Here is a 60948-nt window from a genome sequence, read left to right as displayed (position 1 = left end):
TTAACTCCTATAATGAGTAGAAACATGACCGGAGAAATATAACTGGCTACACTAATGCTTGGAAAAAGAGTAGGTCGGTGTCCACCGCGCGCCTGACGCATCTGGAAAAGAGTTCCTACCTACACGTGTTTTTGTTTTATAGGGGCTGTGATTGCGCAATCGATACCATTCAAATCGTCATCACGTAAAGGCATCCAGGGGAAGACGTAAGCAGTGTCTGTATACTCATAGCAATAACAGTGGCCTTTTAACTGACTCCAGATCAGGGGCCAAAATGTGTGAAATCTGACTCCATGTCAGGAAAATTGCTGTAGAATGAGTTCTGTTCCACTCAGAGACAAAATTTCAACGGCTATAGAAACTAGAGACTGTTTTCTATCCAATAATAATAATAATATGCATATTGTACGATCAAGAATTTAGTAGGAAGCCGTTTCAAAAATTACACGATTTCCATAAATAGTGACAACAGCACCCCCTAGCCTCAACAGGCTATAGGACAAAGCCCTGCCTCCAGCTGCTTGCTTAGAAATTCTAGGGACAGTAAGGAGGCCTCATGTCAACATCATACTTTCAAAATCTTAGCTAGCAGTCATCATGAATCAAATCGACAATCTACTGGCAAATTCTTTTCAATCCTTGTCATATGAAGAGAAATAATGAAAAGAAATTATAGATAAAACATATCGGTGCTCATCAGCCATTGGACATAAACATTACAGAAGTTGGAAATAGCAAATTCAACAATGAGTGGTTTGGAAGGAATTAGTGACAGTGGCTGAGTGGTCCTAAATTTGGGATTAAGGGGCTCTTTTCCAAGTTTAAAATGATAAACATTCAACATTGGCCATGCTGTCAATGAGCATGATTTGTGCCGCGCTCAAAACAACTGTTAACTCGGAACTGCGACAAAACAACAGTGAGTTCAAGACAACTGGGAAGTCGAGGATAAACGAGCTATGACTGGGAAAATAAGTTTTGAACGGTCATCCAACTCGGAATTGTAAATCTGGCCTCTTTCTAGAGCTACGACCTGAAGAACAATGACGCCATCATGATTCGACCTTGTTGTTTTCAGAGTTCCCAGTTTATGAAAGCACCATAAATCCAGAGAATGCTAGACTTTAAATACAAAATTTGCTCACGAAGGACCGCGGTGCCACCTTCCTGTTCAAGTGAGCATAGCACAACAAGGTGAGTCCAAAAATGTATTGTATGTTGCTGCATAAATGATGTAACATGCCAGGGAGATATGTATACTATAGCTAAGAAAGTAATAGTAAGTGTATGTTGTGTAGTTAGCTGTTAGTAGCCCATGTGCCTCACCCTAATAATTTGGTCTATTTACCCCTCTTAATTTTGCCTACTGTTCTGACTTGGTGGTGCACATGTAGCCTATAACCTGCTTTAGAGAAATATAATCATTGAATATTGTAAGAGCTTATATGCCCCCTTTATTTATCCTACGGTTCTGACTTGGTGTACAGGGACAACAGTGTCAGATCGCCCCATGTTCTGAATTGTCTCGCTGTACATTTAAAGTGCTAAACAAATAGTTGTATTGACTACGTCCATCCTAGCTCGCTCATTAATGTCTTAATCGGAATTACGGATTGCCTCTTATCCGCTTGTCGTCCCCTTAGGCCATAGTTTGTACATCTCATCCAGATTTGTTTAAGCAAGTCAGCCATGTCAGCGATGTTTTTTTAAAGGCAGTAAATGAGGCAGAATGAACTGTTTCGCTGGTAAGAAAAAGCTCCTCTGATAGCCAGGTGTATTCATGGTAAAATGTTAGGACTGCTGTTGGGGCAGCTTTATGTAGTCCCTAACAGTTTGTGGGCACCGTTTGTCACCGTTATAGTGCAATTAATGTATTGTTTAGTGTTGTGTAGTGGCTTTGCTGGCATGCATCCCCCCCTTTTTTTTGCCCCACCAAGATTGACATGCTAAAATGAGTATTGGTCTGTGATATGGGAGGTCTTCAGTTCTATAGGAAGTGTAGCTCTCTATGTGCATGGTAGAATAATAGATTTGTCTACATTGGGTCTGGGTGGTTAGTTAGTATGCAGTGTTGCAGACAGGTGCTGCTCTTGGTAATTGGAAGCAGAGGGTGGATAACCCAGAGATGTCTTTCTGTGCCATTTACAGCTTTTAGTTCTCCACAAGTGGACCATTACCTAAAATACATCTCCACCCCACAGCCTGGCTCTCATCATGGCCACATGTTCCCCCCCCCCACACACACCAGACAGAGGTGTTTCCTGAAATGCCTGACATTGCAATATACAGAAATTATTTGAGGAACCCTCACAAAAATGTTTTGCCATTGTCAATGGATGCCAGATATTGGCATTTCCCTCAGGAATTGTCAGCCAAAAACATCCCTTTGCTTTATGACTGGATTGGTATGAAGTGTCATTTTAATAATTTGTAGATACCAGTTAAATTCTTGCTTAACTTATAGCCTATATAATACAATTAATAAAATAGGCGATTGTTTACATTTAAAATATGTTTTTTATTGACGCAAATCCAAATGAGAAATGGTTGTACAATTGATAAGAAATACATTATTTGTCAAATGTCTCCATCTGCTGGCGAATTATAGGCCTACCATTCAACCATCCACGGACTTCCACTTCTAATAGGAGCTCTCTCAATGGACGTGTGTGGGAAACACCTGAACAACAAAAGCCTAAAATGCTAGTGTGTAAAAGGTACCTGAACGGAGGACACGCACAACAAAAGCCTAAAATGCTAGTGCGTAAAAGGTAGATCGTTTTTAAATACTAGCATTACGCGATGTTCTTGACAATTACATTATTTTCAACTCAATATTAGTTGTCTTAATATTTTCTATACAATTATAATCAGTCATTCATTTAAAAATGTTCCTGTGTTAATAATTAAGTCAATCAATTTACTGCGTTCTCCTCCATGGTCATCCCCCGTTCAGCCAGAAACACGTCACAAAATGGGTATTTTCATAAAGTTGTTTATATTTGCCTATGGCCACTGGAAAGGTTACAGACCGGTAGGCCTACTCCTTTCAATTCCTGCTGTCCTGATTTATCCCTGGTAAGTTCCCTCTAATAACTGTTAGTGAAAAAAACGATTAAGATATGAATCATCAAAAGATTTAAATTAATAGAATTAACTCATTCAAAGAACTAAAAAATAAATAAAATAATATAGGCCTAAATGCTCTAGCACACACATTCGTTCTGACTGTCTGCTCAGACTAACAGCCTCACCTGTAGTTCCTGTCAATCAGACACGCAGTGTCAACCAACGAACCAAAGATGCGTGAGGGAGGGCGGAGCCAACTCACTCACAGTCACACACTTGGCAGCCGAGGAGAGAGAGGAAGGACAGCTGTGAAAACTACATCTGGAAAATGAGTCGGAAGCACTGTAGCATTTGGATGCATTTTAATAATGTAGACACAGTGCCCAGTGTAGAATTTGCCAAAACAAAATCTCATATAAAGCCGGTTCTACGCACAACCTACACCGGCATCTGCAAACTGTGCACCCAACTGTGAAGCTAGCTGTAGCGGAGCTTCGAGAAACTAGCGGGCCTGCTAGTGATAGCGGTGGAGCCAGCTCCTCCACATTTTATTTATTTATTTACCGTTATTTTACCAGGTAAGTTGACTGAGAACACGTTCTCATTTGCAGCAACGACCTGGGGAATAGTTACAGGGGAGAGGAGGGGGATGAATGAGCCAATTGTAAACTGGGGATTATTAGGTGACCATGATGGTTTGAGGGCCAGATTGGGAAATTAGCCAGGACACCGGGGTTAACACCCCTACTCTTACGATAAGTGCCATGGGATCTTTAATGACCTCAGAGAGTCAGGACACCCGTTTAACGTCCCATCCGAAAGACGGCACCCTACACAGGGCAGTGTCCCCAATCACTGCTCTGGGGCATTGGGATATTTTTTAGACCAGAGGAAAGAGTGCCTCCTACTGGCCCTCCAACACCACACATGTGTTTATATACATTAAAAAGTAATACTTTAAATGCAAATGCTTAATAGCATAATTTTTCATAACAAACCAATGCATTTTTAAATACATTGTGGTTAAGGTAGAGTATGATTTAATTTAATAATTTAATTAGAATTGTTTTAACACCAATCATAGTCAAACTATCGCAAACTGACTTGAAAAAATAAAAAATGTTAAGAGCCGTTTGGGAGCCTAAAGAGCAGGCTCTTTTTGGTGAGCTCAGCCGAACGAGCCGGCTCACTGAAAAGAGCCGGAATTCCCTTCACTAATAACTGTACAGTTTTACTTGGTAACTAACAGTGAAGACTGTTTGTTGTTCCAGACCTAGGCATGTGATAGTGATACTATTAGGAAGAGTAATTAATGTAGATAATTGACACGATGGCCAACACCCGCGGTCTATTCATTACTTCTTGCAACTGGACAGTTAACCGTTTAAGAATCGGACAGTCGCAAACAGATCGGGACCGACGTTAATTTGTCCAAAAACTCTCGTTTTCGTTACAAAACGTTTTCCGTTGCGACGGTTTGTCGCAATGCAGATAGCCCGGTTAGCCAATGTGTGGGAGCACTGGTTGGTCGGCCCAATTGAGGTAGTATGTACATTAATGTATAGTTAAAGTGACTATGCATATATGATAAACAGTAGCAGCAGCGTAAAAAGAGGGGTGGGGGGTGCACACAATGCAAATCGTCCGTAGCCACTTGATGCAACAATGCCTCAGACCCTCTCTCTTGCAAGCTTTATGTTGCCTTGTCCTTATGTAAACTGACACTCAGTCTAAGATTAAAGTTTAGATGTGCCATTCAGCTCTGTGGAATGTATAATTGTTACATTCCCCCTGGCTGTGGTGTGGTTCAGTTGAAGAAGCATACAATCTACCTGCAGGGAAGCCGCTCAACGTTAACATTACATTGTCATCTTGCAGACACTCCCATCCTGAGCTATCGCAGGAGCAACCAGGGTCAAACGCCCCGCCCAAGGCCACATCAACAAATCTCCCACCAAGTCAAATCGGGGACCCAAACCACAGAACAAGCTCCCAACTGCCAGGCCACCAACCATCCAAGATCCCCCCCACAGTTCCCTGGAGCTGCCCCTCAACCATCCGAGACTCCCCCTACACTGAACAAAAATATAAACACAACATTCAACAATTTCAAAGATTTTACAGAGTTACAGTTCATATAAGGAAATCCAATGGAAATAAATTCATTAAGCCCTAATCCAGTTGCGTAAAGTACTTAGGTAAAAACAACTTTAAAGTACTACATAAGTAGTTTTTTGGGGTATCTGTACTTTTCTTTACTATTTATATTTTTGCCTTTTACTTCACTACATATCGAAGGAAAATAATGTACTTTTTACTCCACACATTTTCCTTGACACCCAAAATTACATTTTCACAGGAAAATGGTCCAATTCACACACTTATCAAGAGAACATCCCTGGTCATCCCTACTGCCTCTGATCTGGCAGACAAATTATGCCTCAGTGTTGGAGTGTGCCCTTGGCTATCCGTAAATTTAAAAAAATTAAACAAGAAAATTGTGCTTTCTGGTTTACATAATATAAGGAATTTGACGTTATTAATACTTTTACTTTTGATACTTAAGTATATTAAAACCAAATACTTTTACTTTTACTCCGGTAGTATTTTACTGGGTGACTTTCACTTTAACTTGAGTCGTTTTCTGTTAAGGTATCTTTACCTTTACTCAAGTATGACAATTGAGTACTTTTTCTGCCACTGCCCTAATCTATGGATTTCACATGACTGGGAATACAGACATGCAACTGTTGGTCAGTATCTGGTGTGACCACCATTTGCCTCATGCAACATCTCCTTCGCATAGAGTTGATCAGGCTGTTGATTGTGGAATGTTGTCCCACTCCTTTTCAATGGCTGTACAAAGTTGCTGGATATTGGCGGGAACTGGAACACGCTGTCAAACACGTCGATCCCAAACATGACATCTGGTGAATATGCAGGCCATGAAAGAACTGGGACATTTTCAGCTTCCAGGAATTGTGTACAGACCATTGCGAAATGGGACTGAATTATCATGCTGAAACATGAGGTGATGGCAGCGGATGAATGGCACGACAGTAGGCGTCAGGTTCTCATCATAGCATCTGTGCATTCAAATTACCACCGATATAATGCAATTGTGGTCATTGTCTGTGGCGTGTGCCTGCCCATACCATAACCACACCGCCATCATGGTTCACAATGTTGAAATCAGCAAACCACTCGTCGACACGGGGTCTGCGGTTGTGAGGCCGATTGGACGTACTGCCAAATTCACTAAAATTACGTTGGAGGCGGGTTAAGGTAGAGAAATTAACATTTAATTCTCTGGCAACAGCTCTGGCGGAGATTCCTGCAGTCAGCATGCCAATTGCACGCTCTCTCAACTTGAGATATCTGTGGCATTGTGTTGTGTGACAACTGCCCATTTTAGAGCGGCCTTTTATTGTCCACAGCACAAGGTGCACCTGTGTAATGATCATGCTGTTTAATCAGCTTCTTGATGGGCCACACCTATCAGGTGGATGGATTATCTTGGAAAAGCAGAAATCCTCACTAACAGGGATGTAAACAAATTTGTGCCTCAAATTTGAGAGAGAAAAGCTTTTTGTGCGTATGGAACATTTCTGTGATCTTTTATTTCAGTTCATGAAACATGGGACCAACACTTTGCATGTTGCGTTTTATATTTTTGTTCAGTGTAAATGCCTCATGTAGTATTAGATCGGTAATATTGTTTAAAGATGCACTATGCAGAAATCACTCCGCCATTTCCTGGTTGCTAAAGTTCAAATATTTCGCATCATTTCAGTTTATGTGACAAAACCAGTAAATATAGTGTAGAGAATCATTGTACCATCTAAACCGCCATAAAATATATTTTCCATAACCAAAAATATTGTATTTTCAGCTCTTTGAAGCTAGTGTACAAAACCAAAAGTAAAAGACGCAAAAACAAAACTTAAGAACGGGACGCATAGAAATGGAGCACATATAGTAGAACAGATTTACGGCTTCTTAGACTTGCTTTCATTGAGAATGGCAGATCTATAACATCTATAATATGTGAATTTGGTTGGTTCACCCAAAAAGTTACATAGCGCAGATTTAAGTGAAGTCCCCACCATGCTTCAGATTTTTTTTAAATGCAATCTGCTCTTATCATCACTCTGCATTAGTGTACACTTTTGTTAACCATGACTAACCTCTACTGCCTAGGAAGGCACAAACACTACATGACCAAAAGTATGTGATACCTGCTCGTCGAACATCTCATTCCAAAATCATGGGCATTAATATGTTGGTCCCCTATTTGCTGCCAAATCAGTCTACACTCTTTTGGGAAGGCTTTCCACTAGATGTTGGAACATTGCTGCGGGGCCTTGCTTCCATTCAGCCACAAGCATTATTGAGGTCGGGCACTGATGTTGGACGATTAGGCCAGGCTCGCAGTCTGCATTCCAATTCATCTCAAAGGTGTTTGATGGGGTTGAGGTCAGGTCTCTGTGCAGTTCAGTCAAGTTCTTCCACACCAAACTGTTGCCACAAAGTTGGAACCACAGAATTGTGTAGAATGTCATTGTTAAGATTTTCCTTCACTGGAACTAATGGGCTTAGCCCAAACCATAAAAAAACAGCCACCAAACTTTACAGTTCACACTATGCATTGAGCCAGGTAGTGTTCTCCTGGCATCCGCATTGGCATTTTTATCCGTCGGACTACCAGATTGTGAAGCGTGATTCATTACTCCAGTGAACGCTTTTCCAAAGTCCAATGGTGGCAAGCTTTACACCACTCCAGCCAAAGCTTGGCATTGTGCATAGTGATCTTAGGCTTGTGTGCGGCTGGTCGCCATGGAAACCCATTTCATGAAGCTCCCTACGAACAGTTATTGTGCTGAAGTTGCTTCCAGAGGCAGTTTTGAACTTGGTAGTGAGTGTTGCAACCGAGAACAGACTATTTTTACGCGCTATGCACTCCAGCACTCGGTGGCATCTTATGACGGTGCCACGTTGAAAGTCTATGCATAGTCACATTAATTACTCAACCTACATGTATATATTACCTTAATACCGGTGCCCCCGCACATTGACTCTGTATCGGTACCCATTGTATATAGTCTAGCTATTGTTATTTACTACTGCTCTTTAATTATTTGTTATTCTTATCTCTAACTTTTTGAGGGTATTTTCTTAACTGCATTGTTGGTTAAGGGCTTGTAAGTAAGCATTTCACTGTAAGGTCTACACCTGTTGTATTTGGCTGATGTGATAAATCAAATTTGATTTGAGCTCTTCAGTAAGGCCAGGAGAATGAATGGCTGTGTGTTCGATTGTATAGCCCTGTCAGCAATGGATGTGGCTGATCCACTAATTTGAAGGGGTGTCCACATACGTTTGTATATATAGTGTAGAAGGGCATAGTACAGAACATAAGATAAGATAAGATCTTAATAAGATCAACCTCAAGAAACAACTTTTTAAGTTGAAATTAAAATGCATGCTGTCACAAATGCTTAGCACTCTACTGCATTGCATCCAGTTGGTCCATGGGAGATCCCAGAAGACTGTTCTCTGGGGGGGCTGGAGTTCTAGCAGACGGGCCACTATGGACCCATCTGCAGAAGCACACTCTGGAGAGGACATATCTACTGCTGTGGTGGTCAAGACACTCAGGGGAATGCGCTTGTACTGTACAGCGCTATCAGAGGCTGTGTGTGCGTGGAAAATAGTTGCATCTATTTGGAGAGTTTGCCCCAAGAAAGTTTGAGGTATGGAATAGCTTTGTGAGTACCTCGCAGGTAAAAACAATCCATTTTGGAATTGTCCTCTTAGAGGGAATTTCTCATCCCACTGCATTAAATAGAAAAACAAGTTAAGTGGATATCCAATCTCTTACGTGCAGTATACTGTGTCTCCTTTCAAGTAGCTTAAATCAGCCTGAGGCAAAAGAGTTTGTGGACGGGATCCTTTTCCATGGGACAGTGTGTAAACACCTCCACCTGGCCCAGATGCTGTGGTGCCAGTACCAGCCACTACCCATGTACCTGGTTCTGTAGTCCTGGCAACCTCCCGCATTACCTATGGACCTTGAGGAATTGCCGGGACTTCAAGTTCAACTTAGCTGTAACAAATACATTGGATATCGTACTCAGCAGTGCTCTTACTAATCAACTATGTTGAATATTTCTATTCCCAATATTATGTAAATTCATTATTACATTTTTCAGATATATTTCATTAAAAGGTTCACAGAGAAATAATTGGTCAATTTAATTTCAGACATTTGATTCCGGTCATCCACTGACTTAAATAAGATTAAATACATTTCCATGCTCTCCAGAGGGATTCGGAGTCCTTGGATCCACTCCAGCACTTTTCAGAGAGATCAGTGTTTTCGGTGGCAAAGAAGATGGCAGCAGGCCAAAATGACAACTGATGTCCCTCTCAAATGGCAGGTTCCAGAGAGGATGATGAAGCATCCAATCAGACAGAAGTGATGTGTGAGCATTGGGACTTAATCTGTATTTGGGAATCTGCCCCCGTAGCCTAGAATATACATAGATGCTTGTTTTATTAATGTTCTGGCAAAATATTTCTACATGCCTTTGTTGCTTTTTGTAATATCAACATGCTTGATAGCTGTTTTTCTCTCACCCTCAGATGGTCTTTTGGAATCTATGTCTATATGAATTGATCACATTGGGTAACTGTTACTTTGCACATATCTGATTTAAGTCATTTTGCAAATGTACTTCACCAATAAGTTAACAAAATTTAGGGTGACCAGTTTTAGAGGAGAACCCCTGTAAACATGTCCATCCCTGGCCAAAAACAGTGTATAACAATAAACAGTGTATAATATTCTCATTAAACGAAAATAATGTATATTCAATCACTCCACAGCCGAGTAAAGCCTGTTATTAGCTGTGTAACGCCTCCATGTTGTGGCCACCTATTTAATATCATTGGGCTCTCTCATTCTGTGCTATTCAGATCTCTCAGGTATGACCTGATGAAGTTCTGCTGGATGTGGAGCTTCAAAGACCGGCCTGTGTTCTCAGCCATAAAGCTTCTGGAGTCCTACACATACCTGGCTGACACTAGACATCTACATCCCAGAGGGCATAGACATCTTTGACTACACCAAGAGGGCAGGTGTGCTCCTCTAAATATCTAGCCTAAAGCATCACATTCATGAAGAGGCTAAAAGCAAGCAGGGGCAGACTGGCCATCTGGCAAATGCCAGATGGCTGGTCCATTTTTAGCTCAGTGAGCCTGTTAACTTTTTTTTGTTCAAAATTATCATTATCTAGCAATTAGCTAGAAATTGGCCAGCGAGGGGGGCCTCGAAAATAAATGGCCTGGTGTGTTAAACGCCAGGGCCTAATTTCTGGTCCCAGTCTGCCCCTGAAAGCAAGGATTTGGTCCTTTACAAAGCATGGCTGTAGTTGATTCTAGGTTCATGTGTACTGTACTGTGGTATCAACATCCAGAGAGATTTTATTAAACAGATGAAATGTTCTAAATTATTTAACATAAGGGTGTGTAAGTATTGTATGGCGAATGCAACCTATATATAGCCTGATTGTAAGATTGCACAAATGTTGTAGAACCACACTGGGGATTTTTGGATGAGTGAGACTTTCAGCACAAAATGGATGTCAGGAAGAAAAATCTTCTACTAATGTTATTGTCACGTCACAATCCCCCCTCACATGTTTGGTCCATCAGTAGGGAATTATTTTTGAAATTGTACAGATATAATAAGCGTTCTTGATGTCATGAAACCAGGCAAGTCATTATAAATCACCACTTTTTATTGTCAAAGGTACAGAATAAAAAATACAGATCTTCATAAGACGTTTACTGGTTTATAATTGGGTGAGTATCACTCTTGTGCATTGAACTGTAGTAATGAGGCATGTATTGTGGTCATACAGTTGAAGTCTTGAAGTCACTGATCATGCTACGTACAATTGGCCTTTAAGTGTACTTCACTCCCTCTACGCTGTTGATTTTGTTCATAAAATTGCTTGTCATTGACCATGATGTTAACAAACCAGCAGTTTGGACCACGTGGAGGTGACATTTATAGTTGTACTGTAGAGTTGCTGTTGTCAGTCTCAAGACATTTCAAAACAAACTCGTCACATTGTCTCCATCACTCACACACACATCTAAAATCCTAAAGAGAGGCACAAACCGCCATTTTCATAACACACCCAGTCGTGCGGAAATGGAATAAGTCCTTGCTCGACCGACTGGACCAAGAACAGGAATATCTAGATAACATTTGTCATGACTCACGCTTAAAAGTAACCGCAAAACTGTTCCACACTACTGAGCTGAGCCGAACCAAGCCGAGATGAGCTGTGCAGGACTAGTGACACATAAACTATAGTTACTGGAACAGTGCTGGAAAGGACAGCAGGAATGAAAATGATCCAAGCCAGCACAGTTCAGGCCGGCACTAGTGTTATGAAAAAATAAAATACATTCATCAATATACCTTGGGTAAAAAGCAATTTTTTTGGTACTACTGAAAGTGCAAAGCCTCCTAAAACAGAAGCAGAGGTGCACAAATACCAAATAAAAAGCTACGTTCACAGGAGATTAAAAGGAACCACTCGTGTAAATCAAATGGAAAGATGTCAAACTCTTACTTAGAATAAAATCTGCTCATGTGTTTTGAGTTAAACACGAGAACCAGTTATCTTATATGAATGCTCAATATTGTATTCTCGATGGCTAGCCCATGACATATTTTTAAAATAGTACTGTAATTCCAGTGATTCAAATATCTGGTGGGAACGTAAGCACTAATACATTTTGCCTCCAATGAAATGAAACTAAATCTCTCGTTGCAATGGTAGGAGGATCATTTTTTCCCAAATTTAGATTAAAGAATGCAGTTTGATGCTCAAAAACAAACTTGGTTTTTGAAGTTAAAATAAAAAACAATATTTAACAATCCCATATGCACACACAATGTATTATGTACAATCACTGTGGTAGCGTTAAGTAGAACAGAAGATATGAACCAGAGTCTGGCTACCATCATTTAAAAAACAAACTGGGTGGTTTGAGCTCTAAATGCTGAAAGCCATGGTATATCAGACCTTATACAACAGGTGGGTCTAATCCTGGACGCTGATTGTTTAAAACCGCATTCCAGCCTGTGTCTATTCCACAAGTTACCACCTGCTAAATCTGACATTAAAATACCTATTTACTCTGTTCCAGTGGTGTTAAGTACTCAAGTAAAAATACTTTAAAGTACTACTTAACTTGTTTTTGGGGGGCATCTGTACTTTACTATTGGACAACTTTTACTTTACTGCATTTCTAAATAAAATAAATGTATGGAGTTTAAAGTCCATTTCCCTGACACTCAAAAGTACTCATTATATTTTGAATGCTTAGCAGGACTGGAAAATGGTCAAATTCACACACTTATCAAGAAAACATCCCTACTGCCTCTGATCTGGCAGACACACTAAACACATATGTTTCGTTTGTAAATGATGTCTGAGTGTTAGAGTGTGCACCTGGCTATCCGTAAAATAAAAATAAATGTATAAGCAATTTGATATGATTTATACTTTAGATACTCAAGTATATTTAAACACAAATACTTTTACTCAAGTAGTATTTTACTAGGTGCTCTTTCACTTGAGTCATTTTCTACGAAAGGTATCTTTACTTTTACTCAAGTATGAAAATTGGGTACTTTTTCCACCACTGACTGCTCTGTTCCATCTGACTGCGCAATCCACTGTCTCATCAGCCCAGACAGGGAAGTTAAAAACTTGATCTCCATTACAAAAAGCATCTAGACATTCTCACATTTCTTTTAGACTAACATTTAGTTTTCAACAGCGGAGATTTGTATAAACCTTGCTGTCTGTCTCCGAAATGTTCAACATTGTTTCAATATTCAAATTAGATCTCCAGCTGTCCCATAGTAATGAACGTGTCGGGATGAGACAGGCAGTCAGCTTTTCTCAGCCAGTCGAAATGAATTAGAATAATTTTTATGGATATATGAAGAAATATCAATAGAAAACAGGTCAAACGAAACAAAGTGCAGCTAGTTTGCAGTCTTTCCAGATCGAGTTTGAAGTGATTGTGTTAGCTGTGTTGTTGGCTAGCACATCGGAGCACATTTTCTATGCCAGGTGAAATCGTTCATCATTAGCTCATTGTTTTGTATGCAACCAAATAAATGTCACTAAATAACACCTTAAACAAATGAAAATGAAGCTAGTTTGTTGTTATTCTGGCTGCACTGTTTGACGTGACTAAGTTAGCCGTAGTTGGCTAGCAAGAAAGGGATAAGAACGTTGCCAGCCAGTATGCCAATCAAACATTTAGAACGAACGACTGGGTCGCGTCTCTGGCAACCGAACCGATAGAACGAACGACCAGCCGGCTTGGGTAGCAACACTAGATTTGTGTCAGGACTATATCTTGTGGAAGGGTTAAATGGTATGAATACATTCATCAAAATATATTTTATGAAAATCTGTAAATCATTATTTGAATATGTTGGTAACCCGTTGTATAAAATTGATAATGCCGTCGAAGCTGGTGTTTGGAGGATATATTGGCATGGTTTGCCGGCCCCACGACTTCGTCTCGGGTCTAACGCCCGTGCCAATATATCCTCCAAACACCGGCTTCTCGGGCATTATCACTTAAGTATTCCACGGGTATGACAAAATTACTTTTTACTCTTCTAATTACATTGGTAACCAGTTTATAATAGCAATAAGGCACCTTGCGGGTTTGTGGTATATGGCCAATATACCATGGCTAATGGCTGTATCCAGGCACTCTGTGTTGCATCGTGCATAAGAACAGATCTTAGCAATGGTATATTGGCCATATACCACACCTCCTCTGGCCTTTTTGCTTGATTATACAATGGACTTCTTTTGTTTCTGCAATATGATGAAAAAAAAAATCTTTTGAATTAAATATGTATTACAAATTGGGAGCATGCAATAAGTTTGAATCTACCATGTTTACAGTAAGTCTCAAATGACTATTAATTACTGAAAATACTTCATAATAGTTGGAGTAATCTCAAGCACAATTATGCACACAGTACACACAAGACAGTACAGTACAATTCTGCCATTGTATTGTAAAAACATAACTAGACATTCAAACACTGTATTAATCAAAAACAAAATGGCTAAGGTACATTACATTATCCATCAAGTGGTCATGATGAAAAAGGCAGTTAAATCTTACAAAAACATTAAAACGTCCTCTTACGTCCTTTTTCGATCCGCTGTGGATAGCTAGCAGCAGCAGTCTGGGAGCTTTAGTTAACCCCGCCGGACGGCCTGTTGACAAGCCATGTGTGAGTTTGGAGCAAGGCCTTTAACTCCTACTACACTTTGCAACTCCAAAGAGATGTTGGGAACAAAATGTAGGAGACAGACCACAACAGGTAGTACACACATGCCGGAGAGAAAGAGGAACAGAACACCATGACAACTCCTGCAAAACAAAACAGGAAAAACAAATGAGATGAGTAGTCTACCTAATGAATAGCCTACCTTTTTTCATGGCTGGATTATTGTGATCTGAAACAATTTTAGAAAGCTTTAATTTCGATTTAAATGGAAATGCCACCACTTTTCAACGTCATATTCATTATCTCCAGCACCAAACCAGTGTCTACATATGTGAAAGCAGAGTTTCTACAGCATTGAGCTGTGGTTAAAATGCTTATTTGCAACTTCACAGAACAGAAGGATTACATTTTTAAATACAAATAAATAACGGGATTTTTAAAACCTGCAACGAGTGTCTAGCCAGAGGGAAGGTATTTTCTTGCTCCTTAAGTCATAGTGGGTTAGAGTTATAGCGTTTGAAAATCAGTGCTTTAAAAACTTGATGTCATTGGGTAGTCCTTTTTTTACTTATTTTTCCCCCCACATATGTAGACATTGGTATTGTGCAGAAGATGTTGAAAATGGGTGGAATTTCCCTTTAAGTAAGAACTTATTCTGAATGGAGGATTTGTATTACTGCTCACATGTTTAAAGTACCTGCGGCCTCATTTATCAAAGGTGCGTGAGCATAAAAAGCCAACTTTGCTTACGCAAGTTTACCCAAAAAGGTTGGTATTTAGAAATGTTGAACTCGATGTGAAAGTGTGCTAATCTTTGTATTGCAAGCAAATCTAGATATTTTGGGGGAGATGGAAGTATTTGCACAGGAATTATAATAATGGTAGGCTAATAAAAACATAAAATATTACACCTAATGACAAAATGGATGCATTTGACGTTGATAAGAAGATCGTATAGCAGCATGTCGCCTAATACATCTATTTGACTTGTATTATGCCTATATAGGCCTAAATCACAATCATATTGCAGGCCATGTTGCTCCTTTTCTGACATAACTGGTCTATTTCCTCTAAACAATATTACGTTACCATTTATCCATCGCTCATTCAATAGCCAACCCTGCTCGAAAGTAAATAGACCAGTAACCTACGTAAGTATGTGTAGCTAGTATAGCAATACTAGCTGTGCAATAGGAACTCAACATAATAGCGTATAGGAAGGCAGGATATAGAAACACAATCCTGTATTGACAAACAAAATATTGAACAAGAATATTTTGCATAGACGTGTGGGCGGGCGGTAGGCAGCATTTACTTTTAAATTCTTCAATTGACAAATCAATCTTGCAGAATGCACGGACAGTATTTGGCACTCGCTGTAGGTGGCATGCATTTTTTGTGGTGAAAAAGTTACTGCATAAGATTAAAACATTCTACCCACATCTCTACAGAAATGTGATCTAATTTGCTATTACGATTTCTTTAAGAAACAGACATTGCCAAGTACCAACATCTCCAATTCATAAAGCAAATGAGGGCGTTTTTGTTTCCATAAAAAGGTGAATGGAGGGCGTTTTCCAGGCGGGGTTGGAACGCTCGTTCACAAGCACACAAATATAGTATGGCTCTGATTTATCAATGAAGTCATGCGTATATATTACACGCAACAGTTTGATAAATCCCAATCATTTGTGGTGCACGCAAATCCTAGAATCTCCACAAATGTCATAATTTAGTAAGAAATGTACGCACGGTTGATGAGGCCCCTTGGGCCTCATTTATAACCATTGTGTAAATTTCATACTAAATATCTGCGTGTGCCATTTCTGAAAATAATATGTATGTCAACAAATAGATTTCTAAACTTGGTGCAAGCCATAAATGCATTTTTCCTGTGTTTACCTGTCGTAAAACTGTGCATACGTGAACGAGTATCAAACTCCGCCCATAAAACACCCTCCACCTTTTATGGTGTATCATTTGATACTATTGGAATTAGGTCACAATAGTTTGTAAATGAACAATAGCATATTTGATCACATTGCTGTAGAGGTGTGGGCAGAATATTTTTCAAATGAAACATGCATGCTGCCTATAGAGATGGGCAGTATTTCTGTTACATGTATTTGAAATACGTATTTTAATTACTTCTGAGTATTTTGTATTACACTGGGCTGCCTATACCAAATGCCTGTCCGCACACATATGATTTATTGTTTATTTGGAAACAATTTAGAAGTAGTAGTTATGTTAGAAATAGGCTACAATGGCAAATTATTGTGGACCTGTCAGCATAATGTTTGATTTCAATTCTGAAACATTGTCTAAGCTACTCAAAACATATTGAAATGACATACAGCAGTAGCATAGATAGGCCTACTTCAAAGTAAAATATCAACTGTCGAGGTTCACCTGGTAAATTAGTCTGTAGGCAATAAAACGGCGCTGCCTTTGGGATCACATACAGAGAAACATAACCTATTTACATAGGCCCAATTAAATGAGAGATGCGCAGTCATGTTTTATGGCTACTTCAGAAATATGAACCCATCATTGCTAGAAAAGGTGAGGAATTTATTCTGCAATGGTCATGAAAATTAAATAATAGTAAATAGATTCCTAAATCAAATTATTTGAGATTTAAAAATATATATTTTTGCTCTTCTCACTAACGGCAAATGGCTGCATCTTGTGATTATGAATAAGCGTCATAATATCCCCCATTTGCAAAAAAAAGACTTAGTTCTACTTGCAGTACAATACTACAACCACTAGAAGATATGCGTACACATGGTCTAAAGACATTCTCACATCAAGGTCACTTTTTAGAAGTGGGAAAACTGGCGCACGCACATTTTGGGGTATATTTTTTTACATACTCACGTTTATAAATGAGGCCCCTGGTATCAACATTCCAATAGATTTCACAGGACCAAACATCCATTTTTTGAAGAAATGTTTAAACATCTCTAAAATGTGCTATATTAACTATCCCAGAAAAGTTTTTTTGTTTTACAGAGTGGCTGCGTGGACTAAATTCTCTGGATGCCACTTCCCAATAGGTAAACAACCGGACCGTCTGCACATGTGCGGGATTCTCTACTGTACACAGATTTGTTTTTATGTAGCCATTGCTCCCTCTGCTCCGCTTCCCTTCCTCCTGTTCTCACTCACCCACACATGATTGGATGTCTTTGTCTGGTGTAGAAACGTCACCAAATTGTTGTAACCATAAACAATCATTGTCTGTTGTAACTATAAACAACAATTTAATTTACCGCCCACACACATTGTACCCTATGTGCAGCAGACTGATCACTTGAATTGACTGCCTGTTGTTATTAACCAGGTTTCCAACAAACCTTTTTATGCGAATAAAGTGCATATCGATAAAAAAAACATGACAGGACTGATGGAAAGAAAAAACGTTTCGGTAAACTTTCCAATTGTCGATAAAACAAAATAGGCTAGACAAGGTGGGATCTTACTGTGTCGGTAAAATTAATTATGCTGAAATAACTTCCCAGAACCCGAGGTAGTAGGAACATATCGCCACAGCTTCTAAACATCACCGTTCATGCTAATAGCTAGCCAGCGTAACGTGCTAGCCATCCTGTAACGTGATGTACACCGTTTTCAAATAGAAAAAGTAAAGATGCCATCAGAGGCAGAATGATGTACAGTATGTCGGTGTGCAGAACACTATCCCAGTAAAAAGTAAACACACAATATTTTTTATACCAATGGCACTGACGCAGAACGCTATGACTACTATAGAGAACTGGAGGAGATTGTTGGACTCATCTCTGTGGGAGCTGGCTTGCCACTGGCAGTTTTTGAAGTGTCGAACTCTTCTTACAAAAGCAGCTGTGAATTGGCAAGAATAGGCAGTGTATTTCCATATTGCACAAACTAATCGAGTTCTGATTCAGAGGGTTCTCTTTGTTGCACACAAAAACAAAACAATACTGGCTCCTGGATGCAGCACACTTAGGCGAAGGTTCTAAGGGTTGCGCTAGATGGTGATGGGCAGAGATCTTCCGCTCCTGCCATAGGCTTCCAGTCAAGTCTCTTTCTGAGGCGCTCTGAAAGCAGACAATTCATCAGAGGCTAGCGGACGAGATGGCGTCTGTGGGAGCACGGACATCTCCATTGAGGCCATCTCCATTTTGAAGTAGTCCATTTTCTTTTTCTAATACTTCTATGAGTTGGTAAACAAACTAAAAGGGTGCATATGGCTACCTGGAAATGTGTTGGCGATTTACTGCCACCTCATGTTATGGAATGTTTGCGCACAAGTATAATTCATTGTCTGATCCCTCCTGATGACCTGAATGGAATTATGTGATCCTTCCTTAACCCATAGGAAGTCCCACCCAATTGGCTACTTAAGAGGGTGGAAGCCCTCAATGGCAATGTTCATGCAAAAATGTGTTATGTCCATGTAATGATCTCTATTGAATTGCCTGATGTCACGGCCTAGCGTCAACATCCTTGCCGGACACAACGTAGTAGCTAGCTAACTAGCTTGCGAGAAGGAGATCACAGACGTTATTTTTAATCAGTGCATTTCGCAAGTGGCTAGTTTGCATCCTCTGCCTTCACTAAAACCACTGCAAAGGTTTTGCCTGACAACTTTTCTCAAATCGCGACATTATGAGATGTCTTTCTACAAGCTACAAAAAGTGTTTGATTTTTCAGGCTTGGCCCTCCTACCCAAACTCAGGATTTGTTGGGAGAGTTGTCGGTCCGAAGAAAAACCTCCCCAGAATTTTTGTTGTTGTTGAAATGTCCAAGAGAATCTAACATGTGCTGTTGCTCTAGGTCCGGGATTTCCGAGACTACTAGCTAACAGGGAAGAACTAGAACCTACAACGCAAACATGGCTGCTAGCCTCCCATGCAGGCTACTTTCTGTCCCTAACACCAAAAACGGAATAATATAAAATACAAATGTTTTTATCAAACTAAAACTGAATAAAAACGAGTAAATCAAGTCGGAAAATTATCAAACTTAACTGAATACATTTAAAAAACAGATCTTTCCATCAAAAATCTAATATAGAAACAGAAAACTATAATAACCTTGGAATGGAGAACAGTGCTCATTTAATAAAGTTAGATCAAAGCTGAATCAATATCTGCAAGATCACATAATGATTCATTAGTATTCTACATAACTGAATATAATAGTTTAGTAAGACCAAAACATCCACCTCATTTTTTAATGAGATTTAAGCTAAATATGTGCTTTGATTGAAATAAAACACTGAAAAGATACAGTATAACATCTGCTTTAAAAGTTGTTCACAAAAACACTGTACATAATTCAAAAATATCTAAATGCATTTTCCCCATGAAAATGGTTGGCATGCAGATGCTGCTCGGATGTTTCACCCGTAAAAAGTGACTACCGTAATAATAATTCACGATTGTGTAGTGAGAAACGTGAAGAGGGAAGGTGAGCAGAAGCTAAAAAAAAAAAAAAACTAAAGGTAAAGTAACAAAGTGCAGAACGTGATACAGTTGTTCTGGGGAAGAGGCTTCCAGGGGTTGGCAGGACAGGAGAGGGCCGTTGATTTGAACGTGCAGCCTCAGCTTTTTTTTGTTTTTTACTTGAATTCTAATTTTCACGAGCTAATTCAATACCTCTCTACTACCTATTCTACTGGTGCAGTTTGTTAACCCTGGTCCTGGGGACCCAAAGGGGTGAACCATTTGGTTTTTGCCCGTAGCACTACACTAGCCTCGTATAACCAGCCTGATCCTGCGAGCTTATATAAATGATCCGTGCAGCAAATTATTTATGCATGCTTGCGAGATCAGGCTGGTTGTACGAGGCTAGCACTACACATATGATTCCACTAATTAACTCATCATCAACCCTTTGATTAATTGAATCAGTTGTGTAGTGCTAGGGCAAAAACTAAATAGTGCACTTCTTTGTGTCCCCTGGACCAAGATAAAGAAACACCGCATCTGGTGTATTACCTCCAGCGTAGACCACCTTCTTCCAGGCCTGTGACTCCAGGACCCTGTCGTGAGGGTAGAAGCCCTGGTTGACCATGAAGAGGATCATGGCCACAGCAGTGACACGCAGGATCACCATGTTACCTCCGGTCAGCAGGGAGAGACAGGCCAGGATGGCAGAAGAGTAGATACATGGCAGGCCACGGTACATGAAGGGGATGCCTGGAGATGAAAAACCACAGAAAAAGAAACAAGACCTAAATGAAGACTGAATCTGACATTATTCAGTCTTTATTCAGCCTAGACTGTACTTTGAATGATAAATACATGAAGACTGAAATTGATCATGCCATCATTTCACGTTTTCTTTCTGCGTCACTTACCGCTGGAGAAGAAGCAGAGGCGGACAAACACAGACAGGACATAGCACATGCACAGGATGTTGTCCATTAAGGCATGTGTCCTCAGGAGCAATGATGTTGCAATCCCAAAGGTTGTGAAATCTGCAAAATCATCCAGTTTAGCACCTGAACCAGAGAGAAAGACAGGAAGTGACTAGTTATATATTTGTCTCATGACTTGTCTCACATGACAGATTAATGTCTACATGCTGTGAGGTTAGTTCACTGCTAACATAAGACAAAACAAGTTAATCTAATCTTGTTTATGTCTACTTCTCCCTTTCCTGTGTGCGCGTTTGTGTAAAAAGGGTCCATCTGTAGTGGAAATGTCGGTGTCAGCATTTAAGGCCTGCCACTTTCCTTTGTAAACAACATTCCCAAATGCCACAGTCTGTTTGTCCCCCCAGAGCAGGGAGCATGTTGTCACCGAGCGACGAGCAGGAGGTGATTCTGATCCCAGCTCCAATGAACGAGATGGAATTTCACAGCACAGGGGTCAACAATTTCAGCAATTTCAGATATGTTGAGGGCCCAAAGCATTGGGATAAAACAGACAATTGGAGCATGAGCCCCCCGAATCAGACTGCTTAGTCGGAAAGGGAAAGTTCAATTGACACAAAAACGGGGGCACAACAACAGCCACCTGCAAAGTCATGCAGAAAAACACTGATGGAACACAAAGCCCCTGAAATATCTGGGTGACGATGCACTGTTGTGCACCTGCTGGGAGCTATTTCAGGCAGCCGTGGGATCCATAGCCGTGTAGACGTGACTATCTGCACACAGGAGGTCGTTATGTATAAAGCCACCTATGTGCCTTTTTATTACGTCATATCCCGTTGTGATCACTTGAGAATATGCTGTGTCGTATACAATAGGAGTTTGCTTAACTTTTTTATTGAATCATTAGCTAGGCTATTTCCTAATAATACGCAACAGTCTACGGCAGACAGAATTCAACAAAGACATGGAACCCGTGCAATGCAGAGAAGATAATTTACTGAACTACATACAGAGATAGAAGCCGATCAGCACAGCTAAATGACAGCAAGTACACTTACTGCAACGAGATTCGTTTTTTCTTTGGTTTGCTGTCACTTAAGTTCCCTTTGGATTCGCCCTTACATTCAAGAATGTTTTTAATGGCGTCTTTGTAACCAAACTTGTTGCAGTATGCAACCTACTGTCCCATAGGAGAACCCTTTTTGGTTCCAGGTAAAAAAAACTATTTTGGGTTCCATGTAGAACCCTCTGATTAAACCCAACAGTTTAACATGGAACCAAAAGGGTTCTTCTAAGGGTTCTCCTATGGGGACTGGATAGCACCTTTTTTGTTTATGCGGATTGGGTTCTACCTCTAAAATATGCATATACAGTGCATTTGGAAAGTATTCAGACCCCTTGACGTTTGTTACGTTACAGCCTTATTCAAAGTAAGCCCCAGTCTGAGGTCCTGAGTGCTCTGGAGTGAAGATCTCTGTACTTTGCAACGTTCATCTTTCCCTCGATCCTGACGAGTCTCCCAGTCTCTGCCGCTGAAAAACATCCCCTCAGCATGATGCTGCCGCCGCCATGCTTCACCGTAGGGATGGTGCCAGGTTTCCTCCAGACGTGACGCTTGGCATTCAGGCCAAATAGTTCAATCTCCACAGAGGAACTCTGGAGCGCCAGAGTGACCATCGGGTTCTTGGTCACATCCCTGACTAAGGCCCTTCTCCCCCCGATTGCTAAGTGGCAGGGCAGCCAGCTCTAGGAAGAATCTTGGTGGTTCCAAACTTCTTCCATTTAAGAATGAGGAAGGCCAGTGTTCTTGGGGACCTTCAATGCTGCAGAATTGTTTTGGTACCCTTCCCCAGATCTGTGCCTTGACACAATCCTGTCTCGGAGCTCTACAAACAATTCCTTCGACCTCATGGTTTGGTTTTTGCTGACATGGCTGTCAACGGTGGGACCTTATGTGACAGGTGTGTGCCTTTCCAAATGATGTCCATTCAATTGAATTTACCACAGGTGGACTCCAATCAAGTTGTAGAAACATCTCAAGGATGATCAATAGAAACAGGATGCACATGAGCTCAATTTTGAGTCTCATAAATGGTCTAAATACTTATGTAAGGTTTCTGTTTTTATTTTTTAATACATTTGCAAAAATGTCTAAACCTGTTTTCGCTTTATGGGGTATTGTGTGGATATTGATGAGGGACAAATGTATTTGATCCATTTTAGAATAAGGCTGTAACGTAACAAAATGTGGGGGCAAAAAATCAAGGGGTCTGAATACTTTCCGAATGCACTGTAGGTAAATGATCTTCTGAATTATACATGGCTCCTTTTATTTGTCTTTTAAAGGTCGTAACCGTTGCCCATTAGGCCATTTGATCCATCAGCTATAATGACCAGCGCCAGTAATAGATGGCTGGGTTGTGTGCATCACTAGCCTGATCCTGTTTGTGGTGTCTTACCCTCTCATAGTCCTTGTCATAACTACATGTTTCAGGCTAGTGAATCATCAGTGTCGCAGTTGAAGTTTAGCCCCGGCTAGAGGTAATGGACACCACTCCACTCACCTAGTGGAGAGCATGCATCCAGTCGCCTGGCAACTGCCCCATCTGCCAAATCCAGCAGGTAGCCAATCAGGACCAGCCAGCAGGCTGCATGTTGGTGGCTGCAAAAGGAGGGTCAAATGTTGGGTTGCAGTTTTACAATATAGAAATGACAATACATGATACAAATGTAAATACACAGTAACCTATAGATTACTTGTTTATTACCACTGTACTTAAGGCAAAGTCACACCAAGGGCTGCTTTTTATTTTTGGATTAACTTGTGGCTTTTACAGAGTAAGAAAAACACACAAATATCATACAAGAAAACAAGGCAAAAAAACTATAAACGCAGGGGAATAAAGAGCATAACTTAGATACAAAACTAGACAAACAAGATGAACAGACAAAACAATTTTTTAAAAACTACATTTTTGACAGCATCACTTTTAATTTAAACAACACTTTCCATACATGTTTGTCCATGGAAGAAGTGGTCATTAAGTGACTTTTCCCCCTGAATGCTAAAACACAGGAGATAAAGGTGCTCAAAGTTGACCCATTTTGCATACCACCAATACCATGACACATCCATGTCTTCATCACTGGAAAATATAAATATTTGAGTTTCATATAATTTCAAAGCTTACAGTGTGGTCAAACTATTTTATTATTAATTTCTCACTAATTTATGTTAGAGATTTTCTTTTTTTCTATTACAATATAAAAAAATCTAGAAATGATTTTTTTTTAAGTTTGGCAACCCTGTTTGTAAGCTATTAAATTATATCTCAGTGTATATTTTCCATTTCCTACAATGACCAAATATGTATGGAAGGTTTTGTTCAAGTCAAACGGGGTGCTGTCAAATTCAAATGGATTTATGCAGATCATAGACATACAAGCACCAGACTACACAATAACAGAGGTCAAGTATGTAAAGAGTAAAAAAAGCCAACATAAAGTGCATTCGTAAAGTATTCAGGCCCCTTGACTTTTCCCACATTTTGTTACGTTACATCCTTATTCTAAAATGGATCAAATATTTTTTGCACCTCATAAATCTACACACAATACCCCATAAAGCGAAAACAGGTTTTAGAATTTGCTAATTTATATATATAAAAAAAAAAAAAATAGAAATACCTTACTTAACTATTCAGACCCTTAGCTATGAGACTCGATATTCAGATCAGGTGCATTCCGTTTCCATTGATCATCCTTGAGGTGTTTCTACAACTTGATTAGAGTCCACCTGTGGTAAATTCAATTGTTTGGACATGATTTGGAAAGGCACACACCTGTCTATATAAGGTCCCACAATTGAAAGTGCATGTCAGAGCAAAAACCAAGCCATGAGCTCAAAGGAATTGTCCGTAGAGCTCCGAGACAGGATTGTGTCGAGGCACAGATCTGGGGAAGGGTACCAAAACATTTCTGCAGCATTGCAGGTCCCCAAGAACACAGTGGCCTCCATCATTCTTAAATGGAAGAAGTTTGGAACCACCAATACTCTCCCTAGAGCTGGCCGCCCTGCCAAACTTAGCAATCGGGGGAGAAGGGCCTTGTTCAGGGAGGTGACCAAGAACCCGATGGTCACTCTGGCGCTCCAGAGTTCCTCTGTGGAGATTGAACTATTTGGCTTGAATGCCAAGCGTCACGTCTGGAGGAAACCTGGCACCATCGCTACGGTGAAGCATTGCGGTGGCAGCATCATGCTGTGGGGATGTTTTTCAGCGGCAGGGACTGAGAGACTAGTCAGGATCGAGGGAAAGATGAACGAAGCATAGTACAGAGAGATCTTCACTCCAGAGTGCTCAGGACCTCAGACTGGGGCAAAGGTTTACCTTCCAACAGGACAACGACCCTAAGCACACTTCGGTACAAGTCTCTGAATGTTCTTGAGTGGCCCAGCCAGAGCCCGGACTTGAAGCCGATTGAACATCTCGAGAGACCTGAAAATAGCTGTGCAGCAACGCTCCCCATCCAACCTAACAGCGCTTGAGAGGATCTGCAGAGAAGAACGTGAGAAACTCCCCAAATACAGGTGTGCAAAGCTTGTAGAGTCATACTCAAAAATACTTGAGACTTATTGCTGCCAAAGGTGCTTCAACAAAGTAGTGAGTAAAGGGTCTGAATACTTATGTAAATGTGACCATTTTTTATTTGTAATACTTAAGCAAAATTTTAAAAATAAATAAACTGTTTTTGTTTTGTCATTATGGGGTATTGTGTGTAGATTGATGAGGGGGAAATGTATTTAATCCATTTTAGAATAAGGCTGTAACGTAACAACATTTTGAAAAAGTCAAGGGGTTTGAATACTTCCCGAATGCACTGTAGAGTAGGAGAACTTTCAAGTAACGGAATCGCACCAGGCCAGGCAGTCCTGAAATTAAATGTGGGCTTTGTTTTGGCCAAGTTAGTTCAAAAAGGGGTCCCACATCTTAAAGAACTGTTAAGGCTTATTTTTCAATGCTGTAGAGAAAGAATCATTGGGAATTCATTCAATGATCCTTTGTTCCCATTGACTTCTTGAGGGAGCCTTATTAGATGGCCACAGCAGAAGAATACATTTGTAGTTAAGTGTTAAATCCTCATCTCTTGTTCCCAGTATACAATACTTTTCACCCAGCTGGAGAGAGCATTCAAATAAACTTTATCAATCTCCTGTAGAACCTCTGACCACATTTTTCAATGGAAGGCTAATTCCAGAAACAATGAATGAAAACCTTCCGTACCCTGAAACTATTACAAAGACTAGACCAATTAGGGTTAATTCTATACCTAGACACAGGAGTGACATGCAGTCGACGTAGGATCTTAAAATTGCCTTTAGGGCAGCTTTGTTGACAGAAAATATCGTAAACGGTATCTTCTACCTACTGACGGCTTTTCATGCCATATACACTTCAGAAACAGTATATTATTTAACACCACCAATGCTTTGAGGGTTGATGTGTGCTGCATGTTTTAGAGCCGACGGTCAGACGACCTGACCTTGATAAGCTGCTTGTGTTCATCTGTCTTCCCTCAACAGCTCAGCCTCTTTTTTTTTTGGCAGGATATGCGCTTGTGTCAACCGTCAACAGAACATTCAAAAAAGAAAAGCCTCACAAATATAACAAAGATGTATGCTATAATAACATTACACTGCCACTGTCTATGCTAGCTATAGTATGGTTTTGTCAAAGAAAATCAGATACTGCATGCTGTGTTCACTCACCCGTTCAGGCTGCAGAGAATAGAGGCCATGCCCATGAGCATGTTGGCCATAGACAGAGCATTGGCTGCATTTTTGCGTACAAACTCCTTGAGCTGGACACCCGTGGCCTGCTCGCTTAGAAATAGCTTATTGGTGCGCTGGAAGAAACCTGAGAACAGTGAGGACAGTGATTGCTATTAGCTGGTGGTCTATGTTAGATTCACTTAGCTGCTCTTAAGAGGATTGTAGCTAAAACACTACAGATATGATAGTACCATATCATATCTGATGGCCATTATCTAAACTGCTGTACAGTATGTAAATCCTGTTTAAACGGATATGTCAAACAAACCAAACACGCAAAAGATAATCATTCCTTTAACCAATATTTTCTTTGCAAATTATCAGCTTTAACGTGTTTGGCTTGCTACTTGTGGCCCCTCAATACCAGGACAGAATCAGAAGCTGTACCAAGATATGAAAAAAGATGAATGCAAATGAAAGGGAAAAAGTCAAACCTCATGCACCCAACCTACTGTACAGCATCCAACCTACAGTAGTACTAGTAACCAGCAGATTTCAAGTATAGGCGAGAACCTAAATAAAATTCACAAGTGGTTTAGGTTGTGCTTCAAAAAAAATATATAGTTGTTACACAGTATTAAATAATGTATTTGTTATCAAAGAATGAACATTTGCAAAGAAACTTCATTTTTTATATACAAATTGTACATTATTTACAAACCTATGCAAGATTGATTCATGTAGCTAATAAAAAGTAGTAGCACTTACCAAGAAGTATGTAAGTTTATTGGAGACCCACCATTCGATAGACTAATCCACTTTTCAGAATAGGGGCTGGCACAGTATGTACAGTAACCATCATTTGGTAGTGTTAATATTCTCATAGTCATTGCCACACGGAATACTTATTCAGCAAATATATAGTGCATGTATAGCTGAGACAGGCTGGTGGGGAGAGAGTAAGTGACTGTCCACACATGGTACTATACTATAGTAAGGGACTGTCCACAAATAGTATAAGAGATAATGAGTCTACTGGGCTGTTGATTAATTAGGCTAGTTGACTGGCAAAACAGTGACCTGGAACAATGACAAAGGACATGACAGCAATGTTCACATGGATGGGTAGCTTTTAAAAAGGGTCAATAGCAGTTTGCTTGTTCTGGTTTTTTTCATAGCTTGTATTTTGTGGAAATTTCATAGTAATTACATAATTTCCTTATACATTTGTTATGTGAAAGCCAAGTATTGTTATATCAAAGTTCCTATCAGTGTAATACAGTGTAATTCCACCATTACGGTTATTAAAGTAATCGAAGAGTGTAAGGGCAATTTAATGTTGACTTTCATTGAATTAATGATGCAGGAATCTTGAAGCATTAAAAGGCATCATAGATAGGTTATCTTACTTAAAAAGCTGGAAGGTCCAGTGACGCTAGATACTTCACTATGGCCAGGGCTGTTTTTTGTCCTTGCAATGCTGAGGGGTTTCAAAGAAGGCAAACAAAGGGATCTTTGTTCTTGAGTGTCTGTGGCTTCGCTATGGAGTTTGGATTTCACACAGAAGTTAATAAGCCGAGGTGATAAAAGTAGCCAAGAGAGTATTCTCTGCCGACAAAGACCCATATACCTCTACATAAAATAAACATAAATAAGAAGTTACCATAGAAACCCTTTTTAAAACTAAAATAGTCTAACAAACTAACGTCTGTACGTGAAAAAGGGTTAAAGTCATGTTCCTACTATTCTGTTTTGCACACAGAACTTCGTGTGATTCCAAAGCCAGTCGAGTTCAAGAGACTCTTCATCTGAAAGAAAACAGTGTATGAGACATAGCACAAGCCAACAACAACTTTTAAGAAGTTCACTTGACAAGCATGCTTCTCATTTCTGATTTACATTTTACATTACTTGGCTTTCGACAACCTAACCAGAAAACCCCAAATAGTACACTATGGCAAATCAATAAGCAGATACATTTACAGTATCTGCCACTAATCTTTGTCTGTTTGCCTAGAATGTCAACAAATATTAAAAAAATATTGAAATATTGACCCAGTTAGCGACTCTTCCGGAAAAATAAAAAAATGTGCCAGCTTGTGTTTCATAACTCAATGGAAGGATTCGCCAGGTCTGATCCCTAATCCGGCCAGTCAATACTGTCTCACCACTGATAAATTCCACCAAGTATCAAGCCAGAGCCAGATACATTCACACTTTTAAGTTTATATATTTCTGGGCTTATATTCACAGTGTCTCAGAGTAGAAGTGCTGATCTAGGATCAGTTTAGCCTTTTAGATCATAAGCAGTAAGACAGGGGGGACCTACTCTGAGACGCTCTGTGAATACAGGCCCAGGATGTCTACCTATTAAGACGAGCATGGGGGGCAAATTTCACAACTGGGAAATTATGGAATATGTACATTTAAAAAAAACGTCATGCTCCCACTAACTGAGAAATAATTTTCTATTACAAAAATGATGAAAAATAATTTCAAAAACAAGATATTATCGTAGCATTATATTCTACCTAATCACATACAACCTGCATTAACATTTGATTATAGATTTAATTCTGATGAGTAACTATGTATCATCCACTCTATAATTTAATAGTTGACAACTTGCTATATAACTCTAAGCTAGTATAAGTACAAGGAAAAAAACGGATCTAAGTTGTGAAAAAAATAAACCGACACCGGTTTTGCATGATTCTTACCAGACCTTGGCTCTAGTGTTGACAGAGAATCACAACCATGTCATGCACATTTGTCCAGGGGCATCCAGCAATAAGCACTTACCAGAGGATGGAGTCAGCAGAATCATGATTCTCTCTGCGTCAATCTGCCCACAGCACAGCAGCTGGAAAACAGTCTACATTTAGAGAATGTTACCCAGAAACAGATTAAACCTAGTTCTGGACTGAAAAGCATACTTCACGAAAAGCTTAAAATAGAATTTTCAGTCCACAACTAGACTTCACGAAAACTGGCCCATCCACTTGCCTTTTGCATGAGTTGGATTGATATTAAAAGTTGTTCTATTGGCAGGGCATGATGAAGAGCAGTTGGGCAAATTGAGAATGCTCTGAGGTTGCCCCATTGGACAGGATACATTTTTTTAAACTGCAAGAATTCCAGTAGCCTAAAACTATTTCTGGTTCCGGCCCATTGTTTAATTGAAAGATGGACAATCAGTATATTCAAATAATGTCACCTCAAAACATAACACTCAATTGTTATTTTTCTTTAATAGCATAATAGCAAATCATCATGCGTTTCAAACCAATATTATACTGCCTTATTCCTTGACTCAAGTTAGGTTACATACTGAAGGAAGGCCATCATCCAGTATATACTGTGTCCAGGAATGCCTTACTGACTGAACGTCAATGACTTTATTTTCATTAGGCCATCTATCAGTCTTAATGTCATTATCAACTTCATAACAAGTAACATAAAAATGACTGCTACAATAGCTAATGGCGCACATAAATCATGTCTTATTTAGAGCTTGAGGTTTTAAACCATGTCTATTTGTCAATTATGGTATGCTACAAAACAATTAGCACTACTGGTTTAATCCTCTACAGTTGATAATTGACCGAGCAATCTTCTAATCATTCTCGGAATGGACTCTGATAGGCATAAATGAACACTGTATGCCTGCAGTACCTCAATCACCCATCAATATCTTGGAAGTCATGTAGCACACTATAACAGCCTTATCTAGTCTAGTCAAATACACTCATATATAAGATTGAAAATGACAAAGGAACATCTATTTCAAAAGCAATAATTCTAGTTCATTAACTACATGATAAATGTACTACAACATCCTACACACTTAAAAGTACTGGATTATTTAGCTACAATGCCATGGATTACAAGGCAGTCAGTGCTGCTCACCTATGCTATTGGTTGACCCTATTGGTTGAGCCAGTGGGTGTGCGCCATAGAGATGGATAGAGGTCTCATCTTTGTCTCAATGCATTATGGTGTCTGACAGCCTCAATGTCGCTGCCCATGCCATCTCCATTTGTGGCTGTGGATCCAACTTTTTCAGGATATTTAATTTTTGTTGAGTTTTGGCCACGTGAGAGAAATGTGGTGGTGTATTTGTCGTACAGTAGCCTAACTTTATACTATGCTATTATATTTTGTGTAAAATGAAAATGTTGTGGTTGAAGTGTTTCCATGACCCATTTAGGCAAATTGCGCAATAATAAAATTGGCGACAGCTTGTATGCCCTCCCAACCTATCTGTTTCATGTCTCAGATAGTAAATTATTGCATTCTATCATGTGGGCTAATTTTTTACATTCTAATAATACTCATGTGTCAATGTATCGCCAGTCCGTGCCATGGTGAAACTTGCCAGCCAACCAGAAAAGCAAGGTGAAGCAATGCACACATTGTTGAAAGTCAGGACAATCGTTGTCCTGCAAATAAACTTTATTTTTATAGTTGAAAAATGTAGTTTGCAAGCAAAAGACACTTAGAATTAAATGTCGAGTGGAGCTTTCTTGTGACATCACGTGCCTCTTGTAACTTCTAAATTATTCAGCAACCCTCATGTATTAGAAAAACAGTTTCCATCATTTTTCACAATAAAAAAATGTTCAAAATAAATCCACTCGAACGGATAAAAATATTTATCTTTAGAAAATGTATCCTACTGTCGCGGGAGACCCATGGGGCGGCGCACAATTGGACCAGCGTAGTCCGGGCTAGGGGAGGGTTTGGCCGGCAGGAATGTCCTTCTCCCATCACGCACTAGCGACTCCTGTGGCAGACCGGTCGGTGTGCACGCTAACATAGTCGCCAGGTGCACGGTGTTTCTGCCGGCTGGCTTCCGGGTTAAGTGGGCATTGTGTCAAGAAGCGCCTCTCCTGAGTCCGTACGGGAGTTGCAGGGATGAGACAAGACTAACTACCAATTGGATACCACGAAATTGGGGAGAAAACAATGTTTATAAAAATAATTTATCCTATATCCATTACAATTATTTTTTTGGGCAACATTGCTTTTGTCTAATAATCATGAGTAGATGGAAACCTTTCTACTGGCTGATAGCTCCCAACCCATAAAATTGCTGAAGCCCTCAATGGCAATGTCCATGCTAAAATGTGTTATATTCAAGTTGAGACCTCTACCTATCTCTATTGTGTGCGCACACTACGCAGTTTCTTCAGTACAATAGCCACGCGCAACTAGATAAATTCCTTACTAACCTTAGAAAAAATATTGCAGTCAGAGTTCAGTATGGTGCAAATACTGCGTCCTACATACGTTTTTTTTTTTACTGCAGTAATTTTGCAGTATAACTGCAATTACTGCGTCCAAAATATCACCGTCGACTGCAGTTACTGCACATTTACTACAGTTTCAAAACTAAAATCTTTTTCGTAAGGGTTGCCCCTAAAATGTGTAAACTCGGGCGTTAAACGCATCATTCTCACAGTATAATAATTTGCTAAATACAAAAACAAAATGGTTGCTGCAATTTATTTTATACAAAGTGCGTCACACATTTAGGGGACAAAATCTACAATCCATTGCCTTTCTAAATAGAATTTACTGAAATGCTTATAATAATTATATATATAAGTCAACAATAGATTTTCTGCGCACTATGTAAACTGATTTGAGGATAGTTTAAACTGTCTGACTTACCTGGAAGGACCTAAAGATGATGCTGAAATAGTGCAAATGATTGACACGGCTTCAATGGAACTAAGCAATCGTATTAAATGAATCTCTTCTGTAATAATTACTTCTTCATGTGTACAAAGTGGTTGTTTATTGCATCCCAATAACGTTTCAGTGGTTCACCTGTAAAAAGCATCTCAGTCTGCTTCTCTGCGCGCCTGCTTTTAAAGTCCAACAGAAGAATCCGCTAGAATATTCCACCGGATGTGACGCACAACAAACAGTCTATCGTTTGTCTGGCTACTGTACTGTACAAAATTATATTACGAGAATATCATAATTTCACTGATGAATTTAGGTATAACACAAGTGTAGTTGGTCATCTATTTTGTAAATGAACATTAACATATGTGACGCACTCTATCATAATCAGTCGGAAGTCGCTATGGCTAATTTCCATATGGTGGTTGTCAACATTTAGATTTTTCGCTGTTTGTTTGGTTTCATCTGGTTTTAACAAAACAATGTCTTTGCTTTCATAATCTGTATGTCTTAATGTCTAATTCAGAGTATAAATATATATTTTTTTTATCTTATTAAAGGTAGAATGTAACATAGCAACGGACCACTTTTCCCATCGGTTCGGTGGACGCTAGCTTGCGCAGTGTTGCCATTTTAGCGACTGCGTCGATATATTTAGCAAGTATTTAGACCCCTCTAGCGACACATTTTCAAAAAAGCGACTAGCGACAAATCTAGCAACTTTTTCTGGTGTTAATGGAGACTTTTGGAGACAGACGTGAAAGCACGTATCGTTCTTACTCGCATTTTATATAAGGAGATGTGCATAAAGAAAAGCATCCTCTGTGTTTATGGATCCTTTTCCCTTAATGTATTTTTCATGTTAGCCAGACCAATCTTTTCAAAGACATTCTCTAGTTCAGTAAAATAAGGAGTCTATTGCTTCACTACTTGTTAAGTTTTCACTTCTTGTTACCTGGTAAATAACCAACAGCCATTGATAACCACACGGAGAATAAGGTGAGGAAACAGTCCATGTCAGCCAGGCCCATCTTTTAATGAAAAAACATTTATTTAAATCTCTAGTTGAGTAAAATAATTTATGTTCTGATGAGAAGATAATCCAGAAATTTGCAGTAAACACCGCCACACTCAGGCAGATAACCGCAATGTTCTATTCTCAGTCTCCAACATAATCGCATAGTTTACATCTCCGTGTAAAAAGGCGTCCCATGGTCTACTTCGTCAACGAGCTCAATGTATTGCAAACACTGGTGGTAAGAAGATGATCCCAATAATTGAGGTATCCTAGTAAACGATGCATCCCTCTGGTATATTCTATTGCGAACTGTCTCGGACTCCTGATTGTTTCACTGTTATCTACTCAAATATATTTTACTTATAAAGTCAAAGACGAAATTAATTGCAAACCAGTGGTCTCAAATATATTAGCATAACTAGGCTACACAGGACCCATTGTAAAATGAGGGGCTCTTCCTCATTTTAAAACGTGCTCAAGTCCAACATGCCTTAGCTCTGCCGACTGGGGCGTGGTTTACGGAGCGCTCTCTGAAATATGCCTTCGTATCGGCGTATTCCACCGGATCGAGTTATCTCACCATAGCGGCACTATCGTATCTGCACTATCAACACCTACACCAAAATCGCTATTTGTTGTGAATCAAGTTGCAATGGGCTATTTTAATGGGATGATTTTCCTTTGTGCCCAATCAAAAATACTGTAGCATATCATCGGCGGTAAAACAAACACTTTTACCTCCGGCTACACTGTCTCTCGCTCTTCAGATCTGTCAAAACCCCATCATATAATGTTAGTCAGTCACACATTGTCCCTACTTTACTGCTTACACTTTCGATAGCTTAGCTTTCTACCGCATTAATGGATTCCCATGAGAGATAAATAGTAACGTTGTGCTAGGAGCTGGTCTTCTTTGGTGGGATTTATTGGCGGTTGGTATCCAACGTTATGGTGCATTACCGCAACCTACAGTACTGGAGTGTGGGCCAGAGACGGATAAACTAAATCCTACCTGATTGCCCCGTAATAATAACATTTGAGACTATATCTAATGACGTTCTACTCAATATACTCTTTAAAATATTTTTCTGTATCCCCTTCTCCCTCATACTAGATCTCAGACTCTCTCGTTTTCTCTGATACTGCCCACACTTAGCAATACATGCTCCACGATCAATAATCACGCCTTCCTGTTGGATTCTTTCCTATCACATTTAAGGTCTACACTGCACATGAATCAGAGCAAATAACTACTCTGTCTGGCTTGACTTCCTCCACCCACTGCTTCTAAGCAGAGCACTGGGTCCATAGGTCCCCTACCCTTCCTGAACCCACTCTGATGTGGCGATACTAGCCCCCTGCTCTCCAGGAAGTAAGTTAGACTCTCCATAATCATACGTTCCATAATCTTACATACATGTGATAAAACTATTGTCCGATAGCTTGTTGGCCTCCTTGGGTCCTTCCCTGGCTTCCGGATTGGTACCACTACGGCCTACTTCCAACTGCCTGGTAGTTTCCCCTCCTCTCACACTCTGTTGTACAACACCAATACCTTATCCAGTGCCTCATCACTAAGATGGGCCAACATAACATAGCACACCTCATCTTTCCCAGGTGAAGTTAACCCAGCCTTACCTATTTCCCTTTTCACCTCTGTCATGGTAAATGGTGCATTCAACGCATTATTTACATCCTCCCTTCCATCCAGCACTCCAGGATGCTCCCCTCTCATTCTCTCTCTTCCTCTGCCCTTCCTCTGACAAATTTGCCGAGCTATGTACTTGGGGGCCTCCCGGGTGGCGCATTGGTCAAAGGCACTGCATCGCAGTGCTAGCTGTAACACCAGAGATTCTGGGTTCCAGCCCAGGCTCTGTCGCAGCCGGTCACGACCGGGGGGCCCATGGGGCGGTGCACAATTGGCCCAGCCTCGTCCAGGTTAGGGAGGGTTCGGCCGGCAGGGCTATCCTTGTCTCATCGCGCACTAGCGACTCCTGTGGCGGGCGCAGTGCACGCTGACCAGGTTGCTAGGTGTATGGTGTTTCCTCCGACACATTGGTGCGGCTGGCTTCCGGGTTGGATGTGCATTGTGTCAAGAAGCAGTGCGGTTGTGTTTCGGAGGATGCATGGCTCGCGACCTTTGCCTCTCCCGAGTCCGTACGGGAGTTGCAGCGATGAGACAAGACAGTAACTACTATCAATTGGATACTTCGAAATTGGGTAAAAAAAAAACTATGTACTTGGACAAACACTTTGGCCATTATCTCTGCCTTCTCATCTGTTACAGCCACATCTTTCCCACTCGTCAACACTGGAAAATCCCACTCCCTTCTGACCCCACTCATCCCCTACACTTCTCCTACTGGTGTCGCCCTTCCTACGGTGTCACAGAACCGACGCCAACATGACCTCTTTTCCTGGTGGATAGTTCTCCTCACCAGGGCCTGGGCCTGCTTATACTGAATCAGATGTTGGAAGTTATGCATCCTTGTCAGTACTCTAAATGCCCTGTTCCTGCTCCTCACCATTTCCCCACACTCCTCCGTCCACCATGGAACTGCTTTCCTCTTCCTCCATGAACTCTTAGGTATAGCCTCAGTAGCTGCCCCCACTAACGCTGTTCTCACCCAGTTATTCATACTATCCACATCCCCTCTCATATCCACCTGAGCCATTTCCTGCTTTGCCCTTCCAAAAGCCCACCTTTCTACTCCATCCACTGACACCTTCTCCTCCCTCCGGGCCTACTGTGCATACTATGGGGTAATGATCACTCCTTACTGTCGACTCCTCCCATACCTCCAACTCACAGATTCCTGCCATCGCACTAGATACCAGAGTGAGGTCCAAGGCAGATTCTTTCCCTGTGGCTACATCAATCCTGGTCCCTCGGCCATCATTCAGGCACACCAGATCTTTCATTTGTAGTTCACTATCACCCCTGCTCTCAACCACACCTCCACCACCACATATTCCTGTTCAATACCTTTGCCTAGCATCATGTAGGGAAGTCCTTGCTTTATGAAGGTGGCACATCCCCCCCACACATTTCTGTCCCTGCGAACCACTACATATCCCTATATGATAAATTCCACAGTCGGTTTGAGCCATGTTTCCTGCTCACAAATCACATCAGGCTTAGCTAGCATATCTACACTGAACTGCTTGAACTCCTGCCCATTAGCCAACAGTCTTCGACCATTCCACTGTAGTACTACCACCATAACTAAGATCCAGTAATACATGACTCCACCCTCGGCTGATTGAGGTAATCTCAAACCTCTTCCCATGTCAACCCTGTCATACTCAGACGTCTCCCAGCAGCTTTCACTATTAGCTGAATCCTCTCTGTTTTAGACTCTACTTTAGCTGTGCTATTGATAGCCCTTGCTATGAACGTCACCAGCTTTCTCTTATCTATGCATACCATATCGCCTACCACCTGCCCCGTAATCCCCGGTTAAAATGCTCATAACCCTCTCTCCCTTGAACCTGTATCTCCCTGGACCTGGAGCCCCCTCACTGCCTCAGCATGACACCCTTCTCTCCACTCTCACTTGTTGCACCTCCACTGTCTGCTTCATAGCCTCACACCCACTATATGCCACACTATGAATACCCCCACAGCTGCAGCACTTTGGTTGTACACCATCCCCACACTTCCCATTCGCATGCTCCTCTCCACACCTTACACCTCTCTTTTTGTCTTTACAGGCTGTTGCCACATGCCCAAACCTCTGGCAGTTATAACATCTTAAAGGCTTCGGTACATAAGTCCTCACATAATAACTCATATATCCTATGGTTACTTTATTTGTCAGAACACGGTCCTTGAAGTGTAACAGGACAGACAGGCTATCTACCCTAACTCCACCCCTTGTTGCTTGCAATCTTTGAACATCCACTAGAACACCTCCTCTCAAATTGTTGCTTATCTCTTTACTGCTGACACTCACAGACCCTCCTGTTATCACCCCTTTAATCCACTGCTTCCCTGCTTGATCAGTCCACCTGCTCCACACCACCGTACACTTAACTATTTGCTTCACTCTGAGAGCTTTTTCCCTCTTTGCCATGTCTTTACAGAACAACAACAAGCTCCCATCTCTTAACACTTTAGCATTGACAACTTCCCCAATCAACTCTTTTATCACAGCAGTCAACCTTATCGGACTCATCGCCCCAACTTCCCCTTCCTCCCTAAACATCAGAATCATTTTATGCTGCTCCTCACCTCCATGCTCCCCTCGCGACTTATCTTGCCCTTCCTCTGCACTTTCTACCTCCAGCGTTGGAAAGTATGTTGCTCTCCTCAAACTTCATTTTCTGCCTCCTCTCTGCCACCATAGACCTCTCGCTCCCCTTCAAATCTCTACTTCCTTTCTCTCCAGCTATCGTTGTCTCACCTACTCCCTCCTTTATTTGTACCACAATGCTCCATACTCGCTTCACTTTCGACCTCCATCACTATCTCCTACCATCTCTGACCTAATCACAGCACATCTGTTCCGAACTGCCGCCACACCAAGTAAAGTTAGCTTGTTTGTTTATAGCCACAGCTTTCAGCCTCTCCCTCACTTCTCTCCAAGCTCAGGGTCAGATCCTTCAAGTCGTAGGAGCTGGTTCAGACGATCGGTCAACTTATTGGCGACTACTTTTTGACACCTGCAAGCATGGCGCTTGCTGGCGACTACTTTTTGACACCTGCAAGCATGGCGCTTGCAACGTCAGGGTTGTGGGTTTGATTCCCACAGGGAATCGGTATGAAAAATGTCTGCACTCACTACTGTATATCGTTCTGGACAAGAGCGTCTGTCAAAAGTAAATGATGAGGCTCAAGTAGGCTGACTAGCAAATTAAAGCCGAGTGTGAGTGAATGTGTGGCATGTGAGAGGGAAGTGGGGGACATGTAGCCCATGCAACCTAGCTAGTAACACGTAAATAAAAAAACAACAAGAAAATCGTGCTGTCTGGTTTGCTTAATATAAGGAACTTGAAATTATTTATACTTTTACTTTCAATACTTAAGTATATTTTAGTGAATACATTTACTTTTGATACTTAAGTACATTTAAATCCAAATAATTGTAGACTTTTACTCAAGTCTTATTTTACTGGGTGACTTTCACTTTTAAGGTATCTTTATTTTTACTGAAGTATGATAACTGGGTACTTTTTCCACCACTGTGTGTATGTGCACATGTATGCATGTACACATGCGCCAAAAACAAATGCACACCACATGTAGTCCTCGCACATATCATGGCTTGAACATGTGCAGTGTGAGTGTTTCTGTCATATGTAGTGTACAAAATATTAAGAACACCTTCCTAATATTGAGTTGCATTGCATTCAACCTGTGAATGGCACACACACAATCCATTCCTCAATTGTGTCAAGGCTTAAAAATCCTTCTTTAACCTGTCTTTCCCTTCATCTACACTGATTGAAGTGGATTTATTAACAAGTGACATCAGTAAGGGATCATAGCTTTCACCTGTATTCACCTGGTCAGTCTATGCCATGGAAAGAGCAGTTCTTAATGTTTTGTACACTCAGTGTATATTTCCACACTTCGAGGTTGGAATATTGTGAAAATTATGATAATGCCCTTTTAGTGTAAAAGCTGTTTGAAAAGACAGCCTGAAATTTCGACCTGTTTCGGTGGGATGGAGTTAGTTAATGGACCAATAAGAGAGTTTGAAACCTCTCTGCCAATAACAGCACATTTTCAGTTTCCCCCTCCCCACTCAGACCAATTCCAGACAGTCCTAGGAAAATATTTGCTTGAGAAAGTGCTCTTTGCTAAGAAGCTATTTCTTTTTGAAAATTTTAATTGATCACAATAAGATACTTAACTGTTAGCCAGAAATGATTTGATATTGAGATAAATGGCTATATTGGACCTTTAATGCATGTCTGTGGATGTGACTGTATCTGTACAGGTTTGCTACAAAATAGACTCTAACTTTCTTTTGAATTGTAGCTGCACATTGTGCAACAAATAGAACATTAACTGTAAGTAAATATACTCAGGTGTGAATAGAGTGGGTACAGATTAAGACACAATAGTACCAGTGAAAATATATATTGGATACTGGCCAATACTGACTATTAACATCTGAAATCAGGTCATAGGGATACAATACTCCTCAGTGTAGTTTATTATCGTGTTGGGTATCGAGTGAAGATTGACGATGTCATAAAATACTAGATGCAAAAGATATGGTACCTGCTATTACCAGTAAAGTTTCCAATCAGTCCTATGAATAAACATTATTGAAAGACACGGTCGATCAACACCAGTGACTCGGTGTATACTTAAATAAGAGTTTTTGATTGCAGTTAAATTATATTTATTACTCACAATACGATTGCCCAGTTACCACACAGATTCCAAGGTTGATGAATGGTAAAAAGTAAAATAGTCCCAAAGAACATTTTATTTTGTTGTTGTCTATATGGCGTCTTCCTATTCCTATCAGGCTGCACACCTGTCCTAACTGTTGTTCCTGACGCCATCTTTACTAATATGCCACTCTACAGGAAAACACACAATAGGCCACTAGGTGTCAAAACAACAAGGGAGTTTCAATTACCATAATGTCTATACAATTTCAATACATTTCGATTAAAATAACAAATCAATCAAATATCTTTAAATACATTTTTGTTCCACATCCAAAATGGCTCTAACACTACTATTTGACTTAATGCAAGAATTTCTATTCTGTATGAAATATTTTTACATGTTTGTCTTTGGCTTGTGTTTCATGGGAAACCTATATTTGTTGGGATAATTCCCCATCCATGCTTGCAATGTAACATTAATGTAATGCAGGTGAGCAAAGCAGAAAATAAATAAAATAAAATAGCATGTTCAAATGCTATCATTGTGACTTATTACAGTATATAAACATTTAGCCTGCCTTGTCTAATCTGATACTCATCATATACATTAAGAGATTATGCCTTTGATGATATCCATGTCAGAAACCTGATTTTGGTGTAACTTCCATGGGAAACATTGGACTTTGTCAATAGGCCTGGTAATAGAGAAATCATCCTCACTTTCTCAGGTCTCTCCTGTGTAAAGGGCTGACCAATACAGATGAAAAGCAAATAAAAAGGCAATTTAATTGTTTATACATTTTTTATTTAACCAGGCAAGTCAGTTAAGAACAAATTCTTATTTACAATGACGGCCTATTCCGGCCAAAACCGGACGACGCTGGGCCAATTGTGTGCCACCCTATGGGACTCCCAATCACAGCCAGATGTGATACAGCCTGGATCTAAGGGTAACGATCGTATAATTTCCAGAATGTCCTAGGACTGGAGCACACGATATAACTATAAGTGAATTATTAAAGAGAAATATATGGGAAATAAACAACCGCAAATACTGTATGGCTGCAACTGTCTACAGCTTCAAAATAAGTATATAACAACAATAATATGACTGAGAAGAAAATACAACTACTTAAAAAAAACGACTGGCAAAAGAACACAACTAGGTAAAACAATTATATGACTGGCAAAAGAATACAACTCACAAGATTATAAATAGCACATGAATGTTGTTTTAATAAAGAAACACTTGGGAAGGGGGAGAGTCCTTCCTTCCAACACTGGAAATGGTACAGTCAGAAACACGAGCATTATCACCCAATGGACAATAACATTGTGTAGTACACTTCCATTCACTAGAATGTTGTGACACTCTTCTTCAACATTTGCCTTTAATCTAAAAATGAAACAGACAATGTTAACCATTTCAAAAAAGGTTAAATAATATCTTCAATGATGAAAGCTCCCATATTTACTTCATAAATAATCAGTACATCATTCATACCCAGGTATATTTTATGATTAAGACCACACATATAGGGCTTTCAATGTATTCATGATTTGTGATTTGTATGACAGTTTCTCATCTGTGTGTTTATTCTGTGTTTTGGCCACAACTCCGGCTATTAACACACTAACAGTCCCAATGAGTAATGGTACCTCATTCAAAGAGTGTAACATACACTAGCTGAGCCTGATCCTCAATTTTGTAATCTAATCTGATAGCCCATTCCAGAGCCATACTGTATATACAGTTAAAGTCAGAAGTTTACATACACCTTAGCCAAATACATTTAAACTCAGTTTTTCACAATTCCTGACATTTAATCCTAGTAAAATGTCCCTGTCTTAAGTCAGTTAGGATCACCACTTTATTTTAAGAATGTGAAATGTCAGAATAATACTAGAGAATGATTCATTTCAGCTTTTATTTCTTTCATCACATTCCCAGTGGGTAGAATACATACACTGTACATACACTCAATTAGTATTTGGTAGCATTGCCTTTAAATTGTTTTAGGGTAGCCTTCAAATGTTTCGGGTAGCCTTCGACAAGCTTCCCACAATAAATTGGGTGAATTTTGGCCCATTCCTCCTGACAGAGCTCGTGTAACTGAGTCAGGTTTGAAGGCCTCCTTGCTCGCACACGCTTTTTCAGTTCTGCCCACAAATTTTCTATATGATTGAGGTCAGGGCTTTGTAACGGCCACTCCAATACCTTGACTTTGTTGTCCTTAAGCTGTTTTGCCACAACTTTGGAAGTATGCATGGGGTCATTGTCCATTTGGAAGACTCATTTGCGACCAAGCTTAAACTTCCTGACTGATGTCTTGAGATGTTGCTTCAATATATCCACATAAATTTTCTTCATGATGCCATCTATTTTGTGAAGTGCAAAGCACCCCCACAACATGATGCTACCACCCCCGTGCTTCACGGTTGGGATGCTGTTCTTCGGCTTGCAAGCTTCCCCCTTTTTCCTCCAAACACAAAAATGGTCATTATGGCCAAAAAGTTCTATTTTTGTTTCATCAGAGAACATTTCTCCAAAAAGTGCAATCTTTGTCCCCATGTGCAGTTGCAGACCGTAGTCTGGCTTTTTTATGGCGGTTTTGGAGCAGTGGCTTCTTCCTTGCTGAGCGGCCTTTCAGGTTATGTCGATATAGGACTCGTTTTACTGTGGATAGATATTTTTGTAACCGCTTCCTCCAGCATCCTCACAAGGTTGATTTGCACTTTTCACAGCAAAGTACGTTCATCTCTAGGAGACAGAACGCATCTTCTTCCTGAGCGGTATGACGGCTGCGTGGTCCCATGGCGTTTATACTTGCATACTATTGTTTGTACAGATGAACGTGGTACATTCAGGCGTTTGGAAATTGCTCCCAAGGATGAACCAGACTTGTGGAGGTCTACATTTTTTTTGTCTTGGCTGATTTCCCCATGATGTCAAGCAAAGAGGCACTGAGTTTGAAGGTAGGCCTTGAAATACAGCTACAGGTACACCTCCAATTGACTCAGGCTAATTCACATAATTTCTCAGAAGCTTCTAAAGCCATTACATCATTTTCTGGAATTTTCCAAGCTGTTTAAAGGCACAGTCAACTCAGTGTATGTAAACTTCTGACCCACTGGAATTGTGATACAGTGAATTATAAGTGAAATAATCTATCTGTAAACAATTGTTGGAAAAATGTATTGTGTCACGCACAAAGTAGATGTCCTAACCGACTTGGCAAAACTATAGTTAGTTAACAAGAAATTTGCGGATTGGTTGAAAAACTAGTTTTAATGACTCCAACCTAAGTGTATGTAAACTTCCGACTTCAACTGTAGATGTAGAGATACACAAAGTACACATCCATTTAGCTCTAGAACAAACCAGTTGACAACCCCTTCTCAGGCTGATGTTACTGTTGGTTACCACAGTTGTTGCACAGACACTCCACTGAGACTGTATGGACTGAGGGGTCATGGTGGGAACGCCAGTGGGGCAAGACACTCATGGAGGAAAGGTATTAAAACCAAACATGAAGGGAACAGGGGGATGTGGGGAGGCAATACACAATAACCCAAGAAAATTATGCCAAGCTTTTCTGATTGCTCTACAACAGCAGAATCAAGCCTGAAATGAAGATAAAACATTTTAAAAGAAAGAAACAAATATAAATAAAAATGAAGCAACTTTAAGTTAACTGATGGTGCTCATTTTCAGAATATTAATCAACATAATCTTAAGATTACAAAAAGTGAAACGTTTGTGAACCTCGTGATGTGAATTTTGATGCCATATTTGTCATGAGGTAAACCAGTGTGGGCGAGCATGCTCATTGGAGCTACATAGGTCACAGCTAGTGAGCACCCCACCAGGGAGGTTTCAACTGCTTTCTCCTAAAGTAATCTACTCTGACTGCTGTGTGTCTGTTAGTCTCCCTCCAATATGTCTACCCCAATAAAAATGATTTTGGCATGAATGTGCTTCCATACAGTGTTAGGTACAACAGCTAACAAAATGATGCAGCTGTTAAGAGTTCAATATCAGACTTGTTAGTTCTATAAGACCGTAACTAAGGCTAGTTGCTACTGAACCTGAAACTGACTGAGGAACATCTTGAGGCAGTTCTGCGGTGACCCTCCTGAGGATTTAGATGGCGAGACTCACATTTAGTACACACACATACAGTAACAGTACACAGTTCACACACGCTTTCAGTACAGATATACAGTTCATACACAAACATCTTATAGGGGTTTAAAGAGAGGGTGGGGTTGAGGGGCAACACATACTGAACTTTTAAGTACACATGTAGCCACTCACACACAGCCAGACTAAACTGATATTTTACCTGACTGGCAGATAGTTGCCACATGACTGACTGCAGAAGTAAAATGACAAAATGTCTTAGAATTCTCAGAACCACTCATAATTAAAAAAAACGTCAAAATACAAATCGCCATTCATTCTTTAAAACACCTTGACGTCTTTTGAGATCTACTCAATCAAATAGGACGTTGGAGGAGACACTTAAACGATGAAGATTTCAGCTAATACTAAAATAAACCTCAGATCTCATGCATATCTGGAGAACAACACAACCTCCCCAACCTCAGGAGAGGTGAAAGAAAATAGGCACGTGTAGCATGTGTTTTCCACTGATATTCTTTCAAATGTAGAAACACATGTACTACATTATTATAAGGAGACAGACAAATAACCACTAGTGGGCTGTATTTCCATGTCTAAATTAATAGCACCAAGTAAAAAATAAAATGAAAGTTTTACAGACACAAAAAAAGGCACCCATGCTAGGTGTGGGAAGGCAAGTGATTTCAGAAACAGATCAGAAACTATTTGGCAGAATAGAAAAGCACCAGTACTGTCTGTTTTTAAACCCTGTCTTCCCTGAGATGTGTCTTGATGCTGCTTTGTGCCGTGACCTCCGTGACCCCTTTCCCAATAGTGTAACAAGTCTGTAAGCATGCTCACCGCTAAATTTCCCCTACAGAAGTGAAGAAAGAAGGCTTTAATGTCTGCAAGTATTAACACAACTAGGCCCTATAAAAAAGCCCTGGACACACAGTATTAGAACCCAAAATCAACTCTAGGACAAAGAGCAGTTATGGTTAGTTCGCATGTTGCCCCCACAAATATATAATATATATTTATATGTATATAAATAAAAATTCAGTGCTGTAAAAACATCTCCAACTCCATAGGATCTGATCCCTTGTAGAAGGCCTATGGCATTTTACTCTTTCTCATGACTAAAAGCTACTGCTGGGAGTATGAAAACTGTACTGGATCTCCTGTGTCCTTCATTGAGAATACAACACTAAGGAAGTGAAGACTTGTTAGTATTTGTTCACTTTTTTTTGGTTCAATGCACAGAGAGCAAAATATAATTTTGTTGTGAAGCTTTGTTTTCGGTAGCAGCAAAGCACCATGTTTTTTTCAAACTGACTGTATGTATGTGGGTAAATCTCTCTGTGAGTCTGATTGTATCTTGTCTCCATAGTCTCTGGGTGTGTGTGTGTGTGTGTGGGTGGGGGCTGCTATAGCTCTATGAGGAGCAACGCCCAACGTTGATGCCATTCTCTGCGGCGGCCTGCAGCTCGATGGGTCTGGCGTTCATCAGAGACAGGTTCCTCACACAGCCTGTGAGCCCCGAGGAGAACTTCCCTCCCGTCATCGCAGATATATCTGGGGCTCCCCCTGTAACAGACACATGAGCACACACACACACACACACACACACACACACACACACACACACACACACACACACACACACACACACACACACACACACACACACACACACACACACACACACACACACACACACACACACACACACACACACACAGCCTCAGTGCATGTCCTTAGAGAAGACATAATATCACCTCTTTTAGTCAGTCATTTCCCTATAGATTTTGGACACTGTGCTTTTGTACTATTTAGACACTTTGGGAAAGGGTAAAGTTCACATTCCCAACAGGATATTTAAGGTACTGTATTTCTCTACTCTTTGGAGACTTTGAAATATAATACTTGAGATTTTCCCAACAGGAGGGAGACGTACCCAGGTATACGTTGCCTTTGGTGTTCACCATGATGCTTTTGCCTTGTGATTGTCCTCGTTGAATGGCTGCTCCGTCTATCTGAATATATCCCTGTTTACCAGTTCTGATCACACACACAGAAGAAAACTTCCCTTACTCGTATGATCAAAACACTTTGTCACAAAGCACAGAGTCCATTCATTGAGAAAATACACCCCTACCAAAAATGTATTAAAAATAGATCCATCAATGACATTAGAAATACATTTTTAAAGACACTGTGGAACAAGAGGTGAAAAATAAAAGGTTAAAAAAAAGACATATTTTGATGAAGCAATTCAGATTTTGCATGGCAACATTTGTCATGAAAACGTTTGTTGACGTCTGGCTTGATTGAACCATATTATGCGGTAAATGTGTGGTGATTGGTTGAAATTGTGAGCCCTCTTTCTACTGCGGGGATTGCTCAGATTAATCTGATAATATTGCGATGATTTCACTGTTTTAAGCGGAAATAGTGCGGTGATTGGTGAAATATGCAAGCCCTCGTATAATATTCAGAGAATTGTTGATTTATCCCAAAATATTGCGATCGCAGAATGGCGGAATCCCGGAGGTACTGATAATAGGAGGTGTAACAGAACATGAGTAGAAGGTCACGTATGGTACATTACCTCACAGCAGTGACCTTGTGCCATCTGCCATCATTGATGGGCTCTCTGGACTGTATCTGAGACTCTCCACTGCCCAGCTGGTAGCTGTGGACAGACAGGGAACATGCAACAGTAGCATTACTACTACAGTAGGACTACATACAGGAGACTGAGAAGCTATGTGCTTATTTAGGACTGGTGCCAACAACACTTTACCAATCAGTTATATACGAACCGTAAGCATGGCATATTCCTTAGGAAACCACAATAATCAAAAAGAAAAACAGTCATGACAGTGATGCTTTCTTACCTGAAGACTAAGTGTCCATTTTGCAGACCAAGACTTATAAAGTCCTTGCCCTTGCCTTGATCTCCAAGTTCCTAGAAATAAAGTTGTTTAGGTGACACATTAAAGGGAAGTTATGACAGTATAATGATATATTAAAACCATAATGGATTTTTTTTATTTACTGAGTCCACAGATTCTCTGTTATTAAGACTTGTGGAGTTGCCTGTATTGTATAAGATACATACAAATATATTTTTTATACCCATTCAAACTTTGATCACAAACCTGAATCAAGCTCCTTTTGGTAGTACAGTACAAACTAAGTTACATGCAACATAACAATATGCATTGAAGCTGCCACAGCCATATTATAGTACATTGTTAAAGATTGATTGAATTGATAACTAAAAGTAGTAGGCTGCTCCAGCCAGAGACAAAAGCCAAGTAGCCTTATCCAGATTGTTGTACATTTCAAAACATGTAGTCCATAGTAGTGTAAGACTGTAAAATTCTCTCACAATCTGTATACATGAAGTACATCACAGGAGGCTGCTGAGTGGGAGGACGGCTCATAATAATGGCTGGAATTAAGTGAATGATATCAAACATACGGAAACCTTGTGTTTGATTATCATGCCATTTATTCCATTCCAGACATTACTTTGAGCCCGTCCTCCCCAATTAAGGTGCCACTAAACTGTGAAGTACATATCCTGAAATATACCATATTTACCAGGTGTTTTGGTGAGGTGGATACCTTTTTACTAGCATGCATCTTGCGGAAATGGCTAGCGCCATTAAAGGGCTCCTGGGGAAGATGGGAGTGGGGTCGGGTGAGAGAGGCCAAGCGTCAACCAGGCGACATGCAGTGCAGCCAAACAAAACAGTGCTGTCAAACCATGCCTGGACCTGGAACTGTGACATGGCTCGCTCAGAGCCAACATGCCAAACCAACAGCCAGTCTGTAAGTTGCATCAATCTCAATGAATTGAGTAAGGAGTGAGCAGTGAGAGCCAACATTATTAATAACCAAACCGAAAAGAGCAGTTGAATGTCAGCGAACCTATTTGAGTCTTAGAAAAGCTATATATACACATCCAATGCATTATCATTAATGTGAGTGTAAAAGGTTGGTCATTTTGTGAAGGTGGGTTATTGGTAGATATGTGATTAGATAGTAAGGATGATAAGGAGTGCCGCGTAGTGGGGTGGGGAACAGTGGCAAGGTTAGGACATACCACTCCCTGCCACAGGATCAGGCCCTCTTTGGAGGAAGTGTTGACCTTGAGCTCCATCTCGATGGTCTCTGGAGCGTCAGGGCCACTGCAACACACACACACACACAGAGCCAGATTTTAAACTACAAAGACCACGTCAATGCCTCACTACAATAGTGACAATTTTAGAGAAGGAAACTGATACGGCGTAAATAAAGTTGCTTCCTTCCCCACTTGGGAAACTCTGTCTCACCTTCTGGGGAAGATAGTCTTGGGAAGAGCAAGGTAACCGTTGTCATAGAATTGAGCTGCATACTCAATGGGGGCATCTATAAAAACAGAGTAGAAAACACAACATAGGTGGCAGCAGGCTGAATAGAACCATCCAACTGACTCAGTTAGAAACTACAGTAGTTACACAAGAGTGAAGAAAGACATGGAAAGAGGGGAAAAGGCAAAGAACATATTCTTATTGTTTGACTTTAGGAACAATATCTGAAATAGCTCTATTTTGACATGTATTCCTTACAGTACTGTATTTTAGACCAATGTTGCAGATTGAAGATTCTGTATTGCCAGACAAACTGTACAAAACTCCAGTCAGATGACATTCTCCATAGTACATGTCATTCCTTACACACACACACACACACGAGTCAAAATATACAGGCATCTCAGTGCAGTGGGGACCCAGACGATGGAATACTCCATGTTATCATCTTCAGGCGTTTCAACACACCCCTCAATACTTTCATCCAAATACTTTAAGTGGTTAGTAACTGACAACAAACATCCTTGTTCCAATATGTAGAAAATGCATTTCACAGTCTGTTTCCACCGACAGCAGTAGTGGAGTTGTTTCTGTTGTTTTGGACAGGCAGTTCAGAAGACGGAACAGAGGTTCGTGTTGCAGTGAGTGGTTGGTTATTATGTCATAGACTCGACAGGACGCTTGTTTAGGAGAGGAAAAAAGGGGAATTCTACATTTAAAACCTATAAAGGTATCTCAAACAAGACAAAGAAAAAGTGTCACTGGGCCAAAAGCTGCTGAGACACAACTGCAAGATGACGTAATATCCATCTGCATGCTACAGTACACTTAGCCTTTAACATAGAATTCCCCTCTCCCAACATGTCACAGATAGGACCCCCAGCCACCAGTTGAGTACAGTACAGACATGTGTAGTGTTGGTTTGGTAGTACAGTACACGTGTTGTGTAAGTGACTTGTTTCTCTGATTTGCTGAGTGTGTTAGGCTGGCGGCGGGGGCCCACTGGGGCTCTTGAGGGCCCTCAGGTTTGGTCGGTGGGGCCCCTGACGGTTAGTCACGGTTATGTCAGGCAGAACTGAAGGGAGGGATACTGTACCATTCCCCCCGCTACCCTCCAAATTCCACAGGGCCTCGGCGAAGCTGGAGACCTGGCCTGTGTGTGTGGGATATAACCATGAGAGGCCTGGGGTAAGACACATTTGGCTCAGACACCCAACACTTCAGAGCTCGGCTGGATCCTATAGACTAACTGTCTGATGTTATGGTATGGAGGTTCGAGTGTGGAGAATCATCTTCATATGGGACCATTCCTTAGACGAGGGGTCTGGTTGAGGTCTAGCTAATGCAACGTCCTATGTGACAGAGATAGTTACCAGTAGACATACAGTGCCTTGCAAAAGTATTCATCCCCCTTGGTGTTTTTCCTATTCTGTTGCATTACAACCTGTAATTTAAATAGATTTTTATTTGGATTTCATGTAATGGACATACGCAAAACACTCCAAATTGGTGAAGTGAAAAAAATAACTTGCTTCCAAAATGTCTAAAGAATAAAAAACGGAAAAAAGGTGTGCATTCACCCCTTTTGCTATGAAGCCCCTAAATAAGATCTGGTGCAACCAATTACCTTCAGAAGTCACGTAATTAGTTAAATAAAGTCCACCTATGTGCAGTCTAATTGTCACATGATCTCAGTATATACACACACACACACACACACACCTGTTCTGAAAGGCCCCAGAGCCTGCAACACCACTAAACAAGGGGCACCACCAAGAAAGCGGCACCATGAAGACCAAGGAGCTCTCCAAATAGGTCAGGAACAAAGTTGGAGTACAGAGCAGGGTTAGGTTATATTAAAAAAAAATCTGAAACTTTGAACATCCCACGGAGCACCATTAAATCCATTATTTAAAAAATTGAAAGAATATGGCACCACAACAAAACTGCCAAGAGAGGGCCGCCCACCAAAACACAGACCAGGCAAGGAGGGCATTAATCAGAGAGGCAACAAAGAGACCAAAGATAACCCTGAAGGAGCTGCAAAGCTCCACAGCGGAGATTGGAGTATCTGTCCACTTTAAGCCGTACACTCCACAGAGCTGGGCTTTACGGAAGAGTGTCCAGAAAAAAAACATTGCTTAAAGAAAAAAATCACCAAACACATTTAGTGTTCACCAAAAGGCATGTGGGAGAATCCCCAAACATATGGAAGAAGGTATTCTGGTCAGATGAGACAAAAATTTAGCTTTTTGGCCATCAAGGAAAACGCTATGTCTGGCGCAAACCCAACACCTCTCATCACCTTGAGAACACCATCCCCACAGTGAAGCATGGTGGTGGCAGCATCATGCTGTGGGGATGTTTTTCCATCGGCAGGGACTGGGAAACTGGTCAGAATTGAAGGAATGATGGATGGCGCTAAATACAGGGAAATTCTTGAGGGAAACCTGTTTCAGTCTTCCAGAGATTTGAGACTGGGACGGAGGTTCACCTTCCAGCAGGACAATGACCCTAAGTATACTGCTAATGCAACACTCAAGTGGTTTAAGGGGAAACATTTAAATGTCTTGGAATGGCCTAGTCAAAGCCCAGACCTCAATCCAATTGAGAATCTGTGGTATGACTTAAAGATTGCTGTACACCAGAAAAACCCATTAAACTTGAAGGAGCTAGAGTAGTTTTGACTTGAAGAATGGGAAAAAAAATCCCAGTGGCTAGATGTAGAGACATACCCCAAGCGAGGTGCAGCTGTAATTGCTGCAAAAGGTGGCTCTGCAAAGTATTGACCTTGGGGGGGGGGGGGGGGGGTTGAATAGTTATGCATGCTCAAGTTACCCGTTTTGCATCATTTTGCATCTTCAAAGTGGTAGGCATGTTGTGTAAATCAAATAATACAAATCCCCCCCAAACAATCTATTTTAATTCCAGGTTGTAAGGCAACAAAATGCCAAGGGTGGTGAATACTTTCGCAAGCCACTGTAACAATCTCGCTCAACATGATAAGGGTGTATTCTAAAGCTAGCATGTGGTGCTGTGAAGAGATTTGATGGTATCTCCAGAGATTTCTTTATCTCCTAGCTAATAAAGACACAGCACTGCAAACAAAATCGTCATTCACAATTATACCATTCATCAGCTTTTATGGTAAAAGGGCAATTCTTGGAATTAATTGGTAGAAAACTAAAATACAATATATTAAAGTGTTTTAATAAGGTTGATAATAATTCATTATCCAGATACTTTATCCAGAATTATTCCACTTGTTCTGCTGGTCTCACTCATTCTCTATGATAACAAAGTTACATCTCAAAGGACTAAAAGATCATATAATAGATGTCATTTAGCAGACGCTTTTATCCAAAGCGACTTACAGTCATGCGTACATTTTTTATGTATAGGTGGTCCTGGGAATTGAACGCAATATGCTGACGTTGCCACTGCCAGCGCCATACTCTACCAACTGAGCTTCAAAGACCAAGACCCCTACAGAGGACCAAGATATAGTGGAATGGTTGTGTTGTGTCCAGTGTATAGGAAAATAAGAGAGCAGTACTTACTCTGTCCACAGATGGGGCCATTGAAGCCTAAGGGACACACACAGTGGCCATTCACACAGCTGCCTCCATTCTGGCACTGGTCACTGCTCTGGCAGGTGTCCCTCACCACCTCACAGCGCTCACCTGGAGAGGACACAGGGTCAGGGGTTAGAAGGGTCAAAGTGGCATCAGGAGGACAGATACACCTTATTTGCTAAATAGTTAACCAATAGCTTCCCGGACTGACCCATCTTTGCACAAACTCATCACATACGCTGCTGCTACTCTTTATTATCTATCCTGTTGCCTAGTCACTTTATCCCTACCTATATGTACATTACCAGTCAAAAGTTTGGACACCTACTCATTACAGGGTTTCTTTATTTTTACTATTTTCTACATTGTAGAAGAGTGAAGATATCAAAACTAAACTCAGCAAAAAAAGAAACGTCCCCTTTTCAGGACCCCGTCTTTCAAAGATAATTCGTAAAAATCCAAAATCCAAATCCTGTTTCCCATGCTTTTTCAATGAACCATAAACAATTAATGAACATGCACCTGTGGAACGGCTGTTAAGACACTAACAGCTTACAGACGATAGGCAATTAAGGTCACAGTTATGAAAACTTAGGACACTAAAGAGGCCGTTCTACTGACTCTGAAAAACACCAAAAGAAAGGGTCCCTGCTCATCTGCGTGAACGTGCCTTAGGCATGCTGCAAGGAGGCATGAGAACTGCAGATGTAGCCAGGGCAATAAATTGCAATGTCCGTACTGTGAGACGCCTAAGACAGCGCTACAGGGAGACAGAACGGACAGCTGATCATCCTCGCAGTGGCAGACCACGTGTAACATCACCTGCACAGGATCGGTACATCTGAACATCACACCTGTGGGACAGGTACAGGATGGCAACAACAACTGCCCGAGTTACACCAGGAACGCACAATCCCTCCATCAGTGCTCAGACTGTCCGCAATAGGCTGAGAGAGGCTGGACTGAGGGCTTGTAGGCCTGTTGTAAGGCAGGTCCTCACCAGACATCACCAGCAACAACATTGCCTATGGGCACAAATCCACCGTCGCTGGACCAGACAGGACTGGCAAAAATTGCTCTTCAATGACGAGTCGCGGTTTTGTCTCACCAGGGGTGATGGTCAGATACGCGTTTATCATAGAAGGAATGAGTGTTACACTGAGGCCTGTACTCTGGAGCGGGATTGACTTGTAGATGAAGGGTCTGTCATGGTCTGGGGCGGTGTGTCACAGCATCATCGGACTGAGCTTGTCGTCATTGCAGGCAATGTCAACGCTGTGCCTTACAGGGAAGACATCCTCCTCCCTCATGTGGTACCCTTCCTGCAGGCTCATCCTGACATGACCCTCCAGCATGACAATGCCACCAGCCATACTGCTCGTTCTGTGTGTGATTTCCTGCAAGACAGGAATGTCAGTGTTCTGCCATGGCCAGCGAAGAGTCCGGTTCTCAATCCCATTGAGCATGCATGGGTCCTGTTGGATCGGAGGGTGAGGGCTAGGGCCATTCCCCCCAGAAATGTCCTGGAACTTGCAGGTGCCTTGGTGGAAGAGTGGGGTAACATCTCACAGCAAGAACTGGCAAATGTGGTGCAGTCCATGAGGAGGAGATGCACTGAAGTACTTAATGCAACTGGTGGCCACATCAGATACTGACTGTTACTTTTGATTTTGACCCCCCCCCCCTTTGTTCAGGGACACATTATTCCATTTCTATTAGTCACATGTCTGTGGAACTTGTTCAGTTTATGTCAGTTGTTGAATTTTATGTTCATACAAATATTTACACACGTTAAGTTTGCTGAAAATATTAGCAGTTGACAGTGAGAGGACGTTTCTTTTTTTGCTGAGTTTATGAAATAGCACATATGGAATCATGTAGTAACCACAAAAGTGTTAAACAAATAAAAATATATTTTATATTTGAGATTCTTCAAAGTAGACACCCTTTTCCTTGATTTGACTGGTACTGTATATACAAAAGTATGTGGACACTCCTTGAAATTAGTGGAGATTTATTTTGCTGACAGGTGTATTAAATCGAACACACAGACATGCAATCTCCATAGACAAACATTGGCAGTAGAATAGCCCATACTGAAAAGCTCAGTGACTTTCAACTTGGCACTGTCATAGGATGCCACCTTTCCAAGTCATTCTGTCAAATTTCTGCCCTGCTGGAGCTACCCGGTCAACTGTAAGTGCTGTTATCGTGAAGCAGAAACATCTAGGAGCAACATCGGCTCAGCCGCGAAGTGGTAGAACACACAAGCTCACAGAACGGGGAATGCTGAGTGCTGAAGAGTGTAAAAATCACCTTTTCTCGTGGCAACATTCACTGCCGAGTTCCAAACTGCCTCTGGAAGCAACGTCAGCACACAAACTGTTTGCCGGGAGCTTCTTGAAATGGGGTTCCATGGTCGAGCAGCCACACACAAGCTTAAGATCACCATGTACAATGCCAAGCTTTGGCTGGAGTGGTGTAAAGCTCACTAACATTGGACTCTGGAGCAGTGGAAACGCGTTCCCTGGAGTGCTGAATCACGTTTCACCATCTGGCAATTCGATGGACAATCTGAGTTTGGCGGATGCCAGGAGAATGCTACCTACCCCAATGCATAGTGCCAACTGTAAAGTTTGGTGGAGGAGGTATAATGGCCTGAGGCTGGCTGTTTTTCATGGTTCAAGCTAGGCCCCTTAGTTCCAGTGAAGGGAAATCTTAACGCAACAGCATACAGACATTCTAGACAATTCCAACTTTGTGGCAACAGTTTGGGGAAGGCCATTTCCTGTTCCAGCATGACAATGCCCCTGTGCACGAAGCGAGGTCCATACAGAAATGATTTGTCGAGGTTGGCGTGGAAGAAGTTGACTGGCCTGCACAAAGCCCTGACCTCAACTCCATCGAACAACTTTGGGATGAATTGGAATGCCGACTGCGAGCCAGGCCTAATCACCCAACATCAGTGTCCGACCTCACTACTGCTCTTGTGGCTGAATGAAAGCAAGTCCCTGTAGCAATGTTTCAACATCTAGTGGAAATCCTTCTCATAAAAGTGTAGGCTGTTATAGCAGCAAAGGGAGGACCAACTCCATATTAATGCACATAATTTTGGAATGAGACGCACAACAAGCAGGTGTCCACATACTTTTGGTCTTGTAGTGTATCTACCTTAATTACCTCATATTCCTTCATATCAACTAGGTACTGGTACCCTGTGTATATAACCAAGTTATCGCTGTATTTATTTATTGTGTTATTATCTTTCTATTATATATATTTTTTTATGTATCTCTGCATTGTTTGGAGGGCCCGTAAGTAGGCATTTTACTGCTAGTCTACCCATGTTGTTCACAAAGCATGTGACAAATACAATTGATTTGGTAAATGCTATTATCAGAATAGAATAGGGTTATTGAATTCCAATTCTTAAATCAATGTATGGCATATAGCTCGATCCAAACTGAAATCCCATACATTGTACGTCATTTAACATTTATAATGGACTCACCCTCGAAGCCATCCTTGCAGAGACACTGGTATTCATACTCAGCACTGTGCATGCATCTCGCCCCGTTCAGACAGGGGTTGCGGTCACAGGGACTGTTGCCCTTACACTGGACGATGGCCATGCTCTCTGTGAAGCTGTAGGACAGGTCCACCTTCTTACCATTGATGGACACCTGGACAAGGGACAAGGGACAATACATGGTAGAGGTTAAAGGTCATGTCAAATTGTCAGGGAAAAGAAGACATTTTGTTTTCCCCCTCTATTGTACACGGATATTCTCTGACTGTTCTGTGACTGGATATCCGACGTGACATTGGAGGCACTAAGGTGATAATAAACATGACATTAGCGATTATGAATGGTAATAAAGGGAATCATGAATCGCCATGTGTCTCTCTCACTGTGTGTTGAGCTCACCTCTCCTACGCATCCATTAAAGATGTCACTGATGTTAAGGGCCTTGGGTACGATCTCAATATTGGGGACTCCTCCCAGGTACATGGGGGTGTGGATGTTCAGGCCCTGGGCCTTGCCTGGCGACGACCTCCTGACCTCCCGGCCACCGTCAACCGTCAGAGAGCCATCCTTGTCGAGGCGCCCGGCTTCCACGTGGTGCCACTGGCCAAGGGTGACCGGCTCAGGACTGCGCAGTACGGCTTGGCCTGGAAACAAAGACAGTAGTAGCATGGTTTCCACCATGTCTGAGCGCGTCAGTGCTTTCTAGTGCCTTGATAGTTTCCTTTCCACTGTTAATGGGTGCCTGAGAGCTGCTTAGTGTGAAAACTAGGCCAATGAAACAGCGGAGATACTTAAACCAGAGACAACAGATTCCCTGATCATATCGGTCAACAGAGTTTCAGTGTTTGGAGCCTCGATCTATAAGTTAAGATTCAAGAATCTATGGCAAAGCCATAAAAAGCTGTTAGCTTGAAAACGAAAAGATAACAGTCGGAGAGGATACACCAGGATGAGTAGCTATCACAGTACACACGTAACATAGCAGTATTCTATATATATATATACATTTTATTATAAACTGGGTAGTTCCAGTCCTGAATGCTGATTGGCTGGAAGCATTGGTATATCAGACCGTATACCATGGGTATGACAGAACATTTATTTTTACTGCTCTACTTACGTTGGTAGCCAGTTGATAATAGCAATAAGGCAACTCGGGGGTTTGTGGTATATTGCCAATATACCACGGCTAAGGGCTGTATCCAGGCACTCTTCGTTGCGTCGTGCGTAAGAACAATCCTTAGCTGTGGTATATTGGCCATATACCACACCCCCTCGGGCCTTATTGCTTAATTATAATGTGTCTTTATGCTCTTACCAGTCCCCAGTTCATAGCAGAATTGCACGTATCCGTCTACCATCTCCAGGGAGACAAAGTCCTCCGTCTTCATCTTCTTGCCCATGCTGAAGAACATCAGGCCGTCCAGTTTCATGGGTTTGAACTCCATCTCGATGCGCAGATCGTTGTGGATGTTGGTCAGAGGAGGGTACGCAATGTACGATTCCAAACCATCAAACAGGGGAGTAGTCACCAATTCACCTAGAGGAAACAAACATCAACAAGATGTTGAGATCTTACGTGACCAAAATGCCTAAAAACAAACAGGATAGAGAGAATATCTATTATATCTAGTAAGGTGTGATTATGCCTCAATTGCAATGCAGGAAAGTGGTTTCCCTTACCGTCCATGCACTTGTTTCCAGACTTGCCCAGGTGGCATCGACAGTCATAGCCCAGGGTGTTCTGACGGTTGATGCAGGTGGCGTCCGGTCCACAAGCCTCTGGGTGGCAGTGCAGGGAGGAGTGGTGCTGGCAGTTACTCCCCGTGTATCCTCTGGGACAGCTACACTTGTACAGACTGGCCTTAGAGTCCTGGCACATCCCTCCATTCTGAAACACAACACAATCAATGAATGAACGCATCAATGTATTTTTCAAGCGGGGTCTGAGGACGTGGTTGTCAGCTGACCTGACAGGGGTGGTCAGTGCAGACGGGACAGTTGGACACGCCTGTGGAGCTGCGCTCCAGATCCTTGAAGATGATCTCATCACCTTGGATGACCAGCTTACGGATGCACCCTGGATAGAACCAAGGACAAGGACCGATGGGAACATTCCAAAACAGTGATCAGCAAAGTCTTGTTTACTGTTAAGAAATAACCAGTTACCAAAAAAACAAATAACTGCATGTTATAAATGTGTATCTACTGTTCCCTGAAATATGGGACATTTGTGTTGTACCAGGTGTTCTGGTTGAAAGTGAACAATGAGCGATCTCTTACCGACAAAGCCGGTCTTGAGGCCAGCTGTCTTGGCCAGGAGGGTGTAATTGGGGTAACCACCCACATACAACTCCTCGTTCAGATCCAGCCCCTGGAACTTTCCCTGTGATACAAGACAGGAAACAGTGTTCAAGGATTCATCTCCTTGATACTGTATGTACTTTGTAGGAACTCAACAGTCTTTAAAAACTTCTTGTCAATAGGGGGAGCTGTTAGCACTTTGTAATAATGACGTTCCCAAATTAAACTGCCTCGTACTCAATTCTTGCTTGTACAATATGCATATTATTATTACTATTGGATAGAAAACACTCTCTAGTTTCTAAAACCGTTTGAATTATATCTGTGAGTGAAACAGAACTGGACTTACAATTTTCCTATGTGTATGTGAGAATGCCAAATTTTGCTAGCTGCTCTGAGACCTGTGTATAAATCTGCCTGTCTTTTATTGGTTGAGATGCACTGCATACGCCTTCTCCTGGATGTTAGCGAATAGGGAGACTTGAAATGGAGTCTCTACGTAGATCTCAAAGGTTATAAATCACTTGGCAAAGACGTGTCTGTTCTTTTCCCTCTTCGCTCTGACGCACTGAGGACCTTGGCATATTGTACTAGAACCATCGGTTATAGATCTTAGAAATTTCCGGCTGTGTTTTTATTCGATATAGGCTTTAAAGACATCATAATCTTGTTATTTTAAACCGAATTATATCAGTTTATGTCAGTATATTGCGATTTTCGGGTATTTCATTTCCTGGCGTTCTAGGGGGTTGGGTATCTCTCTCTCTCTCATGCTAATGTTTACTGCTAATTGCAACGTTGAAGAGGACGTTATACAACCTAGCAACTATTCATTTGGACAAAGGACACATTTCCCAAGATTCTGATGAGAGTTCATCAAAAAGTGAGAACTATTTATGCTGATAATTCGTTGTTCTGTTGAAAAATGTCAAATGCATAAGCCGCCATTAATTGCAGTGCAGCCTCGCTTTATCGCACGCTGTATTTTGAAGTAACGTTAATTTAAAAAATGTAACCCAGCGATTGCATTAAGAACGAATTTGTCTTTCAATTGCTGTCCAACCTGTATTTTTTAGTCAAGTTTTGGAATAGTTACTGATTAGAATAGGTGCCTCTCCACAGATTTCTCCTGACATTTTCTGGGCAGCTTTGCTACTTTCCTCCTTGTATAACCACGATTTGTGGCGCTAAATATGCACATTTTCGAACAAACTCTATATGCATTGTGTAATATGATGTTATAGGACTGTCATCTGAAGAATTCTGAGAAGGTTAGTGAAAAAATTAATATATTTTGGTGGTTTATACGTTATCGCTATTTTGGCTTGAATCATTGCTGTTGTGATGTTTGCTATTGTGGTAAGCTAATATAACGCTATATTGTGTTTTCGCTGTAAAACACTTAGAAAATCTGAAATATTGGCTGGATTCACAAGATCTGTGTCTTTCATTTGCTGTACGCTGTGTATTTTTAAGAAATGTTTTATGATGAGTAATTAGCTAATACACGATGGTCTCTGTAGTTATTCTAGTTGCTTTGGTGAGAGTTGTGATGGTGGCTGCAATGGTAAACTATGATTTATACCTGAAATATGCACATTTTTCTAACAAAACATATTTATTGTATAGCATATGTTATCAGACTGTCATCTGATGAAAGTGTTTCTTGGTTAGTGGCTATTTATATCTTTATTTGGTCGAATTTGTGATAGCTACTGATGCAGTAAGAAAAGGGTGGAGTAAAAAAAGTGGTGTCTTTTGCTAACGTGGTTAGCTAATAGATTTACATATTGTGTCTTCCCTGTAAAACATTTTAAAAATCAGAAATGATGGCTGGATTCACAAGATGTGTATCTTTCATTTGGTGTCTTGGACTTGTGATTTCATGAACATTTTATTATATGATATCCCTGTGGCTTTAGGCTAGGCTATGCTAGTCAGCTTTTTTGATGGGGGGGGTCCCGGATCCGGGTTTGTGACTCGTTAGAGGTTAACTGACTATGTGAAACTACATGGGAGCGTCTGTTGGATATTCTCTTTGAATGAATGACATTGTTGAACAGTCTCGGGCTCTAAAAAAATTAGAGTGTGACACTACCTGTGAGCTCCCATTGACGGGGGCCTCCCTGTCCACTATGATGGAGCCCTGGGTTTGGTTGCGGTAGAGCTCTATGGTATGGAACTCTCCCAGTTTGATGGGGGTGGGGTAGCGGATGGTGGCCATGCCAGAACCCACGTCAAACCTGTCAGGAGAAAACAGTTCAGGTTAGCGTTATCGCTATCATTGTCGTTTTTGCCATCATTATTGTGATTGCCATTATCATCAGCTAATTTTAACAGAGACTAATGACAGTTCAAGTTACCATTCATCAATAGCTTGTTTATTCTTACACATTGAGCTCATATAGTGTTCATAGTGCGCCAGAATGACAGCCAGGTGCTCACCTGAACTCAGGCCTGCCTCCCACCAGCCCCAGAGAGATAAAATCTGCTCCCATGGTCCTCTTCTGTCCATTGTAGATGATCATACCTGGTGGACCAGTGGATGTACAGTTAGCTTGGTACAAACCCTCGCCCCCTGGAGCCAGTCAGAGAAAAACAGTTCCCCTGGCACCAAGAGGGGAGCTGAGGTCACTCAAAGAGGGCCAAGGGCCAAGCTTGAGACAGTCAAAGCCAGGTTCTAGTATCTGCTGCCCTGGGGCATCGCTCTGCTCTGTATCAAACTTGTCCGTCTTTCTGGTTTGATCCATCTCTGCCTTCACACGGGCTGCATGCCAGCGACACATGCTCTGCTAAACTCTGCCCAACCAGCACTGCAACCATCATCAGCAAGGTCAAAGCAGTCTAAAACCATGCCTCCTCCTCATAAACGTATCCATAACATCTACCTTTCAGAGCCATAGAGGTTATAGCAGAGAGATTTCTTAAATGTGGCACAATTGTTTTTTGGGGGGGATAGTTTACTCTGTACAGCTTCCATGAGCTAGTATGGAAGTTGTTATCAGAGTATGTGTGTCACCTATTGAAGCACCCCACCTCGCTGGTGGTACTGTACTCTTTACTAGCTTCAGAATTGCGAAGCCACATACAGTACTGTCCAATCTTCATTATGAGGCCTAATCACTGTATAGGCTAATAAGACATTCATTTTGCAATAATAAAGCTTGTCTTTAGAAGCAGCAGGGCAGTCTTGTAGGTAGAAGCTGATGCATAGAGATGAAATGGATTGTAATGATGGCCTCATACTGTCCTCATCAATAGGCCAAAAACGAATGGAATGACGAGCGGGGGGGGGCTGCCAATACAACCATCATGCCTGAATGATTCATGCCTGACCATTCTTCAATAGGCTTCTATCTCACAGCCATCAGCTGTGCTCTACATTAGGATGCATTATGGTAAGGTAAAAGGTCAACATC

The 60948-nt window shown here is 41.1% G+C and overlaps 2 protein-coding genes and 1 long non-coding RNA gene across 13 annotated transcripts in view; 1 reads left to right on the top strand and 2 right to left on the bottom strand.

Moving 5' to 3' along the window:
* Positions 1-3336: 3336 nt before the first annotated feature.
* LOC129860679 (uncharacterized) lies at positions 3337-10912 on the top strand. The gene is made up of 2 exons (XR_008760400.1): positions 3337-3647; positions 4948-10912. It is a non-coding gene; the product is annotated as an uncharacterized LOC129860679 (long non-coding RNA).
* Positions 10854-32491, bottom strand: LOC129860678 (transmembrane protein 269-like). 7 transcript variants are annotated; one of them, XM_055931319.1, is made up of 8 exons: positions 32242-32490; positions 29368-29428; positions 28309-28373; positions 26563-26710; positions 23360-23457; positions 20775-20918; positions 20413-20613; positions 10854-14565 (listed from the first exon to the last, which is right to left on the bottom strand). In XM_055931319.1, the coding sequence occupies exons 4-8, from the start codon at positions 26610-26612 to the stop codon at positions 14456-14458; spliced, it is 603 nt and encodes a 200-aa protein (XP_055787294.1). In that variant the 5' UTR covers positions 26613-26710; positions 28309-28373; positions 29368-29428; positions 32242-32490; the 3' UTR covers positions 10854-14455. The 7 variants fall into 7 exon arrangements, with proteins under 7 accessions (XP_055787294.1, XP_055787289.1, XP_055787288.1 ...); XM_055931314.1 differs by lacking the exon at positions 28309-28373 and having other exon boundaries at positions 32242-32263; positions 32401-32489; XM_055931313.1 differs by lacking the exon at positions 28309-28373 and having other exon boundaries at positions 32242-32491.
* Positions 32492-40411: 7920 nt separating this feature from the next.
* Positions 40412-60948, bottom strand: part of LOC129860676 (basement membrane-specific heparan sulfate proteoglycan core protein-like) — a 160517-nt gene continuing 139980 nt past the window's right edge. For 2 of the 5 annotated variants that reach the window (XM_055931306.1, XM_055931309.1), the window contains exons 65-81: positions 59975-60059; positions 59628-59772; positions 57509-57611; positions 57196-57305; positions 56909-57116; positions 56544-56765; positions 55625-55869; positions 55208-55379; positions 51682-51804; positions 49218-49274; positions 48104-48179; positions 47872-47956; positions 47367-47441; positions 46655-46725; positions 46366-46449; positions 45712-45815; positions 40412-45341 (exon numbers count right to left, since the gene is read on the bottom strand). In XM_055931306.1, coding sequence (XP_055787281.1) covers positions 45190-45341; positions 45712-45815; positions 46366-46449; positions 46655-46725; positions 47367-47441; positions 47872-47956; positions 48104-48179; positions 49218-49274; positions 51682-51804; positions 55208-55379; positions 55625-55869; positions 56544-56765; positions 56909-57116; positions 57196-57305; positions 57509-57611; positions 59628-59772; positions 59975-60059 — 2117 coding nt within the window. In that variant the 3' untranslated portion in view covers positions 40412-45189. The remainder of the gene's footprint in view (positions 45342-45711; positions 45816-46365; positions 46450-46654; positions 46726-47366; positions 47442-47871; positions 47957-48103; positions 48180-49217; positions 49275-51681; positions 51805-55207; positions 55380-55624; positions 55870-56543; positions 56766-56908; positions 57117-57195; positions 57306-57508; positions 57612-59627; positions 59773-59974; positions 60060-60948) is intronic. The other 3 variants (XM_055931308.1, XM_055931310.1, XM_055931307.1) reach the window with 2 other exon arrangements.

Source organism: Salvelinus fontinalis, chromosome 8, assembly GCF_029448725.1.
Source record: "Salvelinus fontinalis isolate EN_2023a chromosome 8, ASM2944872v1, whole genome shotgun sequence".
NCBI lineage: Eukaryota > Metazoa > Chordata > Actinopteri > Salmoniformes > Salmonidae > Salvelinus > Salvelinus fontinalis.
This window is presented reverse-complemented; position numbering and strand designations above follow the sequence as displayed.

Excerpts from the sequence above, each read along its gene's own strand:
- LOC129860678 (XM_055931313.1), bottom strand. The coding sequence starts at position 29,392 with ATGATTCTGCTGACTCCATCCTCTG. Across the intron at positions 20,614-20,774 it reads CCTCTGCTTCTTCTCCAGCG|GCATCCCCTTCATGTACCGT; the intron begins GTAAGTGACGCA and ends TTTCATCTCCAG. Across the intron at positions 14,566-20,412 it reads GAAGGTGGTCTACGCTGGAG|GAGTTGTCATGGTGTTCTGT; the intron begins GTAATACACCAG and ends TTTGTTTTGCAG.